The sequence below is a fragment of the Schistocerca americana genome, chromosome X, assembly GCF_021461395.2.
Source record: "Schistocerca americana isolate TAMUIC-IGC-003095 chromosome X, iqSchAmer2.1, whole genome shotgun sequence".
Taxonomy (NCBI): Eukaryota; Metazoa; Arthropoda; class Insecta; order Orthoptera; family Acrididae; genus Schistocerca; species Schistocerca americana.
The window spans coordinates 347,274,715-347,346,803 of NC_060130.1; the positions used below are offsets into that span (position 1 = coordinate 347,274,715).

At 42.2% G+C, this 72,089-nt stretch overlaps 1 non-coding gene across 1 annotated transcript; it reads left to right on the top strand.

The window, feature by feature from the left end:
* The first annotated feature begins 18,629 nt into the window (after window positions 1-18,629).
* Window positions 18,630-18,702, top strand: Trnaa-cgc. Its single transcript has one exon. It is a non-coding gene; the product is annotated as a tRNA-Ala (tRNA).
* Window positions 18,703-72,089: the final 53,387 nt, after the last annotated feature.

Genomic DNA, 72,089 nt, shown 5'->3' on the forward strand with positions numbered 1-72,089 from the left:
TTTTTTTTGTTATTTTCTAAGACATCTTAAATTTTGGCGTGTTGTTGCGTCGTATCATCAACAGTACTGGGAGTAGCACAACTGACCAATTATTCATTGAGATTATTAGTCAATTGGGACTGTATTTTCTTGATTGCAGTTAATCTCTTTTAATCCCAGGCTGCTTTGCAATTACTTTCAGAATTTCAAATAAATTCATTTAATTAGCATGGATCTGTAAGTTATGAGTTGTTCAATTTCTCATTACCAGCTAAAATGTGCTTTTATTGGACACGATAAATTTAAGCTAGGTGAGTAAACGCAATATTTCTTCAGTTTGGGGAAACCTAGTACTGTGGCAATACTGTTTCTGGTAGGCTGCTTGAATTTGCGCACTGAATGACCTGCTTGGCTAACTTCAACAATACATAATGTGGAAATGGCACAAGTAGAATCTTTTTCTTAACAACTGTTTCCCTTCACAGCCTCCCCTGAAACAGCCTTGCAAGCTTATCAGAATGTTTTTGACCACCATATATATAAATCTATTCCCACTTTCATTGGCTTTACCATCTAACAACAAAACTGTGAATATGCACGCTAAAAGGTGACATCACAGCAGGCATTAAACATTGTGTCACTGGTATGATTAACATGAATTTGTGAGGCCAGCTAGACATTGCTCTTATCGTCACATTTCCTAAATCAGTGCAGAAGTGCCTTAAAGCAACATCTGGGTAAATATTTTATAGTGTCATTGAAGGACACAGATCATTTGAAATAGTCTTGTGCAGTTACTCTTGGAAATACTTACTGATGTATAAAGTTTCTACAAATCATTCAGAACAATAGTTATTTAGCATCTGATGCAGGTTTTATTAAGTCAGCATTCCAATTTTGTTACTAAGATAATGTTACTAAAAGTGCTGACAGGAATTTATATGCCACTGAAGATAGAAACAAAAAAGTGGCCTCAGTTTTGTAGGTTCATTGGCTAAAATCTAGAACAGGAGCAGTGCTAGCCAGTACTCTTTACCTATATGCCACATAGGCTGGCAAACATAGTGAGGTGACTGACTGCCATAACTGAAACCATTCTCCAGATTCTTCACAGATTATTTGTGGTTCCATTGGTTCATGAAAGTTTGGTACAATTTCCAGTACCACAGAATCTGTAGATCCCCTACGTTGTCTTTGGAATGAAGGCTGTAGTGATGCTTTCATCAGACTGGGCACAGCCAATAAATCGGAAGTCATGAGAAAAAACTGCATCAATCACTAAAAAGTTTCAGTAGTGTGTTTGCCTGTATGTCAAGTGACATACTGCTATTGCAAATGATTTGACAAGTTTTGGGATTACGCCACGGTTTTCCTTAGCACATTGAGCAACGTATGATTATATTTGCAGCAGGATTTTACACAGTAACTGCTCTCTCATGGACATTTTGTTCTTGCAAGATGTCATAAGAAATTCTCTGCAAAACGCTCAACTTTCATCTCTTGCTCAGTTGTACACTCTTACGGGATTAATTAACCTTAAGAATCTTTCAGTAACACTATGTCATAATGTAGACAAGTTTTTGGGCTTCTTGTTGCATTAGCAATAGAAAATTGTATGTTGTGATTTTGCAAAAATGTTAGTGTAAAGTGCACAAGGTGGAAAAGAATGTCTCTATTTTAAAAGTTACTCAATTGCATGTAAATGTGAAGATTTGCAAGTGCCACAACTAATCAAGTCTGTGACATCACCCCTCTCAGATACAACAATGTCTTTTTATAATAGTAACATACACCCACAGTTCCAGCTAGGCAGTTCCACTGTGCATAGCAGAGACACCAATGCATACAAGAGTGAAACGCAAATAATAAGATGGTCAGTGGTAGGTCAACTGTGACTAGATTTTAGAAAAACCAGAAGACGGCGTTAAAGCTGACGTTTAAGACAATTGAATGAAGTGAGGTGAGGGTTTAACGTCCAGTTGACAGCGAGGTCATTAGAGATAGGGCACATGCCCTGATTAGTTCGAGGGTGGGGATATCAGCCATGCCCATCCGAGGAAACATCCTGGCATTTGTAAGGAGTGATTTACGCAAATTGCAGAAAATCTGATTCAAGATGCCCAGATGTCGATTTGAATCATCATCCGCCTTAGTGTGAATCCAGTGTGTTAACCACTGCGCCATCTCATTCGGTCTAAAACTGTTGAGTGGGGCTGACTGCCAATATTAAATGTTAAGAGCCTAACAGTTAGTTGTAAAACTCAAACTGTTGTGTGTTTTTTGAAGTGTTTACAAGTATCTTATCAAAACATCTAGCCTAATGGATGACTATTGAAAGTGTTTATTGTAATGTAAAGCAACAAGTAGTTCAGAATGGTAGACATATTACATATATTTAAGGGCCAAGTTATCAAAAGTTAAGTGGGAAAATGTTAGTGACTATGACAACATTGACAGTGCCTTTGATATGTTTATTGATCCTCTCACTAACTTACCTAATACCCACAGGCAACTGAAAGCGTCAAAACTGATTATACATTAAGCAAAGAGAATACATCACGCATCTTATCTGAAAATACTCAGATACACAATGACAAAAGCTGGTGATCCTGTAATGATGCAGAAATATCGAGCAAGAAAAAAATATACAGGGCAAAAATGCAGGTATCAAAGAGCAGAGCTAATGATATATCTACTGAAAAGTCGCACAACTAATGCAGAGCAGCCTGGAAGGTAGTAAGCTCCATAGCAGGGAAACACAGAACCACACAAGTAACTCCATTCTCACATGAGGTACAAAATAGCTTAATCAACTGTGCAAGTAATGGAAAATTTGCTACCTCAAGAACTTATGACAATAATTCTAAAGGTACTTCAGACAACATAGGGTTACCTGATTTGATACGCTCTAGTTTCATGAAATTACAAAAAAATCCAGACCTTTAGCTGCTTACAGACGTTAATAAATATCAATGACAACAGCTGAAAAAGTGTGCCCCGAATGGGACTCGAACCCAGGATCTCCTGCTTACATGGCTGATGCTGTATCTGTCTGAGTCACCGAGGACACAGAAGATAGTGCAACTGCAGGGGATGATCTCTGCCATGCTCCTCGTGAGACCCACATTCCCAACTTAATGTCCACACACCACATTTGCAGTGCCCCTGCCCACTATACTCAGGGCGACTAGTCAATCTACCGATTCTCGTAAGAGTTCAGGCGATGAGAGTGCATCCACACTGGAGAAGATCACTGGCCAGTAAGGCTTATCTATACGAAGATGGTATCTGTCATTTTAGTCATGTCCGAAAGAACAGATACCATCTTCATACACTAGTTACAGGTGGGCTCAGATTAATTGCCAGATTGTATACCACATTTTATACAGATTAGGGACTTGGAATTCGTCAGTGTAATAGCCCACATCCCTGATAAAGCCCCAGGAGCAGACCACATCCTAAACCAAATGCCCAATTAACTGTCTGTGGACTGTCTGCGCCGTGTCCTTACCATCTTTAACTGCATCTGGAGCCAGGGCGTGTTCCTGTGGCAATGGCGGGAAAGCATCTTTGTCCCAGTACTTAAACCGGGTAAGCAAACTCCAGAGATGGACAATTATCGCTTAATTAGGCTCTCCAATGATCTCTGAAAGTTGCTTCAATGCATGGTGAGCCAGTAGCTGTGTTGGCTCCTTGAGTCTCAAAGTGTTCAGGCTCTGTCCCAGAACGGTTTCCGTAAAGGCCGTTCCACTACCGATAATCTGATTTGCCTGGAGTCTGCCATTCGATCAGCTTTTGCCCGTCGTCAGCAACTCGTAGCAATCTTCTTTGACCTAAAAAAGCTTACGAAACCACATGGCGACACCACATCCACGCACAAATGGGGTCTCCATAAGTGCCTTAAAAGAACATCAGAGTAAATATTTTATAATGTTATTGAAGGACACTGATTATTTGTAATTGTGTTGTGCAGTCACTCTTGGAAATGCTTACTGATGTATAAAGTTTCTACAAATGATTCAGAACAATAGTTATGTAGCATCTGATACAGGTTTGATTAAGTCAGCATTCCAATATTGTTACTAAAATAATTTTACTAAAAGTGCAGACAGGAACGTACATGCCACTGAAGAGAGAAACAAAGAAGTGGCCTCAGTTTTGTAGGTTTATCGGCTAAAATCTAGAACAGGAGCAATTTCCATTGCCACAGCACAGATTCTCTAGATTCCCTTATATTGTCTTTGCAATGAAGGCCGCAGTGATGCTTTCATCAGAATGGGCAAAGCCAATAAATCGGGAGTCTTGAGAAAAAACTGCATCAGTTAGAAAAAAGTTTCAGTAGTGTGTTTGCCTGTATGCCAAGTGACACACTGCTATTGCAAATAATTTGACAACTTCTGGGATTATGCCACAGTTTTCGTTAGCACATTGAGCAACCTGTGGTTATATTTGCAACAGGATTTAACACAGTAGCAGCTCTCTCATGGACATTTTGTTCTTGCAAGATGTCGTAAGGAATGCTCTGCAAAAAGCTCAACTATCATCTCGTGCTCAGTTCTACACTCTTACAGGATTAATTAACCTTAAGAATCTTTCAGTAACACCATGTCATAATGTGACAAGTTTTTGGGCCTCTTTTTGCATTAGCAATAGAAAATTGTATGTTGAGATGTTGCCCAAATCATGGTTAGGGTAAAGCGCTCAATGTGGAAAAGAATGTCTTCATTTTGAAAATTACTCAATTGCATGTCAATGTGACGAATTGCAAGTGCCACAACTAATCATGCCTGTGACATCACCCCTCTCAAGTGCAACAATGTCTTTTTATAACAGTTAAATCCACCCACAGTTTTCAGCTAGGCAGTTCCAGAGTGTATAACGGAGAAACCAATGCACACATGAGTAAAACACAAATAGTAAGATGGTCAGTGGTAGGGTAACTGTGACTAGATTTTAGGAAAACCAGAAGACTGGGTTAAAGTTGACGTCTAAAGTTATTGAAAGAAGTGAGATGAGGGTTTAACGTCCAGTTGACAGTGAGGTCATTAGAGACAGGGCACACGCCTGACTAATTCAAGGAAGGGGATATCAGCCATGCTCTTTCAGAGGAAACATCCTGGCATTTGTCTGGAGCGATTTAAGGAAATTGCAGAAAATATGAATCAAGATGACCAGATGCCGATTTGAATCATCATCCCCCTTAGTGCGAGTCCAGTGTGTTAACCACTGCACCATCTCTTTCGGTCTAAAACTGTTGAGTGGGGCTGACTGCCAATACTAAATGTGAAGAGCCTAACAGTTAGTTGTAAAACTCAAACTGTTGTGTGTTTTTTGAAGTGTTTACAAGTATCTTATCAAAACGTCTAGCCTAATGGATGACTATTGAAAGTGTTTATTGTAATGTAAAACAACAAGTAGTTCAGAATGGTACACATAATACATACACTTAAGAGCCAAGTTATCAAAAGTTAAGTGGGAAAATGTTAGTGACTATGACAACATTGACAGTGCCTTTGATATGTTTATTGATCCTCTCACTAACTTACCTAATACCCACAGGCAACTGAAAGCGTCAAAACTGATTATACATTAAGCAAAGAGAATACACTACACACCTTGCCTGAAAATACTCAGATACACAATGACAAAAGCTGGTGATCCTGTAATGATGCAGAAATATAGAGCAATATAAAAATATACGGGACAAATACGCAAGTATCAAAGAGAAGAGCCAATGATATATCTACTGAAAAGTCTCACAACTAATACAGAGCAGCCTGGAAGGTAGTAAACTCCATAGCAGGGAGACACAGAACCACTCATGTGACTCCATTCTCACATGAGGTACAAAATAACTTTATCAACTATGCAAGTAATGGAAAATCTGCTATCTCAAGAACTTATGTCAATAATTCTAGAGGTACTTCAGACAACATAGGCTTACCTGATTTGAGATGCACTGGTTTCATGAAATTACAATGAAATCCAGAATTTTAGCTGCTTACAGACGTTAATAAATATCAATGACAACAGCTGAAAAAGTGTGCCCCGACCAGGACTGGAACCTAGGACATCCTGCATACATGGCTGATGCTGTATCCGTCTGAGCCACCGAGGACACAGAAGATAGTGCAACTGCAGGGACTGATCTCTGCCATGCTCCTCGTGAGACGCACATTCCCAACTTACTATCCACACACCTCATTTGTAGTGCCCCTACCCACTATGCTCATTACTCGCGGCTGTCAATCTACCGATTCCCGTAAGAGTTCAGGCAATGTGAGCGCATCCGCACTGGAGAAGATCGCCGGTCAGTAAGCCTTATTTATACAAAGATGGTATCTCTTCTTTTGGTCATGTCCGAAAGAACAGATACCATCTTAATACACTAGTTTCAGTTCGACTCAGATTAGTTGCCAGATTGTATACCACATTTTATCGACATTAGGGAATTCAAGTAATGAAAGTATCTATTGAAACTTCCTGCCGGACCGAGACTCGAACTCGGGACCTTTGCCTCTTGTGGGCAAGTGCTCTACCCTAGCACAACTCACGCCCCATCCTCTCAGCTTTTCTTCCTCCAGTAGCTCGTCTCCTACCTCATTCTGTAAAGTGTCTATTGCTTCTCAAATTACATGCTGAAACATATAATTGATATTATAGTGCCTTCTCTGACCTATCTTATAAACTGTGTGTTTCAAGCTGGAAAATTCCCTGATGTCTTGTGTATATGTCAGCATGTGGCTGAGGTGGAAGTGGGGTCTAAAAAAGAAAATTGGCAACTCCGGTCGGCAAACTGCCTCCCATTTATTGAGAAAACATTTACTGATGACCTAGCCGAGGTACATTATGTGAGTTTAGCGGCCCTAAGGCGCAAACGGATTGAGCCGGGGCTCGAAAAGTGCACGAGGGCTACTGGCCAATGTTTCTGATCTCGTCGGGGCCTGTCAGTAAAAGAGGGCGATCCACACGCCTCGTTCGCGCAGCTCGGTGCTGTGGGAGCTCACACGTGATCTCCTGGACCTTTCTGATTGGCTGCTGTAGGAAAACTGCCTAGGCAAGCGACGCTTACCTAAGCGTCACCCCGTCAGCAGAAAGGTTGTTTGTTCGTCGAGCACGTGAACAAGCCGTGGGATAGCGGCACATACTGGAAAAATCTGATGTGTCGCCAACCCAGGGCCCGTGCACGGCTTTGTGAAGATCCATTGCCGTCCATAGCTCACGCATTTAAAAAAAAAATTCCCTTTTCTATAATTGAAAATAAAGGACACCCGTACTCAATCTGTCGGCACCTGTATATCTCCTTCCCCTTCCGCGGGAGCGACTTTTCATGGTGAAAATTAGTTGTTGCTCGTTGATAAAAGAAAACAATTTGCTCCCTTGGTCGGGTGTGCTAATATTTGCAAAAATGGGGGTGGGGTGAATCTAAGTTTTACAAAAACATCTATGTATACTGGAGTGGTTTTACAACAACATAAAAAGAAAGTCCTTTTTTTTAAAAAAACGATATTATACAGGAAGATTGTTGATCAAAATCATAAAACATTTAGAGACATTGATCTCTTCACACGTAATTCAATACGATAATTTCCCATCATCATTACTGTATCAGAATGCAAATCTTAGCACAAAAAGTTAAAAGTATGTCAAAAGTTTCACAACATTGGAATGAAGTATTACAAATTCTGTTACTTATATATACTTGCAACGCTAAACTCGGTGTAGCAGAAGTGTAGATGCTGGCCGAACTGAATCAGCACTGATCTTTTGAAGGTTACAGGCGCCTCTAGAAATGTGTAATTGTTTGTGTTATTTGGCAAACGTTAAACTCGTTGTTACATAGTGGAATCAGTTTCAGAATATAAACTAAAATATGAAGGTAGTAATTGTAACAAATTAGTTAGTTCTATAAAATAAAAGTATTCAGTTGACAAACATAGTTAACATAAACAGAATATGAAGATAGTAAATAATTAGGTAAAGTATTGAAATTCTCAAACTGAGAGGTAGTTTCTATGGTCAATAGCTTCAAAATAATAATTAAAGACTTATTGAAACACTAACAACCTGAAAAATTGCTTCATATACCGATAATAGAAAGTCAAAACATGTTCATATGTGACATAAAAGGCATTTGCTTCTGTGTAGGGGCACTGATTGCAGTTGGTTAAACACAAAGTTCTAACTGTTGATGGTATATCTTTCACATATAATATAGACAATCATTGAAAAATAAACAGAGTGAGAATCCTTGGGTCAGAAGACCGCTGTGATGGGGTGGCCCATGTGCCACTGACGGAGAGCGAGGCAGCACAGGCAACGCCACCTGGTGGCGTTGACACAGGGCGCCGCGCAGCGTTGGATACACTGTCGTTCCCTCAGGTGGGGACGGCGGGAAGGAGGGACATGGTGGCAGCTGCTTATTGTGTAGGCAGGTACTGAAACACTCCCCCAGGGATTGTATCAGTAAAGTTTGCAGGGGTGGGCTTCAGTAGCAAATAAACTAAGGTTTCCTACATTCAGTGGTCATCTCTAGTATCTTTACCCAATAGTTTACATGATTAGATACATTGATACATGATAACAGTAATAGTAAATGAACATTAGACAATACAAACTTTATTTCAGTTAAAGAGTGTATTTCACAATGGTAGACCATGCCTGACATTACTCTTGTCGAAATTCACGCTTGGGCTGTGCCTCGGGGACAGTTGGTTGTGTTGACTTAATGTGTTTACAATATCCTTTCTTATACAGGCACCAGAGAACGGCTCCTGCGACAATCAGGGTTGGAACAGTCATGGCACTAGGCAGAGTAACCGTATACAATTGTTTCTGTGTCCGCCAGGTAGCTATGTGAGCAACAGCTCGATCCAGGGCGATTTGGCCCTTTTCGTGAGATAGTAATTCGTCAGTTGACTGAAGTAATCGAGCATCGGACTCGTTGGGTAGCCTGGGTACATTATTGGCTGATGGTAGTACCACTGGTACCTCAGGTAAATAAAGTAAAAGGGGTCTGAGGCTCAAATTTTTCACTTGTGTTAGGTGTGCTGACAGTTTGACAGTAGGTGTTATTAAATCACAGGTGGACATGTTGAACAGTAATCCACTGTTTTCTAGTGCGAAACAATACGTCCGAGACACGAAAACATGGTCATAGCATATTAAAGCAATTGTAGATGTCTGAGGTACAAAATATAATAAACTATCCCCTACTGGTTTAAACCAAGGCTCACGCAAGGTCGATAACATACGAGGACAGTGGGGGGGGGGGGGGAGGGGGGGGGTTTGTTTCCTCTAAAAACAAGGCCACTTCACAGTCCTTAGTGCCAGTATGAATGGATAAGTTTGAACACATAATTAGTGTGAAGGCACTGATGGAGGTCAGGCAGCTGCATGACAGAATGTCTTTGGCGATCTTTGTTAATAGCTAAGATACCATTAGTTTGCCAAGTCACTTGCTTTCGTAGGGCAACCCAAGTAACCGGAAAGGTGTGTAGTCCGCAGCATTCAAACTCACAGTTGGCGCATATGATAGGTAGAGAAATCTGGGCGCACAGTCCTTGAGAAGTTCGCACAAGATGTACTGTAGCTGCCGCATAATAAAGGGGTAGCGAAGATTCCCATACGGGGTAAGGCATTTGCATTGGTGATGCCAGATGAAACGAAACATTAGCCAGAGTTTGCAGGAACAGTTCTGCAGGCATTAAAGTAGGGCTAAGCTTATGCTGTAGTCCTAGCAGAGTAATAGTATGGAAGGTGTTAATATGTAACTGAATGGCATGGGTGTTGTATAGTAAGATCTGTAGCGCTCTCGTTATCTCCAAAGTGTAGGTCACATTAGTTATGGTATGATGTAAAAACTCAAGGTCCCGTTGCATAAGACTCCTAAATGTTTCGTACCGGTGTACAAGGTCAGTTGCCACGACACGAATTTGCCTAGTAGCAGCTAATAAACTGTCTTCAATATGGGTGAGGCGTAATTGCTGGCGGACCAGTACGTCCCGATTTTGGTTAGTAGTAAAAGTTACTTGGCGAAGGGTTTGGTCCCAGCGGTTAGCGTCAGCACGGTCGGGGGTACCAAAGATAGTTTTGAGTATCGCACCTCCGGCATTAAACAAGGCTCTCTTAACCCGAGTTAGGGGCACAGTGTCGAAGATGCTTCGTAGTTGTTCTTGAGTGTTCAGCAGTGCTTGTTTTAAATTCCACAGAGTGCGTAAGGTGGAAGTCTGCCCTGATTGTTCAAGTAAAGGTTCTCAGGCCAATAGGCGATTGATAAGTTGTTGTAAAGCTAGCTCTTCTTCCTTAATGGAGGTTAGTTGTATATCGGCACGTATTACCGCTTGATGGGGGGTAAATAGCAAGTTGTTCAGTCGTTCAAACATGATGCCTGACGATGACGGAAGATTACTAAAGGGTGGGAGACTGACAGCTCCTGTAAAAAGAATCAACAAAGCACAGCATCTCATGGTGTAATGTATCGTCGATATTCTCCTGGTAGTTAATCAACAACTCCAATAGATTATGAGTGACACCGCCGAAGTGGCCGATGAAACGACAGAGTGTAGTAGTGTCCCGCATTCAGAAGAGAGAGAAGGCGTGAGAATATCTCTATGCGACTGTATGTAGTAACGACGACAGAATGTATCACAGTAGTGCGTAATAGTGTTTGGTTAATATTTACCGTGCAACGGAGTCGGAGAGTAGTATGTTCCGATGAGGCGGATGCAACTTCACTGTTAATACTGAACTGGCCAGTAAGTGAGCGGTCACGGGTCTTTATACAATAGCAAGTAGCCAAAACAGGGTTGTCAGCATTGCTGACAAGTACCTATAGTCAGCGATCACGTGTAGAAGACTGACACGGCAATTTCACAATCTGACTGAGTGAATTAGTCAGCGGAATAAGCCCGCGGCTATGTAAGAAGTGTGACTGAAGGGGATCAGCAGCGCCTACGTGTTATTTGTGTGTGTTTTTGTTTTATATACACTCCTGGAAATGGAAAATAGAACACATTGACACCGGTGTGTCAGACCCACCATACTTGCTCCGGACACTGCGAGAGCGCTGTACAAGCAATGATCACACGCACGGCACAGCGGACACACCAGGAACCGCGGTGTTGGCCGTCGAATGGCGCTAGCTGCGCAGCATTTGTGCACCGCCGCCGTCGGTGTCAGCCAGTTTGCCGTGGAATACGGAGCTCCATCGCAGTCTTTAACACTGGTAGCATGCCGCGACAGCGTGGACGTGAACCGTATGTGCAGTTGACGGACTTTGAGCGAGGGCGTATAGTGGGCATGCGAGAGGCCGGGTAGACGTACCGCCGAATTGCTCAACACGTGGGGCGTGAGGTCTCCACAGTACATCGATGTTGTCGCCAGTGGTCGGCGGAAGGTGCACGTGCCCGTCGACCTGGGACCGGACCGCAGCGACGCACGGATGCACGCCAAGACCGTAGGATCCTACGCAGTGCCGTAGGGGACCGCACCGCCACTTCCCGGCAAATTAGGGACACTGTTGCTCCTGGGGTATCGGCGAGGACCATTCGCAACCGTCTCCATGAAGCTGGGCTACGGTCCCGCACACCGTTAGGCAGTCTTCCGCTCACGCCCCAACATCGTGCAGCCCGCCTCCAGTGGTGTCGCGACAGGCGTGAATGGAGGGACGAATGGAGACGTGTCGTCTTCAGCAATGAGAGTCGCTTCTGCCTTGGTGCCAATGATGGTCGTATGCGTGTTTGGCGCCGTGCAGGTGAGCGCCACAATCAGGACTGCATACGACCGAGGCACACAGGGCCAACACCCGGCATCATGGTGTGGGGAGCGATCTCCTACACTGGCCGTACACCACTGGTGATCGTCGAGGGGACACTGAATAGTGCACGGTACATCCAAACCGTCGTCGAACCCATCGTTCTACCATTCCTAGACCGGCAAGGGAACTTGCTGTTCCAACAGGACAATGCACGTCCGCATGTATCCCGTGCCACCCAACGTGCTCTAGAAGGTGTAAGTCAACTACCCTGGCCAGCAAGATCTCCGGATCTGTCCCCCATTGAGCATGTTTGGGACTGGATGAAGCGTCGTCTCACGCGGTCTGCACGTCCAGCACGAACGCTGGTCCAACTGAGGCGCCAGGTGGAAATGGCATGGCAAGCCGTTCCACAGGACTACATCCAGCATCTCTACGATCGTCTCCATGGGAGAATAGCAGCCTGCATTGCTGCGAAAGGTGGATATACACTGTACTAGTGCCGACATTGTGCATGCTCTGTTGCCTGTGTCCATGTGCCTGTGGTTCTGTCGGTGTGATCACGTGATGTATCTGACCCCAGGAATGTGTCAATAAAGTTTCCCCTTCCTGGGACAATGAATTCACGGTGTTCTTATTTCAATTTCCAGGAGTGTATATAGATATTTATGGATCTTCACCCAGAATATTGGTGCGATATCAATGAGAGCCAATCTGTTGAGGTAGAAGGTTTCTTAGCCGCTAGATGCTGATAAACGGTTGATGGAAGCACTTAACCATGTGATAAAGTACATGACTGCTTGTATCCTTTACAGAGAAGGTTACACACAGGTAGAGAATGGCGGTAGTTACATTTTGTAAGTGATAACAATTTTCAGAAAGTTCTGTAGGCCCTATATCTACGGAGTTTTTATTTCCGGGGTGACTAAATGGCTCTGAGCACTATGGGACTTAACATCTATGGTCATCAGTCCCCTAGAACTTAGAACTACTTAAACCTAACTAACCTAAGGACATCACACACACCCATGGCCGAGGCAGGATTCGAACCTGCGACCGTAGCAGTCGCGCGGCTCCGGACTGAGCGCCTAGAACCGCTAGACCACCGCTCCGGGGTGACTGTTCAGATCGTTGCAGCTACCCTAAACACATTGCGCACTACGTTGAAAAGCGTTTTCTGCGCGAACTGTAACAGGTTTTCCCTGTGAGAAGTATTTAAAGAATAATGCTCTCCAAATAAAGTGAGTAGATGCAAAAGCGATAACCAGACAGAGGGTTTAACCGCCAGAAATGCAAACAAAACAAGTGCAGTTGAACCCTTTTAATACATCTCCTGTAGTAGAGTTTATACTCTCCCTTTCAGGGTGGGGTGAGTATGACTGTATACGTATCATGTGGATGAGGTGTCTGAATGTGTAAGGAACGTTATGCGTGCGTTCATGAAGCGATAACATGTAGTTCCTACACTATGTCTGACAATATGTGGCTATTCTTCGCTATGGGTTGCCAAAGCGAGATGGGACTTCATCATCATATAAGCACCAGAGGTAATGAGAGGCAAAACCGATGATAGCGGCCGTGAAAGAGATTCTGGTGTACAAGGTTGCGATTGCCAGATGGACTGAGTAGTAACTAACTTGAAGAAGGACTTGCTACTGCTGTTATTCAGTGGTCGAGATTCGTGAATTAAGCAAAGCAGTGCATATTTACCAGGATAACAAAATGTTTCCTGGCATCAGGTAAAAGTAAGGCAGAGCATGGCAGAAAAGGATGAAATAGCAAGCATTTGCGGAGAGATGGTTACGTGAGAAGCATTGGCAACAACCAAGGACCATACTCGTTATGATATCAAGGCATTAAGCAATTAACAGCATGACTGAAGTGGTGACTACACCCCGATTGCTTCAGGCAAATTGGGAACAGCAGCTTAACAAGACAGATACTTCAGCTCTTTACTTCTATGAAAACTTGAGATTCGCAGACGTGACTGTTGGAGAAATGTGCCAACATCTAGCGTAATACTCGGGTTCTAAGAAGGCAGCGAAATAACGCAGTATGTAATGACTGTAGTACAAGAAAAGGCGGATCAACATTGTAATAATGTATAGAATTTTAAATCTCAGAGTGACTTACTGTCCATTCTGTGGATAAAGATTCTGAGAGGTGAAGCGTAGCTGAACAGTAAAGTTTACCGGTTACAATACGCACGCGCGTGGCTGCTAATAGGCAGCTCGTGCCCGTACGCACACGTGTGTTGCGTGCTGCACTGCTTCACAGTAGTACGCGCGGGGAATAAAACTTCCCTCTTACACGACCGAGTATTGGCGTACTTAGTTTAGCGAGTTACGCTAAGAGATAATTTATGTTGGCACTAAGAACTGTGTGGTGGCTCTTCCAAGTACGTATCGTATCGTTGCTACGACGCAAATTAAGCGTCGCACTTGTGTTTAGTGTCACGAAAAGTTACGAGCAGCAAGGAAAAGTGAAAATGCGAACACGATGATTGTATTTATGTACTTTAAGGGAGGGACATAGCTCTCCTTAAGAACAACCAAGTAATGCCCGTAGTTACGTCTTTAAAAATTTCCAACGCAGGTTTTCGCCTACTGTTGAAGGACACTGACTCTTCGCTTGGCTAGATAGCAGAGACACGATTCTCACTTCACGATAGATCGTCGGAGAATAGCTTAAACATGGACACTGCAACAAGGGAGGAGCGATACCTCGATGAGAAAAATGGCTGGAAAGACGGATAGGACCGGTATTGTTGGAGTAATTTACAGTACCACTGCATACCCATTAACAAAAGAAGAAAGACAGGATAGATCTGAGGGCTCGGCAGTAGATTAAGTAATAAAAGGGGAGGGCTTCAAAAATTAACTGCAATCACAGGCGACTGCAGGTATCCACCGATTCGGCAGCACGGATACCAGCATGTCGCGTGTTGTCAGTAGCGTGAAAAAACCGAGCCAACGAAATAGTTGTCCCTATTACTCGTTGGCCATTGTGAGTGCGAATCTGTCTCTCGCTGAACTAGCCAGTTGGGATTCAGGCCAACTCCGCAGGCGTTCCTTTACCCTTGGCCAATTACTGCGTAGCGCTTGAGCCCATTCCTGAGTAGTTCCCACAATTTACTGAGTCCAACCTATCAATCTGACACGCCAGTGACTGTGCCAGATAGTCTTCCATCGCTGCGGTGGCAGCGAGACATTCCCACAGACAAACAGGTGTATTAGTCTTTATCGCGGAGCCGCTCCTTGTTATGCAAGGTAGCAGGGTGCTATTTGATTCATAAAAGAAAGATAATAGTAAGTAACTATCTCATAACACAGTGAGGGGAGGAGGAGGGTTGAGAGATGGCCCCGTGTTCCCTGCGTATACAAACTGAAGGTATACAACATAAAATGACAAAAAAATGCACACATAGAACATAATAAACTGACATGAGGCATAATGCAATTAGCAGCACAATAAAATAATACAAAACAATAAAATGAAATACACAGCATAAATTAGCTTAGGACTTAGATCAGTGAGTAAGCATTGCAAAGCGACTGGAAGGCAGTATAGTCGTCTCAGGACTAATAGATGTGCAATCTGCTACGAGTTGGCATTAAGACATTTAACTCCGGACGAATTACGTCACTTGAAAGGAGACTGTCATGGCCCATGGCTATTAATACTAAGGGCATCCATTACTGGGTGTGTGAAAACATTACTTGTAATGCAAGGTGGTGTGATCGGTACAAAGTGCGTAAATGACGGTAATAGCAAATAGGAGCGAGTGGGACTGTGGTGATGTGGGTCAAATGTAATTCATTGAGGTGTTAAATTGTAATAAAAGCGTGGCAGTGAAATGATGAGATTCTCTCACTTGTTTTGTACCACCTATAACCCCTGCCACACTCTCTAATAAGTGGTTCTTTCTTTAAATCCAGTTACTCTGCTATGGTAAAGTATGCATACCCTATTGAGCTTGACTCTAAGTATAGACTTGCATGAGTAATTATGCAGACCAGCTGTCATTAACTCTGTCTCTATCTTGTCAGTAGGTGTGTGTCATGCCCTATCCTCTTTCTATCATGTATCTCCCTAATCCTGGAGACTTACCTGAGCACGTACTGTAGCACCACGGCGACATCTCGACGATCCATGACTTACCTGTGGCGTCTGCTCGGTGAGCCGCTGTTGCGATCAGTAAGACATAATTTTATGTGTGTCGTATGTAAACAGTGAATAATTCTCTGATTTAGCCTTCTATAATGATCACTTGTATGAAAGCTAATAGTGTTCCATTCTTCATTAGCTAATAAATATGATTATCAGCATTGTAGAAGACCGCAAATGTGTATATGTGAGACGTATTTACACTAGTAGTGCAGAACCCGTTTCATGTCGTATCACGGCAGTTGTGTATCCTGTAATTCTCATACGTTCTTATTGAACGCCCTAGGTTGCATTTAAGACAGCATAAGAGTGTGAATTAGTTACAAGGCTGTAGATAAGGTAGGAATAATTTCGTTTACTAGTGTGTTTTATGTAATTTGCGTTTGGGTAGGTACAAGATACTTCGTGTAGTAGTGTAATTCATCAACTAGGACGTGTGTGGTTTATTAGATGACGTAACAAATGACAAAATGTGGCGCAGTGATTCATTCGACGTAATTCATTCGACGTAGTGTATACTGGTGTGTGGGTGTGCGTGCGGCTGCGTATCTAACGGAATGCGCTGCTCTGGCGCCTCCAGCAAGGACGCTCCATCAGTCAGCCGTGCGCTTCTTCGTACGCTTAGTTATGTTTTGTTTTTGCCTGCGATGGCGTGGCCTGTTATTTGTCACTATGTGGGTGAATGACTTCAGTACACTAATGTTTGTCTATGCCAAACCAGTGAAGTTGCGATACTCAATACTTCAACTCTAACTACGATTATCGAGCGAGGTGGCGCAGTGGTTAGCACACTGGACTCGCATTCGGGAGGACGACGGTTCAATCCCGTCTCCGGCCATCCTGATTTAGGTTTTCCGTGATTTCCCTAAATCGTTTCAGGCGAATGCCGAGATGGTTCCTTTGAAAGGGCACGGCCGATTTCCTTCCCAATCCTTCCCTAACCCGAGCTTGCGCTCCGTCTCTAATGACCTCGTTGTCGACGGGACGTTAAACACTAACCACCACCATCTAACTACGATTCTGATTCTATTCTTCTTAAAGTAGTGCTCTCTATCGGACGATTCCGAGCCCAGCTCCCTTCCGTACATAGCCAGGTTGGATACAGAAATGCACATCGTAGTGGCCGGCTACACTAAGCTATGTATATCCGCCAATTCCTGAATGTGTATGGCGAAGGAGTACGCCCGAAGACGCCCAAGAGCGGCACTACTTCCTTTAACTTGCAACCGCGAATACCAATAGTCTCTTTAACGGTGGAGCACAAAAACTTTTGATCCCTGTTTTCCAAAATAGCGGAAAAATATTATTGGGCGCTATACGAACTGAGATACAATACATTAGAAATGATTGTGTCCTCTACCAATTACGTAGTAGTGCCAGTATCTTTCTATGTGAACTTTGACTAAATAAGTTACTTTTTTATCGCATAGTATTGAAGAATTTACATGGAATATTCACTCGGTTTGTAACCTGGGAAAAGTTTTCACTAGCTTCTGCTAGGCAATCAATAAAAGTTCCTCTTAAAAGATAGTAATCTGTGTTGTGTACGTCGGCAGACATTATGAAAAAGTGTACTTTATTTGAGCATTAGGCAAAATGATTTGTGGTTAATAGCTATTGCAGCGATATTCAAAAGGGAAGTTACCAGTACTGTCGTATGGAGGATGAATGGCATAAATACTACAAGTGTAGTTCCCATAACCAGGTACCATAACACAGATCACTCCTCTTCACAGAACACTTACCGTTCAACGTTCTTTGTCATACTCTCCAGCATTTCAGTGTAGGCATATGACGCGCTAAAACTTCGGTGCAGCTACCAGCTCTCTTTCATTACAGTGGCACTAGTAAGTGTATTTTGTTACTAATAGTCATACGTACTTTGCATAGGTGTAGATGGACAGTGCTACGTGTGAAAAGAAATATCATTAATATTGCTGTGTCCTTCCAGGCTGAATGTTAGGTTTGTATGTTCTGTGTAATTATTTCTTTCGATGATAAATGATTCCAAAACCTCACTATACTCGTCCTGTTACCTTATTGCTACATAGATTAAACGCTGGGGTAATCTCCATAGTTCCAGAATGGATCTGCACTCTCACGGTGGGAAACAGAGAGAGAGATGTGGTGTGATATTTACAACGAGGCAGATGAAGCTAGTATGACAGTGACCCAGCGATTACAAGCATTGGGTCTGATATCCTCCAGTGTGATACACAGGAACTGCAAAAAATGTGGGCAGTTGTAATCATTCCGCTATCTTAAGCTCTGGAGAATTTAATTACATGGAAAATACAAGCAGTGGCTATAACTGATCTAATATCCCAGGATTGAGTTTTAAACTCGTGTTAGTGTAGGTTCATGATAGTCTCGTATTATTTGACAATTACTTTTTCGATTCAGGAAGTGGTTAGGAGCCCTTGTGACAACTTATCGCACTATTTGAGCAGATATCTCCTCATCGAATATAATTATACTGCCGTTCCAACCCATACTTCCAGCACTTTGCTTGCTCGCTACTTACTCTACATTTTGCACTTACATATTAGTAAGCTACACTTAAGGCTGCAGCAGCGCATGTAACTGAACAAGTACTACATGAAACTTCAAATGAATATGATGTAACAGCTACGCTTGATACACTACAAAACAAGATACGAACTTAGTCTCTTGACCTCAATGCATAAGGATGCTTGTTTCTTAAGGAATATCTAGGTCTGGCAGACCGAGCGGGGTGGCGCAGTGGTTAGCGCACTGGACTCGCATTCGGGAGGACGACGGTTTAATCCCGTCTCCAGCCAACCTGATTTAGGTTTTCCGTGATTTCCCTAAATCGTTTCAGGCAAATGCCGGGATGGTTCCTTTGAAAGGGCACGGCCGATTTCCTTCCCCATCCTTCCCTAACCCGAGCTTGCGCTCCGTCTCTAATGACCTCGTTGTCGACGGGACGTTAAAACAACACTAACCTAACCTAGGTCTGGCAGGTAAAGGTTTTACCTTCTTTTTCTTTACTTTAGTCACTGTAGGTCCTGGCATAGTTGATACACTACTAGGCGATGGATCAGGCAAAACTGTCAGAATGGAAGGTGCTTTTCCATAAAAGGGTTTCAGACGATCAAAATGTACTATCACTAATCTATCTGGCAACTGGATTTCAGCATTTACTGGAGAGGTTAACCGAATGATAGGGTACGGTCCCTCATATTGAGGTGCAAACTTCTTTGTTCTGCCTCGTCTTACTGTTGGGTTATGCAACAAGATTAAATCTCCAGGCTTGTAAAGGGGGATTACTGCATTCTTATTACTCCGCTGTAATTGTTTTTGGGTGGCTTTGGAATTATTGGTTTGAACTTGTTTCCAAATTGACTTGAAACGGCGAGCTAACCTCTTGACTTCAGTTATGTCCACACCTGGCAGCAATTTGTCCAATTCAAAAGGAGAGTTCATAGGTTTGCCAAAAACTATCTCATAAGGACTATAGCCTGTTGACTCATGGATACGGCTATTATAGGCTGAAGCGACTATATTGATATAACGGTCCCAATCTGAATGCGTTCTGTTTACATAGTAACATAACATTTTCTTAATTGTCCTGTGGACACGTTCCAGGCGGCCATTTGCCTTTGGATGAAAGGGGGTGGTTCTCCACTTTTTGATTCCTAGAAGCTTGCACACTTGAACGAATAAAGCCGACATAAAGTTCGTCCCTTGGTCTGTTAGAACAGCGTCAGGGCTGCCGAAAGGCAAAATTAAGTGATTGACAAATTCTCTAGCAACTGTCTCTGCTGTCATATCAGCGAGAGGTACCATAACAAGGTATCGAGAAAAGTGGTCCATAATGGACAGGATATATTTATTGTTTTGATTGCTTTGTGGAAAAGGACCGACGAGATCGAGAGCAATATTCTGAAATGTTCTCGTCGCCTCTGGAAGGCTTTGTAAAGGTATTTTGGTCCTAGGAAGGGGTGCTCTTTGAGCGCAAGGTAAACAATTTTGAATATACTTTTGAACATCTTTCTTTCTGTTTTTCCACCAATACCGTGCAGCTATCCTTGCATTTGTTGCTCTTCGCCCATTATGGCATGCTTGCAAACTATCATGGCAGTCAGGGAGTCAGCATTAGAATGCAGTCTACCAGGTTTATGCTTAACCTCGCAGTCATCGGGAAGTTTTAAAGCCCATCTAGTTAAACGACTGCTAGAGTCTTTCAGATTCAACATCCAAGTTAATGCCGCGTGATCTGTTATTACGGTGAACTTTCTGCCATACAAATAACATTTAAAATAGTTTACCCCGAACATAAGTGCAAGCAATTCCTTTTCAGTAGTACTATAATTTATTTCGGCCTGATTCATCTGGCGGGAGGCATACCCAACAGGTCTTTCCTCTCCGTTATATTCTTGGCTAAGGACTGCACCCAGAGCAAAATCTGAGGCATCGGTTGCAAGAATAAAAGGTTTTTCAAAATCTGGATAGACTAACAGAGGTGAGATTGTTAGAACTTCTTTAATCTTCTTTACAGCTACTTCACGTTCTTCTGACCACTGGAAAACTGCACCTTTTTTCAACAACTTGGTTAATGGCTTAGCTATGGTGGCGTAATCTTTCACAAACCGACGATAGTAATTATATAGGCCAAGCAGTGACTGTAACTCTTTTACATTGGTTGGGGTGGGAAAATCTCTCACAGCCTCAGTCAACCGAGGATCTGGTTTGACACCTTCAGCACTAATGACATGTCCCAAGTACTGGACTTGTGACTGTGCAAAGGAACGTTTTTCTATCTTCAGACTTAAATTGGCACTCTGCAAACGTGACAAAACACACCTCAACCTTTCTGCATGTTCTTCAATAGTTCTAGAAAATACAATAATATCGTCTAAATAAACTAAACATGTGGTGGGCTTTAAACCACGTAACAACAAATCAGCAAATCTTTGAAAGGTTGCAGGAGCATTCCTGAGACCAAATGGCATGCGTAAAAACTCATACAAACCCGAAGGCACAATAAAGGCGGTTTTAGATCTGTCCTTGGGAGCTATAGGAATCTGATGATACCCTGATCGCATATCTAAAGTGGTGAAATACTTGCAGTTTCCTAATTGATCTAGGGTTTCGGCAATTCGAGGCAAAGGATAAGTATCAGGTGTTGTTACTTTATTCACCGCTCTCATATCAACACAGAGTCTATAACTCTTCTCGCCATTGATTGATTTCTTACGAACCAGAACGATTGGGGACGACCAGGGGTTGGCAGAGGGTTGAATAATCCCTGCTGCTAGCTACTGTTGAACTGTGTCTTCCACTATTGGTTGTAAATGATAAGGGATCCTATATGCCTTTTGAAATATAGGTCTAGCATCCCCGGTGGGAATCTCGTGCTGTATGAGGTCAGTAGCAGGCAAATATTGCCTTTCCTCAAACAACCACGCAAATTCTTCCAATACGGGCCATATTAGCCTCTGCTCTGCTTTGCTCAAATGCTCTAACTTTTCATTAAATTGCTTTTGCTAAGAGGGTTATCAGGGTATGCACACTTTTAATAGGGAACTACTTCCTATTTTGACTCTTGCCTTCATTTATCACTGAAAAATCATCTCCTATTTCCTGACTACTTGCTAAAACTGTTCCACGTGGAATCTCTATCTTTCTCAAACCAAAATTATCGACACATACAGGTACACAAAACTTCTTCCCTTTTCTCTCTACAGCACATAAACCTCTCTTCACATGAACTTGTAACCTGTCCAACACATCGTTTTGACGGAGCGGATCCATAAAAACGATTGAACTTGTAGGCAATGGAGCTTTGATATCAATCCATAGAACCTTGCCTGTCCCACTCAATGGTAACTGGGCGTATCGATTTAATGGTTCTGTCGGATCCTGTGAGAGCGGCCGTCTCTCACAGTTTCCTTGCGCGCTTTCGGTCCGAACGCCGCCGAAAAAGTGAGTTTCCTCACCAAATCGGACGGTGTGCGTCCTATAATCGATTACCCCTTAGTACTCACTGAGGAAATCATTGCCTAGAATGATATCAAAGTCCCTCCTACGTTTCTATACAACCTCCATATTAAAACCATATGATTTTTTACTTAACTGAAAACTAACGAAAGATGACCCGGCAGGAATGATCAGTCCCTCACCCAATCCAGCAATGTGATAGCGGGGCGGTTTCAACCTCCGCTTATCGTGATAGGGGACAAACAGCACGCTAATTTGTGCTCCCGTATCTACTAACACTCTAATTGTTCTACCCCTGAGTTTACCCTCTAGCAAAACATTTGCCATCTCATCTTTCTGCTGTTTTTTATACACCGGTGTCATTATTTTTATCGGGGGCGAGGGTTGGTGGTTGAGCCTGCCCCCCGACAATTTCCCTGTTGGTAACTACCCCACTGCCTGTTTGTCTGTGGAACATTTTGCTGCCTTTGTCTGGTTACATTGTTATGGGGGCATGTGGCATTAGTATGCCAGATCTTGTGGCATCTGCCACAACACGGAGCGCGGCAGTATGATTAAACTTCCCGCAGCACTGACATTTTACATCATTAAGAAACACGCGCCACGACTCGTTACTTCGCGATGGGTTAGTAACAAATCTCCCTGCTTCCTCACGTAGCAGTGCAATTCGCACAGCTTCGTGCAATGCAGTAGGGGAAGCCATTTTCACTTCTGTCCCGGTTTGCGGGTTAATCCCTCGAATGAACACATCCATAGCCCTTGCTTCTGCTTCCTCTATTAAAACTTCATTACGGGCCTGCCAGTTGCTAAGCACATAAGTGCGACACGATACCGTGCGGATTCGATTAGCAAATACTTCTAAATCTTCATTGGTTTTCTGTCGTAAGGTAGACAGCAAATCCCGAAAATAACTGACACCTCTCTTATCGGAATAGCGCTCTGCTAACCCTTTAGCCAAGGCTTCAAAAGTGATAGCATCTCGCAGAGCGTCGACTGACTCAACATATGTTCGAGCGTCTCCTGCTAGTTTCAGTTTCAGCACACTCAAAAGGAAACTACCAGGCCACCCACAAGTCCTGCCTACATCTTTGACACACTGCAAAAATGTCGTTACATTTTCGTTAGTTTACCCGCGAAAGTCTGGATGAAATTTACGGCAGGGAAACTGCCAACAAGAGTAGACATAGGCGGAGCTGTGCTAACTGCAGAGGCGCGACTAGCGCTTGCAGCTGCTTGTTCAATTGTAACTTTTTTGTTGCCTTCCGCCGCAAGCGTATTGCACTGCTCTTGCAATTCCATCTTTTGCACAGTTAACTGTCTTATCTGTTCTTCTAACATAGTGACAGGATCTGCGCCAGAAATTTCAGCAGCAGCTCCTGCTTGCTTATTTGAACGGATGGATGTCAGGCATGTTTACAAAATGACTTCACAAACAACTCAAGGAATTGCTACAAAAATAGCGAGGCCAGGCTACTGCAATTGCTCGCGACTAACACTACTTCATTATGCTGGAGGCGGCGACGTTGGCGGCGGTGGCGAAGGCGGTGTAGGCAGACGAAGCGGCAGCCGGGCGTTGACTGCAGGCTGCGCAGCGACGCTACAGCGGCGGTGAGAAGTGCTGCCCCGGCAGCATCTGATACAGTGGCATCCGGCTGACTGCGGCTCAGCTGGCGACGTGATAGTCAACGCGCGGCGATGTCGCTGTATTGCGTGCGTTAATGCTGAAATAAAACGGGCCACCAGGGCCGACGCGACGGCAACAGGAACAGCTGCTTTTAATAATGCAGTGTCGTATCGGCACTTCCAGCACCGAAAGAAGCTAATTTACTGCATGGCCCCCAGGTCAAAGAAAATGTCCCGGCATCTAGCCGTAATTTCAATACTTGTTAGACAGCATGGTGGGTCAGATCCCACTTCACTGACACCAGTTGTACATGTCAGGATGTGGCTGAGGTGGAAGTGGGGTCTAAAAAAGAACAAGTTCAATTTTTCAACTCCGGTCGGCAAACTGCCTCCCATTAATTGAAAAAAAAAAAAAAAATTACTGATGACCTAGCCGGGGTACATTAATGTGAGTTTAGCAGCCCTAAGGCACAAATAGAGTGAGCCGGGGCTCGAAAAGTGCACGGCGGCAACCGGCCAATGCGTCTGATCTCGTCGGGGACCTGTCAGTAAAAGAGAGTGATCCACACGCCTCGTCCGCGCAGCTCGGCGCGGTGGACGCTCACACGTGATCTCCTGGACCTTTCTGATTGGCTGCTGTAGGAGCTCTGCCTAGGCAAGCGACGCTTCCCTAAGCGTCACCCCGTCAGCAGAAAGGTTGTTTGTTCGTCGAGGACGTGAACAACCCATGGGATAGCGTCACATACTGGAAAAATCCGATGTGTCGCCAACCCAGGGCCCGTACACGGCTTTGAGCAGATCCATTGGCATCCATAGCTCACGCATTTAGGAAAAAAATTCCCTTTTCTTTTATTGAAAATAAAGGACTCCCGTACTCAATCTGTCAGCACCTGTGCACATGAATCCACAGTTGGCCCAATTTATAAGAAGGTAGATAAAAGCAATCCTGGCAGTTGTGGATAAATATCCACCATTCCCATAACATCTAAGATCAAAGAACACTGCATGAAAGAGAAACTTTGGAGCTACTCTGAGAACAATAAAGTAATATTTTCATCACTATATGGCCTTGAGCATAGACCTGTGTAGTGTATTTGACACTTTATCACATATCTTAATATCTAAATTTGGACAGTACTGTATCAAGGACAATGAACATTAATCAAATCTAATTTATTAGACATGAAACAAGTTATCACAATAAATACTTATACTTCAAATGCCATACTTGTTTTTACAGTATTTCCACAAAATTCTGTCCCAGGCACATGTCTTTTCCTAATATACAGGAACGATGTACCAAGCTCTTTGCCCCACAGGTCTGTAATGTATGCAGATGATATCCTCATCCTAATGGCCAATCCCAATATAGATGAACTAAAAAGGGAAACAATGACAATGTTTGATGTCTGGGCAGTGGCTATGCAAAAGTAAACTAATATTAAATAAAACCAAAACTGAAACTATATACTTCTTCCTGTGCAAACTAAGTAAAAGATAAATGGGTGTGATCTAGAAGACTATTGGGAATTTGTCCAGACCCACAACTGTCAGTAAGGAACAGCTTCAGACTTCATACTGCACTTTCTTCCACTCTCAGTTAAGTTATGGATATATCCTATGGGGCAACTCTTCTGGTGTGAAAATGTTTTTGGCAAAAAAAGTCATTAAAATCACAGGCATTGTAAAAGAAAGTCTCATACTGGCCATGTTTCAAATCACTAAAAGTACTATCAGTGCCTTGTATCTATAGTAAAATCTAACTCCACACAATGAAAAATCATCCAGAGACTAACTTTCAGAAACATTACTAAATTGCCCTCAATGAAAACTACCTGGAGCAGACACTAAGGAACCCCACTTGTGATGGAAATATATTGAATCTGGTGGCAACAAATAGACCTGACTTCTTACAGGCCTCTGTAACGACGAATACCAGCGTTGGGCTGGTGCTTTTGTGCAGCATGATCAGCCCCAGCTGAACAGCTCTAACAGGAGGGTAAATATGGAGTTGGATCAGTTGCGTAGGGCGGCCACTCTGTCAGACATTGGATTGGTTCCTGTCAAGGCTATTGATAGGGAGAATTTCACAAGGCATGGCCTACATCTCAATACGAAAAGGAAGGGTAAACTGGCAATGTTGTTAGTGAAATCCATAAGGGGGGACACTAGTATTCATGGATGTACCTCTTTTTTAGACTAATGTCAGTTTACAATGAAAAGTTCAGGTAGGCAGGTGCTAAAGAGGTCCAAAACTCACCAGATTCTCACAACAGTAAAGTAAATAATAAAGTCACCATTGTTGTTGTTGTTGTTGTGGTCTTCAGTCCTGAGGCTGGTTTGATGCAGCTCTCCATGTTACTCTATGTTGTGCAAGCTTCTACATCTCCCAGCTACTGCAGCAATCTGAAGTGTGGCAGAGAAGGGGGAAGGATAGCAGTGTACAAGTGAGGTGGAGAGAACAGCACTTTCTGGTGAGGGAGGTATGCAGATACTAGATTGCAGCCTGGCGCAGTGTCAGGAGGTGGGGTGTGGGGGAAAAGCTGGAAGCAGGAAAGGGGAGAGGACAGCTTTGTATTGTGTCATTTCATAAATGTATGTCTAAAGATTGTGGAACACAATGTATGTCGGCCTGTCATAAGTAAAATAACTGTGTATACAAAACAATGTATTAATCTGAACTGAAAATGTTCATGTTGTTGTTTTTGTTGTTGTTGTTGTTGTTGTGGTCTTCAGTCCTGGGACTGGTTTGATGCAGCTCTCCATGCTACTCTATCCTGTGCAAGCTGCTTCATCTCCCAGTACTTACTGCAACTTACATCCTTCTGAATCTGCTTAGTGTATTCATCTCTTGGTCTCCCTCTACGATTTTTACCCTCCACGCTGCCCCCCAGTACCAAATTGGTGATCCTATGATGCCTCAGAACATGTCCTACCAATAGATCCCATCTTCTAGTCAAGGTGTGCCACAAACTCCTCTTGTCCCCAATTCTATTCAATACCTCCTCATTAGTTATGTGATCTAGCCACCTAATCTTCAGCATTCTTCTGAAGCACCACATTTCGAAATCTTCTGTTCTCTTCTTGTCCAAACTATTTATCATCCATGTTTCACTTCCATACATGTCTACACTCCATACAAGTACTTTCAGAAACGACTTCCTGACACTTGGATCAATACTCGATGTTAACAAATCTCTCTTTTTCAGAAACGCTTTCCTTGCCATTGCCAGTCTACATTTTATATCCTCTCTACTTCGACCATCATCAGTTATTTTGCTCCCCAAATAGCAAAACTCCTTTACTATTTTAAGTGTCTCATTTCCTAATCTAATTTCCTCAGCATCACCCGAGTTAACTCGACTACATTCCATTATCCTCGGTTTGCTATTGTTGATGTTCATCTTATACCCTCCTTTCAAGACACTGTCCATTCCGTTCAGCTGCTCTTCCAGGTCCTTTGCTGTCTCTGACAGAATTAGGATGTCGTCGGCGAACCTCAAAGTTTTTATTTCTTCTCCATGGATTTTAATACCCACTCCGAACTTTTCTTTTGTTTCCTTTACTGCTTGCTCGATATAAAGATTGAATAGCATCGGGAAGAGGCTACAACCCTGTCTCACTCCCTTCCAAACCACTGCTTCCCTTTCATGTCCCTTGACTCTTATAATTGCCATCTGGTTTCTGTACAAATTGTAAATAGCCTTTCGCTCCCTGTATTACCCCTGCCACCTTCAGAATTTGAAAGAGAGTATTCCAGTCAACATTGTCACAAGCTTTCTCTAGGTCTACAAATGCTAGAAACGTAGGTTTGCCTTTCCTTAATCTTTCTTCTAAGATATGTCGTAGGGTCAGTATTGCCTCACGTGTTCCAACATTTCTACGGAATCCAAAATGATCTACTCCGAGGGCGGCTTCTATCAGTTTTTCCATTCGTCTGTAAAGAATTCGCGTTAGTATTTTGGAGCTGTGACTTATTATACTGATAGTTCGGTAATTTTCACATCTGTCAACACCTGCTTTCTTTGGGATTGGAATTACTATATTCTTCTTGAAGTCGGAGGGAATTTTGCCGGTTTCATACATCGTGCTCACCAGATGGTAGAGTTTTGTTAAGCCTGGCTCTCCCAAGGCTGTCAGTAGTTCTAATGGAATGTTGTCTACTTCCGGGGCCTTGTTTCGACTTAGGTCTTTCAGTGCTCTGTCAAACTCTTCACGCAGTATCATATCTCCCATTTCATCTTCATCTACCTCCTCTTCCATTTCCATAATATTGTCCTCAAGAACATCACCCCTGTATAGACTCTGTATATACTCCTTCCACCTTTCTGCTTTCCCTTCTTTGCTTAGAACTGGGTTTCCATCTGAGCTCTTGATATACATGAAAGTGGTTCTCTTTTCTCCAGAGGTCTCTTTAATTTTCCTGTAGGCAGTATCTATCTTACTCCTAGTGAGATAAGCCTCTACACCCTTACATTTGTCCTCTAGCCATCCCTGCTTAGCCATTTTGCACTTCCTGTCGATCTCATTTTTGAGACATTTGTATTCCTTTTTGCCTGCTTCATTTACTGCATTTTTATATTTTCTCCTTTCACCAGTTAAATTCAATATTTCTTCTGTTACCCAAGGATTTCTACTAGCTCTTGTCTTTTTACCTACTTGATCCTCTGCTGCCTTCACTACTTCATCTCTCAGAGCTATCCATTCTTCTTCTACTGTATTTCTTTCCTCCATTCCTGTCAATTGTTCCCTTATGCTCTCCCTGAAACTCTGTACAGCCTCTGGTTTTTTCAGTTTATCCAGGTCCCATCTCCTTAAATTCCCACATTTTTGCAATTTCTTCAGTTGTAATCTACAGTTCATAACCAATAGATTGTGGTCATAAACATATTTTGTAACCACAAAAGGGAACTGTATCTAACAACAAGAAAGAGTAATGACCCAGAAACAGCCAAATATTATAAAAACTACTGTGCTACATTAAGAAAAGTTATTAAAAAGTCCAGAAGCATGTGCATCATGTCTGAGATTAATACCTCTGATAACAAAATCAAAACAATTTTGTATATTATTACAAGGGAGACAGGGCAACCAAGAGTACAGGTTGATGGCATTACCATCAAAGCGAATGGAAACTTGACAAACAACAAGCCAGAAGTCGAAAACATTTTGAATAATCATATTTTAAATGTTGTAGAGAAAATAGGATCTAAATGTTCATTAGAAGAAGCAAGGCAGTTAATGGTAGAGGCTTTACCCACGCAATTTGATACAATTGAAATTCCACCCACCTCTCCTTCTGAAATTAGGAAGATAATAAACTCTCTCAAGAATAAAAGCTCACATGGAATTGATAGCATTTGCAGCAGGATAATAAAAGCTTGTTCCCAAGAGATAAGTGAGATTCTTAGCCACATATGTAATAGCTCCCTGAAGCAGGGTATTTTCCCAGATAGTCTGAAGTATGTCACCATTGTCAAACCACTGCATAAAAAAGGGGTATGTCTGATGTCGACAACTACCACCCAATCTCTCTTCTGACTGCCTTATCCAAAATTATTGAAAAAGTAATGTATTGTACAGTAGCTTCACATCTTTGTAAAGATAAAGTTTTAACAGAATGTCAGTTTGGTTTCCAGAAAGGTTTTTCAACGGCAAATGCTATATATACTTTCAATAATGAAATATTAAATGCTTTGAGTAAGTGGAAGTCACCTGTTGGGATTTTTTGTGACCTCTCAAAGGCTTTTGTTTGTGTAAATCATGGAATACTTCTAGATAAGCTCCAGTACTGTGGTATAAATGGGACAGTGCTCAAATGATTTAAATCATACCTAACTGGAAGAGTGCAGAAAGATGAAATAAGTAATTCACATAATATGCAAAAAACTGGTGATTTCTCAAACTGGGGAACAATCAAGAATGGGGTGCTGCAATGTTTGGTCTTGGGTCATCTGCTGTTCTTAATATATATTAATGACTTGCCATTCTATGTTCACGGAGATGCAAAGCTGGTACTATTTGCCGATGATACAAGTATAGCTATCACACCCAACAGACAAGAATTAACTGATGAAACTGTAAACAATGTTTTTCAGAAAATCATGAAGTGGTTCTCTGCAAATGGGCTCTCATTAAATTTTGACAAAACACAGTATATACAGTTCCACACAGTAAATGGAATGACACCATTAATAAATATAGACTTCAATCAGAAATCGGTAGCTAAGGAAGAATATTCAAAATTTCTGGGTGTATGCATTGATGAGTGGTCGAACTGGAGAAGAACATCTGCTGAAGATCTGCTGAAACATCTGAGTTCAGCTATTTATGCTATTAGGTTCATTGCAAATTTTGGTGATATACATCTCAGTAAATTAGCTTACCATGCCTATTTTCGTTCTATGCTTTCGTATGGCATCATATTCTGGGGTAACTCGTGATTAAGTAAAAGAGTGTTCATTGCATAAAAACGTGTAATCAGCATAATTGCTGGAGATCATCCAAGATCTTCCTGCAGACACTTATTTAAAGAGCTAGGGATGTTCACCGTAGCTTCACTTATGAAATTTGTTATTAACAGTCGAAACGAATTCAAAAGTAATAGCAGTTTACATAGCTACAACACTAGGAGAAAGGATGACCTTCACTAATCAAGGTTAATTCTAACTTTGGCTCAGAAGGGTGTAAATTATGATGCCACAAAAGTCTTTGATCACTTACCTAATGACATCAAAAGCCTGACAGATAGCCATATAGCATTTAAAAGGAAATTAAAAGAATTTCTGAATGGCAACTCCTTCTACTCATTAGATGAATTTTTGGGTATAGTAAGTGGGCAATTTCCCCACCTCCCACCCAAAAAAATATTAAGTGTCATGTAATATTTTGTGTAATGTAATATCTTGGATAGACACCTTTTATTAACCTGACATGTTCCACATCATTAGGAAGTGTCGTATTCATGATCTATGAAACAAGTACTAAACTAATCTCTAATCCAGGATGTGTACACTGAAACTGTTCTAGTGACCATGCTGTGGTTGTGACAACAATGATTACCAAAGTACAAAGGGAAACTAAACCATGCAGAAAGATATACATGTTCAGTAAAGAAGATAAAAACATCAATAATTTCATATCTCCGTGAGGAACTTGAAACTCTCAGCTTATGGCAGGAGCTTCTAGAGGAACTGTGGCTCAAGTTTCAAAGAACACTTGACCATGCTCTTGACAGATATGTACCCAATGGAATGGTTCATAATGGAAGGGACCTCCATGGTATACATTATCTGTAGGGAAACAGCAATTATTGCATAACAGGTGTGAAACAAAGGGAAGGGCTACTGATAGGGAGACGATGAATGAAACATGAAATGTGTGTTGCTTAAATGACTACCATAGTGGAATATTAACAATTAATATTTCACAAAACCAAATAAATTCTAGTTGTGTGAAAAGGCTGTTAGTGGTACCAAAGTTAGTGTCCATTCCCTAGCAAATGAGACAATAACTGAAATTGAAGGTATCAAAGTAAAAGCTCGCATGCTTAACTCAATTTGTAAATGTTCCTTTACAAACAAAAATCCAGAGGAGTCAACTCAGGTTACCTTGTACCACTGAAAAGATGAATGAAATAAGTATTGGTGTCAGTTGTGTTGAGAAACAGCTGAAATTGTTAAAATGGGTCATATCTCCACGGCATGATGGAATCCCTGTTAGATTCTATACTGAATTTGCAGCTGAGTTAGCCCCTCTTCTCACTACAATCTATCATAGATCCCTCAAAATAATAACCGTGCCCAGTTCTTGGAAAGATCGTAGGTCACACCCATCTACAAGAAGGGTACTAGAAGTGATCCACAAAACGACTGTCCAATATCCTTGACATCAATTTGTTGTACAACATTAGAATATATTATGAGCTGAAACACAATGAGAGCTCTTGGACAGAATGATATCCCCAGTGCCAGGCAGCATGGATTTCAAAAACATCGATCATATGAAACCCAGCACACACTTTTCTCACCCATACCATAAAGGGACTAACAGGGGATACTTTAAATGATGACTCTAGGAATATACTACAACCCCCCAATGTATAACTGACATAGGGGTCATGAGCATAGGATTAGAACAATTACTGCACACACAGAGGCATTCAAACAATCATTCTTCCCACACTCCATACGTGAATGCAATGGAAAGAAACGATGGGATGTGCCCTCCGCTGTGTACTTCACAGTGGTTTAAAGAGTTCAGATGTTGATGTAGTTCTGTTCACAATTATGGAACAAAGGACAGAAATAATGTAGATTTAAAATGTAGCAATATAATAGAGTAGTGTGTCCTGGAATAGTTTAAAAGATACAGAATGAGTCAAAAAACACTTTACAGCTTTGGAACGGTGTAGAAATTTATTGATATAGCTTACAGAATTGGTAGATGGGTCACTTTGTAGCAGAAGTACAGGATATGGGGCAGCAAAAATCCACATGCAACCTTGGAACATATTCATGGCAGCCCCTAGGTTGATGTGTTTTGTGCTCTTAGCAAATTGAAAGCCTTTCTTATTCATGGAGAAAACTGTCATTGGTATTGTGTTTCTGGATTTGCTTTAAAACTTTTTAATTCCACAAATCGATGATGATGACCAAGCTGGGATGGTTTACTATACACAAGATGATGCACCATCTCATTTCCTCATGGAAGTTTGAGGTTTCCTCGATAACTGCTTCCCAGATTGGTGAGTTGGCTGTGAAAGGCTAATTGCATGGCCACCTCACTCCCCAAACTTGACACCATAGGATTTCTTTCTCTGTGATTTCATTAACGATGGTGTGTATGTTTGTCCCATACCAAGCAATTTAGCTGACATGAAAAAGTGAATCTCTGCTGCTGCTGCACAAATTATGCCCAATTTTCTGCAATAAGTGTGGGAAGAAATTGCTTTTCTGTGGGGTGTTTGGTGCTTTGTGGGGCGGCGGGTGGATTAATAGAATAAATGTTTTGTATTTATGCTGTTTGCCGTTCTCAACACTGGCTCTCTAACTACAATATTGGCAACCAGACAGTGACTAACAAAGCGTGAAGCCTGTAATTAGGATTCCTAGTGCCCACTTCATCTGAGAAATACATTTATAGCTACAGCTTATAGCTCTGAGGAATTATTGGATTGTCTGGGATTCATAATCAGAAACCATTCTCTCTAAAATGTTCACTATATTCTGAAAGTCACAGACAAAAAAGAATCCACGCAGTCCAACTACCAGAGCAGTTCAAAGTCTAATGCGCTGATGCCACTATAACTGTTCAAATTAAATGTTTAAGTGAATGCTCGCCATAATTTGATGATAATGTTCATTAAACGCCACACTAAGTAATGGTAGAACGTCTGTCCTGCGGCGGCACGTGAAAATACGACATACGCAAACTGAAGAGAGATCCCAGAATTAACATTTTACTCGAAAACGATTTCATGGTTACGCGTATCCCGAGTAACTTATTACGGCATCCGAGGCTGTTTATATCAACGATACCGACGCGATGCGACGCGACTCCCGACAAAGGTGGTGCGCTAATCAGCGTCTGGAGAGAACAGGGGCTTTCTTCTTCTCGCTCAGCGTTCTTACATATAAAGCCGCGGTGCGGATGGCTAAGGGAACGCCTGATCAAATCTCCTCTCCCGACTAGCCGCTGGGCTAGTAATGCACCACTTTAAGTTATATAATAAATCATTGCTTCCTTTGCTGATGGCCGATGAAGCTTTCAATTTAATTGTGCGATCAGCACACAAGTAAGTAATCACAATAAAAGTCTGACGTGGCCAAGTCAAATATTTTGGGCGAGAGAATTAATTTAATTACACTACACGCAGTAGACGAGCTCTGAACTTGCTCTTTGGAGATAGGGTATAGCTATAGTTTTAGTTATTCTGTTGAAACTTCTCACATTTTTATGATTATAGCGGATATCCCTTCTACTTAAATTTAAACATCCTAGCTTTATTTATTCGCCTGCTTAATCTATCTTGCTTCCTTAATTTATAAGACAAAAACCAGAAAATCATGAATTTCAACTAACACTATTTCTACTTAATTATTACGCAAAAGGAATCTAAATATAAATTTTTAAGTCTCTATCTCTTTTCTGTTGCATCAATGCTTTTTACAGAAAAACGCAAATTTCGAAAATGGTTAAAGTTATTGCACTGATATTCAACTCATATTGATTTAGTATTACTCCTGACATGCTAGAAATGTTTCAGGTCATTTACTTGATTTTTAAAGTATTGCGCAACATTTATAACGTCAGAGCTAGTTACAGCGGACTGGCTGGCACACAATGGAAAGGATGATGTGAATTTTATAAGGCGTGAGTAGGCTGCTTCGCTACAGCGTCACAAATGATAGTCACATTGAACCGAAATGAGACTTGACACTTGAGGTTGAGGTTGTTTGCTACAAAATGACACATCTAACAATTCTGTAAATTACATCAATTAATTTCTATATTATTTCATACTTGTAAAACCCTTTCTGCCTCATCCTGTACTGGCATAAATCTGTGTAATAAACTACCCCTAGCAATGAGATACCTACCATGCAGTTCATTTTAGAGCAATCTGCAGAACTTCTTAATCAACAACTCTGCTTAAGAGGCCGAAGAATTTTGCAATAGTGTGGTATACTGACCCTAACATGTAATTTTAGTATAAAATCTCATTATTGTATACATTCATACATGAATTTACCAAACCTCTTATCATGTAAATGACCAATTGTCACTGAATAAATATGTGAAGTAATTCAACGTATTGGAGGTGTATATCTTCACCTGAAGTTCACACAAAAGGGGAAAACAGCTTCTGCTGTTCAGCACATAGTGTATTGTGAGTGTTTGCCAGTGTGCTACATTTCACATTTTGTGATGATGGCCTGCAGTCAATCAAAATAAAATAAAATCTTGTATGTAACAGTCACCTAAAGTTCTCCGTTGAAGATTGTGTACAAACATGAAAACACTTATTGGTTTGTACTGCTGCAGTGCCATCTGGTGAGCTTACCGTGTAGTGTTGTGTTTACTTGACATTGTAGTCTGACTTCAGCTGTGTTATGAATATGAGTCCCCCTCATGATCCATGGACCTTGCCGTTGGTGGGGAGGCTTGCGTGCCTCAGCGATACAGATAGCCATACCGTAGGTGCAACCACAATGGAGGGGAATCTGTTGAGAGGACAGACACCCGTGTGGTTCCTGAAGAGGGGCAGCAGCCTTTTCAGTAGTTGCAGGGGCAACAGTCTGGATGATTCACTGATCTGGCCTTGTAACATTAACCAAAACAGCCTTGCTGTACTGGTACTGCGAACGGCTGAAAGCAAGGCGGAAACTACAGCCGTAAGTTTTCCCGAAGGCATGAAGCTTTACTGAATGGTTAAATGATGATGGGATCCTCTTGGGTAAAATATTCTGGAGGTAAAATAGTCCCCCATTCGGAGCTCTCGGCGGGGACTACTCAAGAGGACGTCGTTATCAGGAGAAAGAAAACTGTCGTTCTACGGATGGGAGCATGGAATGTCAGATCCCTTAATCGGGCAGGTAAGTTAGAAAATTTAAAAAGGGAAATGGATGGGTTAAGGTTAGATATAGTGGGATTTAGTGAAGTCCGGTGGCAGGAGGAACAAGACTTCTGGTCAGGAGAATATAGGGTTATAAATACAAAATCAAATAGGGGTAATGCAGGAGTAGGTTTAATAATGAATAAAAAATAGGAGTGCGGGTCATCTATTACAAACAGCATAGCGAACGCATTATTGTGGCCAAGATAGACATGAAGCCCACGCCTACTACAGTAGTACAAGTTTTTATGCCAACTAGCTCTGCAGATGATGAAGAAATTGATGAAATGTATGATGAGATAAAAGAAATTATTCAGGTAGTGCAGGGAGACGAAAATTTAATAGTCATGGGTGACTGGAATTCGGGAGTGGGAAAAGGGAGAGAAGGAAACATAGTAGGGGAATATGGATTGGGGGTAAGAAGTGAAAGAGGAAGCCGTCTGGTAGAATTTTGCACAGAGCATAACTTCATCATAGCTAACACTTGGTTCAAGAATCATAAAAGAAGGTTGTATACATGGAAGTATCCTGGACATACTAGAAGGTATCAGATAGATTATATAAAGGTAAGACAGAGATTCAGGAACCAGGTTTTAAATTGGACGACATTTCCAGGGGCAGATGTGGACTCTGACCACAATCTATTGGTTACGAACTGTAGATTACAACTGAAGAAACTGCAAAAATGTGGGAATTTAAGGAGATGGGACCTGGATAAACTGAAAGAACCAGAGGCTGTACGGAGTTTCAGGGAGAGCATAAGGGAACAATTGACAGGAATGGAGGAAAGAAATACAGTAGAAGAAGAATGGATAGCTCTGAGAGATGAAGTAGTGAAGGCAGCAGAGGATCAAGTAGGTAAACAGACAAGGGCTAGTAGAAATCCTTGGGTAACAGAAGAAATATTGAATTTAACTGGTGAAAGGAGAAAATATAAAAATGCAGTAAATGAAGCAGGCAAAAAGGAATACAAATGTCTCAAAAATGAGATCGACAGGAAGTGCAAAATGGCTAAGCAGGGATGGCTAGAGGACAAATGTAAGGGTGTAGAGGCTTATCTCACTAGGAGTAAGATAGATACTGCCTACAGGAAAATTAAAGAGACCTCTGGAGAAAAGAGAACCACTTTCATGTATATCAAGAGCTCAGATGGAAACCCAGTTCTAAGCAAAGAAGGGAAAGCAGAAAGGTGGAAGGAGTATATACAGGGTCTATACAGGGGTGATGTTCTTGAGGACAATATTATGGAAATGGAAGAGGAGGTAGATGAAGATGAAATGGGAGATATGATACTGCGTGAAGAGTTTGACAGAGCACTGAAAGACCTAAGTCGAAACAAGGCCCCGGGAGTAGACAACATTCCATTAGAACTACTGACAGCCTTGGGAGAGCCAGGCTTAACAAAACTCTACCATCTGGTGAGCAAGATGTATGAGACCGGCAAAATTCCCTCCGACTTCAAGAAGAATATAGTAATTCCAATCCCAAAGAAAGCAGGTGTTGACAGATGTGAAAATTACCGAACTATCAGTATAATAAGTCACAGCTCCAAAATACTAACGCGAATTCTTTACAGACGAATGGAAAAACTGATAGAAGCCGCCCTCGGAGTAGATCATTTTGGATTCCGTAGAAATGTTGGAACACGTGAGGCAATACTGACCCTACGACATATCTTAGAAGAAAGATTGAGGAAAGGCAAACCTACGTTTCTAGCATTTGTAGACCTAGAGAAAGCTTGTGACAATGTTGACTGGAATACTCTCTTTCAAATTCAGAAGGTGGCAGGGGTAATACAGGGAGCAAAAGGCTATTTACAATTTGTACAGAAACCAGATGGCAATTATAAGAGTCGAGGGACATGAAAGCGAAGCAGTGGTTTGGAAGGGAGTGAGACAGGGTTGTAGCCTCTTCCCGATGCTATTCAATCTGTATATTGAGCAAGCAGTAAAGGAAACAAAAGAAAAGTTCGGAGTAGGTATTAAAATCCATGGAGAAGAAATAAAAACTTTGAGGTTCGCCGATGACATGGTAATTCTGTCAGAGACAGCAAAGGACCTGGAAGAGCAGCTGAACGGAATGGACAGTGTCTTGAAAGCAGGGTATAAGATGAACAACAACAATAGCAAACCGAGGATAATGGAATGTAGTCGAGTTAAATCGGGTGATGCTGAGGAAATTAGATTAGGAAATGAGACACTTAAAATAGTAAAGGAGTTTTGCTATTTGGGGAGCAAAATAACTGATGATGGTCGAAGTAGAGAGGATATAAAATGTAGACTGGCAATGGCAAGGAAAGCGTTTCTGAAAAAGAGAAATTTGTTAACATCAAGTATTGATTTAAGTGTCAGGAAGTCGTTTCTGAAAGTAGTTGTATGGAGTGTAGACATGTATGGAAGTGAAACATGGCTGATAAATAGTTTGGACAAGAAGAGAACAGAAGATTTCGAAATGTGGTGCTTCAGAAGAATGCTGAAGATTAGGTGGCTAGATCACATAACTAATGAGGAGGTATTGAATAGAATTGGGGACAAGAGGAGTTTGTGGTACACCTTGACTAGAAGATGGGATCTATTGGTAGGACATGTTCTGAGGCATCATAGGATCACCAATTTGGTACTGGGGGGCAGCGTGGAGGATAAAAATCGTAGAGGGAGACCAAGAGATGAATACACTAAGCAGATTCAGTAAGTACTGGTAGATGAAGCAGCTTTCACAGGACAGAGTAGCATGGAGAGCTGCATCAAACCAGTCTCAGGACTGAAGACCACAACAACAACAACAACAAAAACAACAACATGAACATGAACATTTTCAGTCGGCAGATTAATACATTGTTTTGTATACACAGTTATTTCACTTATGACAGGCTGACATACATTGTGTTCCACAATCTTTAGACATACGTTTATGAAATGACACAATACAAAGCTGTCCTCTCCCCTTTCCTGCTTCCAGCTTTTCCCCCATACCCCACCTCCCGACACTGCCACACTTCAGATTGCTATTAACGTAAACAGTAGGTCTGGGCATGTTTCATTGTAAGTACTTCTAATTCTTTAATCTTAATGTGCTGTACATTTTGATGCAGAATTCTGAGCTTAAATTCTTTTTCCTTAATAATATAGGTGTGAGAATAAAAAAACAGCAATAACTGTAGGCAGTGGTTCAAAGCATGATTCAATTTAAAATGCTACATACTTAATGTCATTGAAATTATTGACAATACAGTAACTTGTCATGAAGCATGGGCTTCCATGAGTATAAGAGCAGCAAAGTAGTGCCCAACAAATACTGAAAATGTGTATAATTTATAGGCATACTATTAAATAGTACCAGAAAATAACTGTCAGCTGTATTGCCATCATGTCATATTTCATACCAAGATAACCTGATTAAGGAAAAGCTTGCTTAAATACTACTGCACAGTTGTAACACAACAAAAGACCTTGTATTGAGAAATTAGTGTCCTTTATATGTGATGTACTTCAAAGTTACAAAAGAATCAGAAACTTTCCCTATAATTTATTTGAAATCATGGAAATTGTCTAATTTAACTTTCACAAAAAATAAACAAAATTTAATTTTTAAGGTTTACAAACTATCCCTGACAACTTAAAAATGGATAAACGAAGTTCACAGCATTTTGTTTCTCCATATGTAAAAAAAAAGTTTGTCATTTTAATGACCTTTACGCAGTAAATAAATCAGGCCAGAGAAAATTAAATTAACTTTTCTTTATTTGTATTTCAACTTTACTCAATACTATCTTAATGTCAAAATACACTGCTGCAAAAAATGCAACACCCTCAATGACTGTGTTTCAGTGGCACCAGGATTTAATATGTGCATATTAAGGGATTTTTGTGTTAGCAATTCATATGGCACTCAGGAGACCCATCTGTATACCCTCTACTTTGACTCTGCAGGCAGTAACTGTGTTGACCTTAGAGGTGAGCAGCATTTTCAACATTCATTCTAGGATACAAACATGGCCTACCCAGAAGTACATACTGCTGCTTGAAGAGCTTCAGCCATTTAAAATGGGTCACATGTTGCACTTGTTTGGTCATGAGGGATTTCTGGGAAATGTCTGCTTGCAGCAGGAGTAAGAACATTTGTGTATCTGGCTAGGCTATCACTGATACCGTGGCACTGCCAATCATGGCTTGTCATGAAAGAGTTAATTGAAGATTGGATCTTTGTTCTTTTCAGTGATGAGAGTAGGTACTGTGAGTGATGAACACACCCACTCTGACACACTCTTTTTACCAGGTTCTAGCTAAAAATGTTTGAGTAACATAATCATAGATTATAAGTCTTTAGGTATGTGAAATACTTGGAGTGTGTACTTACCTCTTGTTGGTTTTGATGAGTTTTCTCCAGCAATTCAGTGTTAATTGGGTTGCATAATACTAAATGCTTCACTGCAGAAATCCCAGGAGTAAATGTGAAAAGCTGGTGATATTTAATAACTTCATGATAAATAACCTACATCCCTCTGAACTCTACCACTGTTATTTCTACGTAGCAAAAAAATAAATTTCTCAACACCTTCAATACTGTAACTATGCAAATTGGTCCCAATCACCTTACTATATTTTGAGACCTTAACACTGATGCAAAGTCCAACAACATAACTAATACGAAACTTATAGATGTATTAGGTTCGTACAAACTTAGAAATATAGTTAACATGGATCCAAAACTGCTCAAGACACTGTTAAGTATAGTAACATAGACCTTCATTACTCAAACCACCTTGCACAATAGATAGAATATAGAAAAAAACAGCTACTAAAATAAAACCAAAAACTTTTGAAAAGAAACGAGTTATGAGCAATAGTAACATCAACTCTCAGAAAATTAAACTAGCTGAGGAGAAGTGGGATAGAATCAGCAATGTGGAATGATCAGATGACAAATGGGATGGGATGTACAGCATCCTATTGAGACACTTTGATTACTTTTCTCCCATTAAAGAAATGCAGACAGGGCCAATACACAGTCAAAGTGCAAGAAATGACGAACTGAGAGTTACAGGCCAGTTTTGTTAAACTCAGGCAAAATATTCATGACCTAGGTGTCCTGTAAAAATCAACAAGGCTGAACCTTTTCAAACAAAAACATAAACCTTTAAAGGAGAACTTTCAAACCTTAGAAAGTAAGCCTACAGTAATGAAATCCCACAATCTACAAATGTAAGCGAGGCCTCTTGGAAACTCATCAATAAGTATCAACAAACCTCCACAACTATGGATGGCAAATCTTTATCCATTATACAGGATGGTTATAACTGCTTACCTTCTTATAAAAGAACCAAAAGCATTATGTAACTCTTTTAATAAACATTTCATATCAGCAACAGGAAATCCAACACACACTATAGAATTGTACCAAGATATACCGAAACACACTCAAGCAGTGAGTTTTGAATTTGATGAGGTTAAAGAAAATGATATAAGGAGGATAAAAAAGAACAAATACTCAGCTGGATGGGATGGTGTGTCGAGTGTAGTAGATAAAAAATGCATAAAAGAAATAGTTAACCCACTAACGTACCTCATAAACTGTAGTATTAGAGAAAGCACTTATCCTATTAATATAAAAATAAGCAGTGTAAATAAATAAACTTACCCAATTTCTGGTATTTATTACTGTAGCTTAGTCAGAAGTAACAACTAGACGATCTTGCAGGTACCTTATATTTCACTGTAGTTGACATAATCATCTTCAGATATTCAGCAATTGTTTAGATAGCTAAGATAATTCTCATTTATTGTTCTGTCTCATATACGAACAGCTGAGATGAACAACAAATGAGAATTATCTTTATTATGTTATATCTGATTATCTGCTGTGGTATCTCTGGATTGGTGAACTGTGTCCCTGCAAACAAGTGATAGGATTTGGCCTGTGAGAGCAACAACTAGTACTTGTCTGGACCTAATGTTAGCATTTTCAATGACTCAACTGGCAAAAGATATGAGAAGTATATTGTTAATACAATATGTGATGATCAAAAGTATCTGGACACCTGACTGAAAATGACTTCTACATTTGTGGCACCCTCCGTCAGTAATGCTGTAATTCAATAGGTGTTGGCCCACCCTTAGTCATGATGACACCTTTCACTCTCGCAAGCATACGTTCAACGAGGTGCTGGAAGGTTTCTAGGGGAATGGCAGCTCATTCTTCACGGAGGGCTGCAATACGGAGAGGTATCGATGTTGGTCGGTGAGGCCTGGCACGAAACGGCGTTCCAAATATTTCATAGGTGCTCTATAGGATTCAAGTCAGGACTCTGTGCAGGCCAGTCCACTAACTGTTACTGTCATGTAACACACACTGCCATAGGCTGTGCGTTATGAACAGGTTCTCGAAGGTGTTGAATAAAATAATCGCAATCCCTGAATTGCTCTTCAACAGTGGGAAGCAAGAAGGTGCTTAATCCATCAATGTAGGTCTGTCCTGTGATAATTCCACGCAAAACAACAAGGGGTGCAAGCCCCATCCATGAAAAAAACGACCACACCATAGCACCACCGCCACCAAATTTTACTGTTGGCACTACACACGCTGGCAGATGGCGTTCACCGGGCATTTACAATACCCACACCCTGCCATCGGACTGCCACGTTGTGTACCGTGATTCATCACTCCATACAACGTTTTTCCACTGCTCAATCGTCCAACGTTTACGCTCCTTACACCAAGTGAGGTGTCGTTTGGCATTTACCGGTGTGATGTGTGGCTTATGAGCATCTGCTCGACCATGAGATCCAAGTTTTCTAACGTCCCACGTAACTGTCAAAATACTTGCAGTGGATCATGATGCAGTTTGAAATTCGTGTGTGACGGTCTGGATAGACGTCTGCCTATTACACGTTATGACCCTCTTCAACTGTAGGCAGTCTCAGTCAGTCAACAGATGAGATTGGTCAGTACGCTTTTGTGCTGTAAGTGTCCCTTCACGTTTCCATTTCACTATCACATCGGAAACAGTGGACCTAGGAATGTTTAGGAGTGTGGAAATCTCGCATGCAGATGTAGCACACAAATAACACCCAATCATCTGACCACGTTCGAAGGTTGTGAGTTCTGCAGGGCGCGCCATTCTGCTTTATCACGTTGTCTAATGTCTACTGAGGTGGCGGATATGGAGTAGCTGACAGTAGGTGGCAGCACAATGCACCTAATATGAAAAACGTTTTTTTTGGGGGGGGGGGGGGGGCGATAATTTTAGTCACAAATGTATCTGCAACTACTTTTCCACAGTTTTTACATAATATAAGAAAGTTAGGCTTGTAGACAGAGATAATTTCGTCTCAACAAAATAGTAAGTAGTATACTTTACATTTATGTTACCTTTGGCTTTAATATTGTATTAATGGAACAAGTGTGAAAACACTAATGGTGCGAAATTGAGAATAATAGTAAAAATTGCTTCAGAGAAATCGTGTTTAGGAGACAGATGTAACTGCTGTGTTATATTCACCGGCATTTGAAACATGTTTTCAGTCACTTGACATAGCGATCATTCAAAATACCAGTGACAACAGAACTGGACAAGTTACCACAGAGTCTTCACAATGTCTTCACCAACAGAAAGTTTAGTTTCTGTGCTTGTGAATGAAGTGAAGTGAGAGATTGTTGCCTATATACTACAAATAAATGGCATGTACACATGGCAAAACGCAGTTCAAAATGAGAATCCTTTCCGATGTGCAAAATAAAAATAAAAAAAGTTTTGACTGGTAGCATTTATTTATAAATAGAGACCTGATTATATGCATTATAAAAACTTATGCATTAAAATGCTTAAAATGTATGAAAAGTGTAGAAAATATGCAAGATCAAATAATAAAAAAACATGGGAGTTATTGCGTGTATAATATCTCTAAGTCGAACCTGTACATATAAGTTACCGGTACTTGGAGGAGCGGCGGCCACGCGAAAGGTAGGTATGTTTAGAACGTTGATAACATTTTCTGAATTCTTTCTGGTTCTTCTTTTAAAGCACAAGCAATTACATTTGCAGTGTAACGGCCACAAGTGTCTGTAGTTTTGTCAGCTGAAATCCAGATAACGCTGTCCTTGAGCTCATTGCGTATTTCTTGCAGAACATTTATGTCAATAGTCAGTATATAATTTTTGCATAATGTTGATTCATCAGGTATATTTTTAATTAAGAAATATTTGTGCAGTAAGTCTTCGAGGATAGGGTTTGTAAGTTTGTGAAGAAGTATATTGCTTGCAAAGAATGCTTCACATAGATCCACGTTAAACTGACTTTTGTGGTTACCTTTGGACAAATGCCTGCTACTGCAACTTGCTGTTGTCAAAAGTTGTTGTCGTGGTCCTTTCTTCTTCATTCCTGCGATTTGAAGACTTCTCTTGACATGCTAGCTCTATTTGAAAGTTTTTTTTTCACAAAACGTTTTCCTCGCAAACTAGAAAATGCAAAACAGTTCCGTCATGTGTAAATGTTCCAGGATGGTCAGCTATCCACGAAACGTCGTTTCTGTTTTCGGGCGGCATGGCGTACAACATGTTACACACTACACGTCGTAAAAACGTTCGACTGTGTACAAGTAAATAGAAAGCTAAACGGAAACAAGGGACGTGGGACTAAAAGCTTGCGTAGTTTAATATTTGCCGACGCGTACGGTACGACAATGGAGGGGATTAACCGGATGCACGGGCGCAGGAACATAGACTGTCTGCCTGTTGCTCTTCTGTAATGATTTCGCTAGGCAGTGGCCTCTCAGTTAGCGATTGCACGCAGTTCTAGGTCGCGGTCAATCTGTGAGACATCAAAACCAGATCGAGCTATAGACCTCCCGTTTAAATTTTTAAAATACTGTAAACATACAACGAAAATATGCATCGTCACTAGTTTTTTGTTAAAATCTTCAATAATCGGTGAAAAGGAGCCAAATATTTAAATGCATATGCAACATGCAAATGCATATAATTGCAGTCTCTAAATTATAACCAAACGGAAGAAATAAAATGAGCAGAACATACAGTGAGCACATATAAGTATAATAATGTAGATGAAAATGGATGAAAGGTAGATGGAGAGAAACAGTTCATCATATTCCAGCCTTCCTTAGATTCAGTATTGTGGGACAGACCACTTATGCGTGGCCTCATCCTCTGAAAAAATTGACATGTCCATCCTCACTGTCCAACCTTGCCTATAAGGAGAGGTTCCCACCAGTGGGACAGACTTTTTGAAACAATCTATGCAGTGATGGAGGTAAAGGTCCAAGCAAATGACACCCTGCAACCATTCACCCTGGTGGACCCCCATATGCGAGTAATGGACGAAATAAGGATTCAGGATTTCGCGTCATGATCTATACGTTTAAAAATAAAAGCACTTCACATAGTGGTTGCATAGTGTTATAGCGAAGGTGTCGACCTCACGTGCATTGTGTTGTTGGTTCGAATCTCAGCAGATGTACTTAATTTTTTTCTATTTTAAACCTTCATCGAAATGACTTTGTTCATTATTTTTATTCATTTAATTGGTATAAATATAATTTTTTTATTCATTGGTCAAATTATTTTAATCAACGTTTTAATTTCATTTGCTCTCCTCTTTTCTTCCTTTCGTTTTTTGCACTTGGAATCTTCGTGCATGTGAATCTAGTTAATTTTATGTATACATCATTATGTTTAAACATTTGAAGATGCTGATCTGTGGGTTAAAAACAGAAAGCAAATGATGAAATAATTTGTAAACGTAGGCTTCCCCGGCCATTGTCACAGTCAATAAAATTCTTCTGAGTTTGAGGCCGCATTGTTATCTGTAAATTTAGCAATACACCCTGAGGAAGGCGCCTTGCAACAGTCGCCGAAACGTCGGAATTTTACAAATGACAATGGGGCCTCAAACCCAGAAGAATTTTATTGACGATGAAATAATCTATTTATATGACTGTGCAATGGATTCAAGAATGTATATTTCGTTAAAAGATTTACATCTATTTGGATGGCTATCGTCATAGAAACATTCAAAATATATATTCTTATTGCGCTATTTACAAATTAACATAGATGATGATTTAAACGAAAGCAGGGATTATAAGTAAAACGAAATTCAGGCAAAATGAGAAACAGAAATGATGAATGCAATAACACTGATGAAAAGTCAGATGACAAAATGAAAGTAATTAAATCGAAATTAATACATACCAATAATCAAAATCACATGAACCATGATTCCAAATGAAAAAGGCGGATAGGTAGAAATATGAGTGCAATTGATGAACTTTATACGATGACAAATATGACTGGCAAATGAATAAAAAATACATTTAAACCAATTAATTGAATAAAAATAATTATCAAACTCATTTCGATAGAGATCTAATAATAAATAAGTGTATATCACGAGATTTCAACTGCATGGGATGTCAGTACCTTCGCCATTTCGCCATGTAACTGGACTGTAGGTCGTTATCAGTTTTAAATCTATACACCAATATGCGAAATATTTACTTTCAAACCAGTGCACACCAGGATGAAAGAGAGTACGTTTACCTGCATCCCTTACGGATAGTTTTGAAGAGTCGATTCTCCACTTTCTGTGACATAATGTTAAATTCAGTGTTGCAGGACAGACCACGTATCTGCGGTCACGTCCTCCAAAAATTGATGTCTCTAATCTGAGCCTTATCCTACTAGCTTACAACTTCTTTTTTTCTTTACTGTGATTTTTATCACTTTACACAAGGCGGGCTGTCAGCAGCTGAGTACGCTGCTCTTCAGCCTTGAGGATTACAATAAGTAATACATAGAGGGGGCACAGAGAATACAATCAAAACGGCGGGCAAAACAATGTAGACACTAAAAAACAAAAACAAAAAAAAACATCGAGCCGTTCACGCTGGACGAGAAAACATCACTGACACTAGTTGACACGGCGCACAAATCACGGATGATGGCGACGGTACACGTGAACAGTGGCGGCGTGACGATGAACAAACACTAAACACAAACGAAGGCACGCACACGAGACACTGATGGCGATGACCTCCGGCGCGCAAATGTTCACTGTGCGTGTGCGAGTCCGGGGACCTGCCAAGAGAGGAGGAGGAGGAAGGGGAGTGGGAGAGCGAGAGGGGAGAGCAGAGATGCCACGGGCAGGGAAGATAGGGGGTGGGAGGAAGGGGGAGGGGAAGCCCGGGGGAAGAGTGGTGGAGGGAGGGTGCGGGGGAAAAGGAAAGAGAAGGGAAGGGAAGAGAAGGGAGGGAGGGTGCCTAAAGCAAAGGACACCGGAAGTGGGGGGTGGGGCAGGGTCAAAGTTGATAGGAGGGGTAGATGGAGGGGAGGAGGACATTATCAGGGAGGGGGAGCTGGTGGAAGCCACCTTGGGAGAGGGTAAGGAGGGTTGAGAGATGGAGACCGGGTGGGACGTGGGAATACAGGCGCAGCAGTGGGCGGGGGTGGGAGAGGATCGGGGAGACTAGCGGGTGAGGAGGATCGAGCTTATGGGAGGTGTACAGGATCTGTATCCTTTCAAGGAAAAGGAGGAGGTGGGGGAAGGGGATGAGATCGTACAGGATCTGTGTGGGGGAGGGGAGATGGATGCGATAGGCGAGGCGGAGAGCATGGCGTTCAAGGATTTGGAGGGATTTATAAAAGGTAGGGGGGCGGAGATCCAAGCCGGATGGGCATAACAAAGGATAGGGCGGATGAGGCATCTATAGGTGTGGAGGATGGTCAAGGGGTCCAGACCCCACATTCGGCCGGAGAGGAGCTTGAGGAGACTGAGTCGGGAGCGGGCCTTTGGCTTGGATTGTCCAGAGGTGGGGAGTCCAGGAGAGGCAACGGCCGAGGGTGACGCCAAGGTGCTTAAGGGTGGGAGTGAGGGCGTTAGGACGGCCATAGATGGTGAGATAGAAATCAAGGAGGCGGAAGGAAGGGGTGGTTTTGCCTACAATGATCGCCTGGGTTTTGGAGGGATTGACCTTGAGCAACCACTGGTTACACCAAGCGGTGAACCGGTCAAGATGGGATTGGAGAAGGTGTTGGGAGCGCTGCAGGGTGTGGGCAAGGGCAAGGAAGGCGGTGTAATTGGCAAACTGGAGAAGGTGGACGGGGGGGTGACGGCGGCGACATGTCCGCCGTGTTCAAAAGGTACAGAAGGGGGCACACCGGCGGAGGGGAAAAAGGTGTAGGAATCTGTGTTATGGATGCTAACATAGGAAGGACGGCGGGAGAGAAAGGAGCCGATCAGACGGACATAGTTAATGGGAAGGGCGAAGGTCTGGAGCTTGAAGAGGAGACTGGAATGCCATACGCGCTCATAAGCACGTTCGAGGTCCAGGGAGAGGAAGATTGTGGAGTGACGGGAATTAAGCTGTTCGGATAGCTTATAACAAATTTGTTGGCCAAAAATATTATATGTTACTACAAATGTTGTTGGGTGCGTATTAAGCAGGTCACAAGCAGTTAAGTTCCACAGGAGCTTATAGCTATTTTGTTAGCAAAACTGGAAAGGTCATAGCTGTAGACGTTTGTTACTGTCATTTATTCCTTCCAAAACTTCTATTTGCTATATGAAATCAACTCGTTATGAGCACTGCCTCAGACGGCACGCGATAGTTGTTTAGCGTCGTCGGTAGATGGCACCTCGCACGTTACCTCTTAGCGAGACAGGAGTGCGTCCCACATGTAAACTGAATGTGCGGGAAATACAACTGCGCTATGGGTAGGGATGGGCTAAACTGTGACTTTTCAGTATCAGTGATTTCTGTGAATGCTTCTTTCGGTAACTGCAATTCTTAGACGCAGTTTACAATTACAGTTCACGCACTCTACGAATTCTATTTTCGCGATTTATAACGGTAGATGTGCCAGTCGCAAATAAGAACTAAGGAGCAGTTCATCTCCGGCGGTAATCTGGAAGGATACCGCCCTTCGATTGCCCTTTCGGTTCTAATTGAAGTGTTAGGTATATTGCAGGTGCCAGTCACCCTGCAGCGGCGAGCCAGCAGCCAGCAGTGGTCCCAACCAGCAGCCAGCATCGGTTCCAGCCAGCGTCCAGCAGCAGTCCCAGCCAGCGTCCAGCAGCGGTCCCAGCCAGCGTCCAGCAGCCAGCAGCGTCCAGCAGCCAGCAGCATCCAGCAGCAGCAGCGTCCCCACCGGCCGGCCAGCCAGGTCGCCTCCCCCGCCAGCAGCAGCAGAGTGGGGCTTCGGCCCCAGTCTCCTTCGTAGTTTCTCTGTCCCCTTTACTGTGTGTTTCTTGTCGCCTTAACCATCCCTCGTTTGCTTCTTTGTCCTGTCCTGTGCTTTTCCCCTTCTCGTAATGTCGACCCCCACCACCGCCACTACTGCCACCACCACTGCATCATATAGACATCCCCGTCTACCGCCGCCACCACTATCACGTGGTGTGCCACATCACTCCCCCCTCAGTCCATCCCCCCCACTCCTCACTCTCCCATCTCCCTCACTATTTGCCTCCCCATCCCCGGCTCCTCCCTCCCGCGCCTCCTCTGATCCCTTCCCACCACTCCCTCCCACTGCGGCCCCCGCTAGGGTGGTCACCCAGAGGGCTACGGCCCACACTCAACTCTCCCCTTCGCCTTCATCGTCATCGACTTCACCGTCGCCTTCGCCATCGCCCTCACCATCTATGGCGCCGACTTCAGCACAGGGACCTGCCACTCCCCGTCACATTCCAGTCACTCCCATCCCCCACACCTCCTCCACCGACGTCAAGCGCCCCAGTGGCACCCCTGCCTCCTCTACTCCCAAAAAGGCTCCGCCTCGTCCCCCTTCCCCAGCCCATGATGCCATGGATGTCTCCCCCCCCCTGTCCCTGCCCCCTCCTCCTCCTCCACCACCCCGTCCTCCTACCGCTACCTCCTCTCCCGTCCTGATCCCTCCCTTCTTGAGGCCCGGAAGCTCACCCTGTTTTTTCGCCAGAATTTTCCTGGTGCCCCCATCTCCCTCCTCACTCCTCGCCATGATTCAGTGCTCATCTCCTCCCCCAGCCCTACCCTCCACACAGATCTCCTTTCCCGCATCCCTGTCACCTGCTTTGGCCCTACTGCCTCCCTCACCCCTGCTCCTTCCCCACCTCCCACCCGCCAACCCCAACCTCTGAGTCACCCGCCGACCCTCACCGCCATGATCACTCGGCTTAGTCCGACGATCACGGAGGAGGAGGTGTTGGCGGAGCTTCAGGCACATCCCCATCTGGAGGTGCGTGCCGTTCGCCGTATCCACAACTCTGCCGGCCCCACCTGCCTTATGCAGGTCTTTTCCAAGCACGCCCCCTCCATAGACCGTCTCCTGAAGGAGTGTGCCCTCCTCTTTAACCAACATTATAAAGTTGACCCCTCCTGTTCCCTCCTCAATCCCTCCGCTGCCAGAGGTGCTTGCGGTAAAATGCTCACACGAGATCCAAGTGCCGAGAGGCCCCCACCTGCCCGCACTGTAGACAAGCCCACTTCTTACAGCAGTGCCCCAATCTCCAGTCCCCCCCTCCTGCAATACCTGTAAGCTCCCTCATCCTACTTACTCCCAGAAATGTAAGGCCCAACACCCTCCTACCACTCCTGAACTCACCGTTCCTGTCCGCCCTCTGGACGCCCCCACCCCTCCCGGCAATTCCCTTCGCCCACCACCTACCGCTGAGGACATCATCACATTCCTCACCATTGTCCTTCAGAATGTTCATCCTTTTCAGTGCCCCCACACCCTCCAACAGATCTCCCTCACTGCCCATTCCGTTTTCCACCAAAAAATGTACGCCACCTACTCCAACAACCAGGCCCATTTCACCTTCTCCCGTCTTGACACCCTCGTCCAAATCCCTGTCATGGCACGACAGCACCGTATCCTTTTCAACAACATCCACTCCATTCCCGCCAACAAGAACCTCTTCCTGCACACCCTTGCCACCCACCGCGTAGATGCCTTCCTCCTCAATGAAACCTTCCTCCAACCCCACCACACCATCCACACTTCGCCCTACCTCCTTCACCACTCCGATAATGCCCTCCCGATTGCGCCTGGCGGAGTTGCCATTGGTCACCACCGCCAGATCCCCGTTCGGCTCCAACCTCTCCTTGCCGACCCCACCGAACACCTGATCCTTAGTCTCTTCTTCCCCAGCCTTACCGTTACCTACGCCACCATCTATGTACACCCTAACGCCCCTATTCCCTTCGACTTCTTCTCCCACATTGACCGTACCTTCTCCTCCTACGTGATTGCCGCCAACCTCAACATCCATAGTCGTTCCGCCGCCCAGTTATGGCGGTGGCATTGGTTCCTCTCCTCCCTTCAAGGCGACCTCATCCCCATCCCGCAGCACACCCGTCCCGAATCCAACTCCACTCCCGATGTTATACTCTCCTCCCCCAACCTCCTTGGCCGCATAACGGTGGATGTCCTGGAGCCTATTGGTAGCGACCATCTCCCTGTCCTCCTCACCGTTTCAGATGGTCGTCTCCCCCACCCCAACCCTCGTAATGACCCTCCCCCTAAGTACGTCCATGACTATCCCCATGCCAACTGGAATCCCTACTGAGATACCCTCTCCACCCAGGTCGATAGCCACCCCTTCACCTACCACCACCCTGACGCTGTAACCCATGCCGCCTCCTTTCTCCAGCAGACCTTGTCTGAGGCCATGGAGGCCCACGTCCCTACTGTCGCCATCTACCCGCACCATCCTACCTTACCTCCACAGGCCGTCCTCCTCCTTCGTGAATCCCGCCATCTCTACCATGCCTTCCTCCACACGCGTGACGCGGACACACTACGATGCCACCGGCAACTCCAGTGACACATTCGTAATTTGCTTGCGGCTAAGAAACGCCGGTTCTGGCGACAGACATGCACCCATTTAAATGCTACCTTACTTATCAACTTGTCCACGTTCTGGTCAGCCTTCCATCGCCTTACCGGAACTAAACCCTCCCCCTACGATCCTCCTGTCCATGATGATCACCCCTTCCCTGACACCCTTCGTAAGGCCAATCACTTTGCCTCCTACCTCTCCGATGTGTTTTCCATCCCAAGTTGATCCCCAGTTTGATTACTCCCTTTTCCCGGATGTCCGCGATCGAACTGACACCTCTGTCCCTCCCCTCGCCCCTGGTTTGCAGTACTTGGACAACATTGCACACACGGAACTCAATGCCCCTATCACTACACAGGATCTCATTGCTACACTCCGCACCAAACGTAACACCGCTCCTGGTCACGATCGTGTCACCTACCGTCACCTTCGTTAAGCTCCTGTCTCTTTCCTCTCCACTCTGGCCAGGCTCTACAATGTAGTCCTGTCCACCGGTTACTACCCCGACCTGTGGAAAACCTCCCGTATTCTGATGTTCCTTAAACCTGGTAAACCGCCGTCCGCCGTCTCCTCCTACCGTCCCATCAGCCTTACCTCGGTCTTCAGCAAGGTCCTGGAATCTATCCTCACCCGACGCATCCACCAGCATCTCCGCCAGCACTGCCTCCTTCCCGTTACCCAGTGTGGCTTTCGTCCATCCTTCTCTTCCGACGACATTCTCCTTCACCTCACTCATCTCCTTTCCAAACAGCTTAATTCCCGTCCCTCCACAATCTTCATATCCCTGGACCTCAAACATGCTTATGACCATATATGGCATTCCGGTCTCCTCTTCAAGCTCAAAACCTTTGCCCTTCCCATTAAGTACGTCCGTCTGATCGGTTCCTTTCTCTCCCATTGTCCTTCCTACGTCACCATCCATGCTGCTTGGTGCAAGCAGTGGTTGCTCAAGGTGAATCCCTCCAAAACCCAGGCGATCATTGTAGGCAAAACCACCCCTTCCTTCCGCCTCCTTGATTTCTATCTCACCACCTATGGCCGTTCTATCACCCTCACTCCCACCCTTAAGTACCTTGGCGTTACCCTCGACCGTCGCCTCTCCTCGACTCCCCATCTCTGGACAATAAAGCCAAGGCACGCTCCCGACTCCATCTCCTCAAGCTCCTTTCCAGCCGTACGTGGAGTCTGGACCCCTCCACCATCCTCCACACCTATAAATCCCTCATCCGCCCTATCCTTTGTTACGCCCATCCAGCCTGGATCTCCGCCCCCCTACCTTTTATAAATCCCTCCAAATCCTTGAACGCCATGCTCTCCACCTCGCCTATCGCATCCGTCTCCCCTCCCCCACGCGGATCCTGTACGATCTCATCCCCTTCCCCCACCTCCTCCTTTTCCATGAAAGGATACAGATCCAGTACACCTCCCGCAAACTCGATCCGCCTCACCAGCTTGTCTCACCCATCCTCTCCCACCCCCGCCCGCTGCCGCGCCTCTATCCCCACGTCCCACCTGGTCTCCATCTCTCCACCCTCCTTACCCTCTCCCAAGGTGGCTTCCGCCAGCTCCTCCTCCCTGATGATGTCCTCCTCCCCTCCATCTACCCCTCCTATCAACTTTGATCCTCCCCCTCACTTCCTGTGTCATTTCCTATAGGCACCCTCCCTCCCTTCTCTTTCCTTTTCCCCATCCCCCTTCCTCCGCCCCTCTTCCCTCAGGCTTCTCCTCCCCGTTCCTCCCTCCCCCTATCTCCCCACCCCATGGCATCTCTGCTCTCCCCTCTCCCTCTCCCCTTCCTCCTCCTCCTCTCTTGGCAGGTCCTCGGACTCGTACACGCTCAGTGAACATTCGCGCGCCGGAGATCATCGCCATCAGTGTCTCGTGTGTGTGCCTTCGTTTGTGTTTAGTGTTCTGTCGCCGTCACGCCACCACTGTTCACATGTGCCGTCACTGTCATCCATGTTATGTGCGCCATGTCAACTAATGTTAGTGATATTTCTCGTCCAGCGTGAGTGGCTGCATGTTTTTTGTTTTTTTGTGTCTACATTTTTATGCCCGCCATTTTGATTGCCTTCTCTGTGCCACCTATATGTAATACTTATTGTAAAACTGAAGGCTGAAGAGCGGCGTACTATGCTGCTGACAGCCCGCCTTTGTATAAGGTAATCAAAGTTCATACATGCTCGAAATGGTAGAAGTTAGGATCCCATTTGGAAAATTTGCCTGGACAAGGAGTGGTGATAAAACTGGAGTTTGCCTTGGCAGGTAAGGAAACGTATTTACAGGTTTTGTGAAGAGTGTACATGACAGGATTTGAGCTGCATGAGAGTTCAGTACCTTCGCCATTACGCTATGTAACCAGACTGTTGTAAGTCATTATGGTAGGAGCAGTTAATGCATCCCAACAACAGTGCATAAAATGATAGTTTTGGTGATCCAGATGTTAAACTGGATGGGGGCACAATGTTGCAAGGGCAGATTGCCATATGTCAACCCAGCTTAGATCACAAAGTCCCTTACAGATAAGTCTGTCACCTCACAGATAAGTCTTTCAGCTCAGCCAGTATTCCATGGCATTGTGGTGGGCACTATCACAGTGTAGCCATATTTTACAGATTAAAAGAAAGGCTAGAACAGTGTTTGTAAGAACCAGTAGTTAACTGCTTCTTACTTTCATGTAGTTTATTTCACTAGATACAGTGTTTGGCTTGTAAAGCTTTCCCCCTTTTGTGAATTAGTATGATATTGACAGCGCATTCCACCCCTACCCCCCCCCCCCCCCCCCGCCCCACCACCACCACCTTCCCCCCCCCCAATTCTTGATTCCGGAGTAGCTGTTAGGTTAAGGAATCAAACTTGTGTTCCCATTATGGTGTAAAGTCTTTGCACAATTATGAGATGCAATTACGTTGATTTTAGTTGATAATTAAATGTAGTTTCTTCAGAAAAGCAATTTTAAATATTGTTGTCGACTATTACTTTATCATAATTGATATTTATATTTTTAGAGTTGCAAGCAGAACTCTGGACATTTCAAAAGAAAGGACATGTGTCTTCTGATTGCCATTGATGGCAATGCATTGCAAAGTGCTCCCATGGTGGCCTCTGGGTTGGTATGCAGTTGTCATGTTAGGGCTTTCCATTCACTGGCACAGTTGACAATTGCAGGATGGTTGTTAGTGCATGTATATGTGCTGCAGTATGTTTCCTCAACACATCCACCCGGGCTAGATGGGAATTAAGTTGGAAATGGGCAGGCCAGACCATTCGCCAAATATCAACTTGTTCCGAGATCCCTTGCACATGTGCTGTTTGATGCATTGTCATCCAGAAAAATGAAGTCAGGGCCGAATGCATTTCTGAAAAGACAAACATCTTGAAGGAGTAGAGTGTCACAATGATGTTGAACCTTATGGCTCTCCATACCATAGCAACTAGACCACTGAAATGATCATGTTCGACAATGTTCCTGGGTGCATTACGTGTGGACTCATGGTAGCAGCACTTAATGCACCCCTACGACACTGCCTAACATGATTGTTTTGGTGGTCTAGTTTTTGTGCTGGAGGGAGGCACAATGTTGCAGGGGCATACTGCCTTCAGATCTTTCAACACGGTACGCTCACCATTCAACATCATTCTGACACTGTACTCCTTCCAAATGCTCGGTTTCTCACAAGCACATTTGACCATGACTTCATTTTTATGGGTGACCATACGTGACCACATTGAACAATGGAGATGGAGCTCTTGGAACAGGAGGAATTGAGCAAATAGAGTGGCGTGCCCTTTGCCCCGTCTTTAATCTGATCAAGCATGTTGGGAGGGACGCATTACAAATGGTTCAAATGGCTCTAAGCACTATGGGACTTAAAATCTGAGGTCATCAGTCCCCTAGACCTAGAACTACTTAAACCTAACTAACCTAAGGACATCACACACATCCATGCCCAAGGCAGGATTCGAACCTGCGATCGTAGCAGCAGCGCGTTTCCGGACTGAAGCACCTAGAACCGCTCGGCGATAGCGCCGGCGGACGCATTGCAGTATCATCTCATGCACCAATGACCATCCAGCTGTTGTCAACTGCACTAGTGGATTAATGGGACATCCTATCACAAGAACTCCCTACCAGGCTCGTGACTAATGTTGGAGCACATTGCAGAGCATGCATTACCATCCTTGGTGATCACACACCCTATTAAGAACTGTGTCCTGTCTTTTGTATTGTCCCGGGGACCATAATAAATGATGGCGACTTCAGGGTAATTATTATCTTCGAATGAAAGAATCATTTATGTTTATGTCATATTGTATTTCTTTCAGTTACCTTCGGTACTGTAGTCAAGTAGTAATTTCTATATATAGTTTCATTGAGCTACCTTCCTTGGCATTGACTCATAAAGCGAAAGTTATTTTTTTAAAGTTTTTTTTATTTTTAGGTTCTCGTCATTACAGAGGCTTATCTCCAACATAACAATTTACTTGGAAATTACTATACAAAGAATAAACGTTATTAAACTATATTTTCAAAATATTCCTCCAGTTGTTTCCATTTTGTGCATCCTCTTGCTCTACGCCCATTCTCGTCATTGTGTGCTGCACATTTTGGAGCCAGGTGGTCACAGGCCGTCCTCTTCTTCTTCTCCCCTCCGGTTCCCACTCCAGTATCAGTTCTGGTATTCTGGCTTCCTCCATTGGTCGTACATGCCCGTACCACTGCAATTTCTTCCTATCCATTACGTGATATATTATTTCTTTTATTTCCATTCTCCTCATTATTTCGGTGTTCCTTATTTTCTCTTTCCTGGAGATTCTTGTCGATCTTCTCCAGAAGTCCATATCTAGATCTTGTAATTCTTCAACGTGCTTCAGGTTAATTGTTCAGGTCTCCATTCCATACAGAACCAGACTCTCTAATATGGATTTGTATATTAATTTTTTAGATCTGCTCATTACATTCCTTCTCCCTAAGACTGAGTTAAGCATCCCAATGACCTTCCGTCCGCTACTAATTCTTTTATTGATTTCTGACTCTGATTTTCCCTCGATTCCTAAAATGGATCCCAAATAACTGAAAGTGTTCATCTTTTTGATTTTCTTTCCTTCAATGTATAGCTCATCTGAACCATTAGTCAAGTATTCTGTTTTTTGGTGATTAATTTTCAAACCCTTTTTTTCTTTATATTTTTCAAGCTAGTGTAGTATGAATGTACGGGTCTGTGAACGCTTTTGGGGCCCTTTTGTTGTTTACTGTGGAGTGAAACTAATAAGTGTTGTACAATCCGTTGCATGTACAACATTATCGCCATAACGAGATCCTGAAGAGAGTGGAGAGCCATGTTCCTATTGCCATCCTCATGCTGTCAACAACTTGTTGCTCTTACTGACCTGCTGCAATTGGCAACCTACTGTATTCGTCAACCTGAAGATGTCCTCAAGAGATTGTAATAAATTATAAATCAGGTGCAAGAGACATTACCAGCTGTCATCCCGTTGTCGGTTTTTTTAAAGGCGACATTTTCCCAATAACCTGTGGGCGAAGCCATGTAAAGGTTTGTCCCTTTCACTTTAACAGAAGCCAACTCGGAAGAAATTCCTGACATTCTCCCAGAAAAACAGCTTCTATCAAAATGTGAATTAATCCAAAGTGTGCAGTACACATACTAAATATTGTATAACCCAATGCTGAGATTCTGTTTGATAACACATTTACCAAGTCACTGTAGTACGAACACTTGAGTTAATTAAAACTATAAAATATCAATGTGTCTTTTTAAAAAAAAGATAGTTGGAGATTATTTTGTGTTGGATTTACTCCTTGCATCAAACAGCAGGTGATTAGACTTATTAGAAAGATCATTAATGCTCAAACTATCATATTTTATGTTTTAATAATGCAAATGGTAAAAGCAAGGTAGTGTCTCATGTAGTATTAAAGTAATTCTCGCATTTATGAAAAATTCAAATGAAAAAAATGTTGATACTTTTGGACAGAGTCTATGATTCATCAGTCTTCTTGTTAATATTATGGATTGTAATGTGATTGTTATATGTAGACTTATTGGTGCAATAAAATGATGAGTCTTGTAAGGAGTATGAAAATAAATTTCTGTTGTTTGATAAACAAGCATTCAAGCTGTTGGTCAACTGTTCTGTTTGTACTAAATAAAGATGCACCTCTCTACTGCGTTCAAATACAGAGGAATAATCACCCTATAGGTAAAAATCAAAGATGGTGCCTGATAATGGTTTATTTGAATGTAGTAGTAAACATGGGGAATCATGTTCCACTGAAGAGGTGTAGCCAACGAAAACATTTTACAACGAAGAATCGTCAATATTTAATAGTGAATGGTGCTCATTGGTCATCATATGCCTTCAGTATATTGAAATATAAACCTAACAATGCCATCAGGTCCTAATAAGGCATTGGTGATGCCCTATGCAGAAGTAAAACTGTGAGTACCGGGCGTGAGTCGTGCTTCGGTAGCTCGGATGGTAGAGCACTTGCCCGCGAAAGGCAAAGGTCCCGAGTTCGAGTCTCGGTCGGGCATATAGTTTTAATCTGCCAGGAAGTTTCAATTAATTGGTAACTACTGCGAAGGTTGTGCATGTGACAGGAACACACAGATGCATAGAAGTTCTATACAAGAAGAAGACCATAGCTCCTCATACATGTAGTATGTACAGAGCAGTGTGTAGAACTGAACACATTCAATGAGTTTACAAGGAGAATTTAGAAAGTAGTGTGAGTAAAAAATGTGACTGGCAAATTATGGTGCATAACATGAAATAGGTAAGTCTGATGAACATTAGCATCACCAACAAATATAGCTGATAGCCGACTGGCATTGTGCTTTGGAAAAGAAAATTGACAAAATGAACTTGAGAAAAATATGAAAGTTCAGAAGATGCAGGAACATATGGGGTTCAAAACTACGTGAGTGATCTGATGATAATAAAACAAGACACGAAATCCTTATAGAGGGCACTACCAATTTTTCAGTATTGCCATTATCAGATCTGTATGAAAGAAGAACAAATTTGAGAAGTAAATGGTAAAATACGTAATCTTAGATAGAAAATGACTTACCAGTAATAAAGAGAGATTAAAAATCGGTACAACATAGCTTGCCAATGAGTACCAGTACACAAGTAAGTGCCAACTGAATATCATGACTTACCAGTAATAAAGAGAAATTAAAAATCGGTACAACATAGCTTGCCAATGAGTACAAGTACACAAGTAATAGCCAACTGAATATCATATCAAGTAATTGCTGTAACAACTGGCCTCCAGATGGCGCTAGTAAAGTAACTCTTAAATAATTGAGCTCTTCCTCCAAGTGCTGTGACTCATAAATATTTTTAGTCTCCTCCACAAATGTGTTAATGATCGAATTTTTTGTTTGGGGTGGTAAATAGAATTTTTATTAAGTTATCAACTGTCTGAGTTAGTTTTCTTTAGAGTTTGTGCTCTCAATTCCCATCAGTTTCTAATTACCCTGTAAGGTGCCCCAGCTCTTTCATACGTAGGTGCTTACCAAAAACCAATATTGGCGTTACAGTTAGATTAGATGTTAAAGGTTCTTTTTCATAAATGAAATGTTGTAATATCTGTGCTTAACTATGGATATATGATTTTAGAATTTCGTCTGTTACATGTAATTTGAGTAGAAAGTAAAATTTTATGCTTGCTCGTGAACATTATGAGAAAAGGTAAATCGTTTTGTAATATGAAATTTCTCAGATTATGCGTTCTTTAACATTCAGTGATGCTTCCATGTTTTGGTAAGTCTGAAGGTTAATTATGAATTGTGGTTTGTAACAGACTAGACTAACATTCGTTGTGCATTAAACTACTTCGCTATTGATACTTTTTGTTATGTAGTTTCAGTCATGACAGAAATTTTGGTTTGTCATCAAACGTCGCTAATTGGAAGATGTTAATTAGTCTGTAATGTTAATAAGCACATGCTAGCATCCCAGATAGCATAGAGAAAGTTATTATTCTGATTACGACTGTTGATTTTTAATTTACAGCAAAAAAAAGTCAAATGCACGTATTGACACCAATTAAGAAAAGTATTGTTGCTTGGCCACAGATCTAATTATAAAATGAAAGGATCAGTATCATAGACGCGGTGTTACAAGCTGTATATACAAAAATAAAATTTGTCTTCTTTTTCATTTTCCATTGTAAACTTTATATTAAAATTAATACGCGAGTGTCATTCAAATAAACCTGAACTTTGTTCATCTGACACATATAGTAACATGAACAGCTTGGTGCACTACAGAACTGCTTACAAGAGAAAGGAGGGGGGGGGGGGGCGATAGCCATGCATATGACTTGACACTCGCCATGAGTGATCAGAAGGTCCCCAACAAAGGTGTGAAATCAAGTGACATTTTGGAGGGACTCTAAGCATAGTTCATGAACACAAGAAAGCTGTTACCAAAATTTTATCACAAGTGGTGATACGTTTTGGAAGTTCCCATACCATTTTATTGGATACATTTGAATACAGAAAAATATTGGCAAGGTGGGTTTCACGGCTTCCCACTGAGGCACAAAAGGCTGTACGGAAAAATATTTGCCAATGACTTCTGAATCACTATGAAGAAGAAGAAAGAGAAACTGTTCTGGGCCATATCATGACCTGCAATGATATATGGGTCACTGCTATACCTCAGATAGCAAGAGGATGAGTATGGAGTGGAAAAAAGTGGAGGAATGCATTGAAAGTATCGACTTTCTGCTAGGCTAGTTTTGATAGTTTTGTTTTGGGACTCAAAAGGTGTATATATGTTTGATTACCTGCATGGTCGAAGGACAATGAGTGTGGACTAATACTGCAAGCTGCTGGTTGATAATGAGGCTGCCTACGGCAACAAATGATGCCAGTAGCCAATTCTCAATGTCCTCCTCCTGCATGACAACACGTGGCGTGTACAGCAGCTCTAACTCATGATAAACTCACAAAGCTACATAGGAAACTCTTGAACACTCCCTTACACCGTAGAATTGTCACCATTTTAGTACCACATATTTAGTTCATTGAGAAACGAATTATATTGGGAACACTGGGAAATGTCACTGGGGTTGAACAGTGTGTGCTCAGGTGGATACAGGGGTATCCACTTTTTTCGTTCCATGAAAGTATCATGAAAAGCATTGTCACGAAATTCTGATTTAAATTTTATATGGCGCTTGTGATATTTTAGTTTAATCATGATCTGATCATCATTGTGTTAGGATGGACAGAAGAGTCACAGAAATTCGAAAACAACTTTAACAGAAAGGGAAGAAGACTGAAATTAAAGACGCTCCTGGCCTTAATGCTAAATAAACCAAACTGTGACAACTCTTCTGCAGTACAGCCAACATAACATGCAGGCATGACTCCACAATCTTAGTCAGCAGTTGGATGATGTCACAACTCAACGATTGTTTCATATAGGTGCCAGGTATTTTAAAACCTGGAGTCACTCGGGATTTTGCGCTGGGCAAAGGATTCATAATAAATGCAAGCTAGGTCAGGGGCCAGTGCTATAGAGAACTCTTTGTAAAACCTAATTAGGCTTCCATCTGGACTTTGTGGTTTATTTGCTTTCAAATCTTTCAGTTGTTTCTCTAGGCCAGGGATGGTTATTACTATACCGTCCGTAAGTTAGTCTGTCCGATTGTCAAATGACGGTATGTTTCACGATTCTCCTGTGTGGACGGTTTCTTGAATGTGAAATTTAAAACTTCGGCTTTCGTTCTGCTATCTTCAACTGCCACATCACACTGGTGAACTAGGGACTGAATGAGAGACTTAGACTAACTTAGCGATTATTTTACATAGGACCGAATGCCACAGTAACTTTACGTTCAAGCAGCATAACATTTCCGACCGTTGTTTACAGATGTATTGCGTCCAAAAAAATGATATCTCCACAGTCGCTCCAGCTGGATGTCGTTTCTCACTGACCAACAGCAAACCCCACCTCCAATACATCGTCATCATCTATTTGTCGAGGAGTAAAGGTTGTAATTACAATTGAAAGAGCTCTCGCTTCTTTTATTCCTCGAAACCACTTCGTATATTTGATACTTGTAAATCCAGCCAATACAGTGGCGTCATACCTGTATATATATACGGACAGCCAAGTTGCGAGTTTCTGTTAGTGCATTTGAGCCTGATGCTACGTTTACACCCAGATCATACAATGTTCTCGACTAAGACATCATTGTGAGTGCAAAATACATGAGTACGTCGATTCGGGGTTAATTTTCATGGGCCAAGCAATCAAGTAGAGAAACGTTTGCACACCATAATGTTATACGAAAACCGTTCTGTATCGAGTCTAAGCACATTTTAAGTTCTTCTCACTACCTGTTTAACACTTTGGAGGAGGAACATCCCACGACGGATCTGTTTCAGCCGGCGAAATGAATTTGTTACGAAAAACAAGAACCTGTTGGAGCATCATAGAAAGATTTTGGTGACTCAGTGATTCATATTAAACATGTGTCTGTTTGGATCCTACAATATACGAGTGGAAGCTGAATTTTCAAAAGGAATATTACATTACGTAAAAAACCTCCTTTAGGCTTGTATGTAAAACATGCTTTGAGGACTACGCATTCACCAAGAAAGAGAATGGTTTACAACATTTTTAAGTGGGCGAAACAAAGAAATGTGCGTAGTGTGCTCTGGGATGTTTACATAAAACTGTTTACGAGTAGTTACAACTTGAACGATCTTGATTAATACATGTTACCCACACAACTTAAACCATTACTGTGTGGCGTATCGTGCAGATTCAATTTGCTATATGACATGTTTAAGAGGTAACCACTCATTTTGAAGTAGGAGCCCTACTTCAACCACTATGACTCTAATGCCCGCCGGCCGTTGTGGCCGAGCGGTTCTAGGCGCTTCAGTCCGGAACTGTGCAGCTGTTCCGGTCCCAGGTTCGAATCCTGCCTCTGGCATGGATGTATGTGATGTCGTTAGGTTTAAGTAGTTCTAAGTCTGGGGAACTGATGACCTCAGATGTTAGGTCCCATAGTGCTTAGAGTCATTTGAACCATTTTTTCGAATGCCCAATGGGAGACTGATGGACCACAATCAGTTAAGATGCATTGTGATGAATGTACGGCTGAAATGATCAATATTGAATGGTAATGTCTGTTCCGTAGTCACAACAGCCAAGTAAGCTGCCATTACTTTTTTATTAACCTATTGCTTTACTTCATGGCTTCTATGATGATGAACGTAGACAGTTCATATTTAAAAGTATTGCATTCACAGAAGATATGTGTGATAGTAGAGACATTTTCAGCAACCATTGCATCACCGAGGTCTTTCAAGGATGTGTAGTGTGCTAAAATACGAAGGACGGCAAAGTGGTTAATACATTTTTTCCATGGAATTCACTGGGGTGATCCTGACGTACCCTATAAAGATTTGGTGATGTGGCTTCGATTATTCGACCATCTTCTCCGTCAAGACGAAGGAGGAGATCGCACGGATGTTTCGAATCTTCAAGTATGCTGCTATTCAAGACTTGGCTTTCTACGGCTGCCTGCTCTCCACCGACTCAAAAAGATGTGTCAAAGTAGTGTTGCTCCATCTGCTTATGAAAATTACAGCAAGCTGAAAGAGAGAGAGAGAGAGAGAGAGAGATCTGTGTGCGTATAAGAAACCCCTTCCCCAGAAAATTTCTCTCCTTCATACCTGCTCTTTGTTACGACAGATGACGTGTCCCTATTCTCCTTTGTACTAACACTGCAGTATACAAGAGGTGCCTATTTGCTTCCACCACCCTGAGTTAAATGTATAAGGTCTAATTAATGTTCACCAACCTGCGGTCCTTTATAACTGTTGTCCCCTGCGCAGGAAACAACTCGTAGGTTGTGAATCCGTTATCTTGAGAAACTGATATTGTATTAATAATCAAATTTTGAAATAGTTTCTTTATAAGGGATGCCACTCGCTTTTTATTAGCAGAATACGAGACTTTATGAATCACAAATAATTTGCACTCTTCACACGTTCATAAAAAAATAAACGAAACAGTGAACTGCGTATTTGCTTAATAACTATTAAGTACGTGTCCAAATAACAATAGACTGCTAATTAAGTTCTTAAGCAATATCGAAAAAGTCAGACAACATATCTGTCTTCCAACACTGACGAACCAGCTCTGATCTTTCAACCGAACTACTTCGCCCGCCATTCAAGTTAAGCGCGATCCGAATATCTCCGAAGTGCTTCGTCTTCCTTTCCGTTTAGCAGCTGTTTACTATTCTGCTAGTAATGGAATGAATGCCTGCTACTAAGAGATGCTTTAACAAGAAATGCAAGTAAATACACAGTTCAGTTCTTCTAATATTAATAACAGAAGATTATCATTTTGGCGCAGAACCTCCTAACGCAGCAGCCAATCGTGGAGAAGAATCCCAGTGTAGGCGATTTTTCTCACAATACCCGCACCGAACAAACCATCTGTCATCGGTACCTCACACTACATTACGTCATTTTGCCACTGCTGCTTTCTCAGCTGCTCTAAGAAGAGCTTTTTGTAGCCGAATATGATATCCGTAAAGCCAAGAAATATTGCACATCGTCCTCCTCCCGAGATTTCCAAAAGTTGGAAAGTTCTCGCAGACAACAATCAATTTGGGAAATAAGCAAATTTTTTCACAAAATTACCATTCCACTATAATTATGATTCATTATTGTTTTTCAAAACTTTGAATCTGTTTTATATTTTTCATTCTCAAATTATAAATTAATTTATACAATCATAGACTTAATTACTTAGTGATACTCCCTAAGACGGCAGTGATATTTATGTCAATAGATCACTCTCGAAAATACATAACTGGGGACCAGTGTGCAGTGATTAGCCCCATGATGTCAGACAGACGTATGAAATCCGCATGAAAATGACAAAGTCTGTTTAGTCATGGATGAGCCCTCAACCCAACACCAGCTGTTAAATCACGGAACCTAATCAAGTATAGAAGCAACAAACCGAAAAACACTTGATTTTCTTCGTAGTTAGCGTGTGCTGCTTGATAATCTCACCATAGCTTATGAGTCAGAGTGTCTGGTCCTGAGTCTCCCGCCAGCAGCTATTCACTCACCAGTGCAGGAATTGATATACTCAAAAGCACGAGAGATGGCTATCGACTCCGCTGCAAAACATTACAGTGATTTGGTAGGGAGCGCAGTTCAATATCTGCAGTGTGAGAATAAGCAAAGCCTAAATGACCAGTAACCATCGAGCCAACAGTATAGACTACTTCTGAACTCTGGGATGCGCCAAGGACGGACAAAAATTTGTGGCGGAGGGCCTCAAGATGAACCAAGTCTTTTGGACCTTGTAATAGGTAAAGACGAGGCTGTTGCTGAAGGATGCACCATGCAGAGGAGAGGTGGTAGACGAAACAACTTGCGTTCGGAAAGGAGGGACCAGGCGTGGATTACAATTGTAATCGCCGGCCGCTGTAGCCGAACCGTTCTAGGCGCTTCAGTCCGGGACCACGCTGCTGCTACAGTCGAAGGTTCGAATCCTGCCTCGGGTATGGATACGTGTGATGTACTTAGTTTAGTTGGGTTTAAGTAGTTCTAAGTCTATGGGAGTGATGACCTCAGATGTTAAGTCACATAGTGCTTAGAGCATCAAAGATCAGTCCTAAAAAGTGATAAGAGGATAAGTGTCCACCACAATGAGTAGTTGGTCATCAAGGTAAAGTTCAGATTGTGGGTGAATGGTATGGCGTTGACATAAGCACATGACACGAGTGTTGGCAGCCGAAAACTGAAAGCCGTGGGTGAGGGCCCATGCCTGTGCCTTTCGTATGACGCCTTGGATCTAAACTTCGGCGACGCCATACTAGAAGAGCAATAGTAGAGGCAAAAGTGATCAGCATACAAGGAGAGTGATACTGAGGACTCCACAACTGCTGCTAGACCCTTCGTGGCTGCTAGAAAGAGTGACACTCAGTACAGAGCCCTGCATGATACGAGTCTCTTGGATATGGGGAGAACTATTGGAGACACTAACTTGAACCCGGAAAATACGAGGAGACAAGAATTTCTGGATAAAAATCGGGAGCGGACTCTGGAGACCCCTTTTGTGCGTGGATGTAGTGTCGCCATGTGGTGTTGTAAGGTTTTTTTAGGTCAAAGAAGACGGCTACAAGTTGCTGACGACGGGCAAAAGCTGATCGTATGGCAGACTCCAGGTAAATCAGATTATCAGTAGTGGAACGGCCTTGACGAAAACCATTCTGGGACAGAGCATGAACACTTTGAGACTCAGGGAGCCAACACAGCTACTGGCTCACCATGCATTCAAGCAACTTCCAGAGAACATTGGTGAGCCTAATTAAGCGATAACTGTCCATCTCTGGAGTTTGCTTACCCGGTTTCAGTACTGGGACAATGATGCTTTCCCGCCATTGCCACTGGAACAGGCCCTTGCTCCAGATGCAGTTAAAGATGGAAAGGATACGGCGCAGACAGTCCACAGACAGTTAATTGGGCATTTGGTTTAGGATGTGATCTGCTCCTGGGGCTTTATCAGGGCTGTGGGCTAGGACACTGATGAATTCCCACTCTCTAATCTGGATAAAATGTGGTATACAATCTGACAACTAATCTGAGCCCACCTGAAACTAGTGTATGAAGATGGTATCTGTTCTTTCGGACATGACCCAAAGAACACATACCACCTTTGTATAGATAAGACTTACCACCCAATGATCTTCTCCAGTGCGGATGCACTCACATCGCCCAAACTCTTACAGGAATCTGTAGATTGACTGCCGTGGGTATTGAGTATAGTGGGCAGTGGCACTACAAATGTGGTGTGTGGACAGTAAGTTGGGAATGTGGGTCTCACGAGGAGTGTGGCAGAGGTAAGTCCCTGCAGTTACACTATCTTCTGTTTCCCCGGCGGCTCAGATGGATACAGTGTCAGCCAATTAAGTAGGAGATCCTGGGTTCGAGTCCCAGTCGGGGCACACATTTTCAGCTGTTGTCACTGATATTTATTAACGTCTCTAAGCAGCTAAAGGTCTGGATTTCATTATAATTTCATGAAACTAGTGTGTCGCAAATCAGGTAAGCCTATGTTGTCTGAAGTACCTTTAGAATTATTGTCATATGTTCTTGAGGTAGCAGATTTTCCATTACTTGCATAGTTGATTAAGTTATTTTGTACCTCAGGTGAGAATGGAGTTACTTGTGTGGTTCTGTGTTTCCCTGCTATGGAGTTTACTACCTTCCAGTCTGCTCTGCATTAGTTGTGAGACTTTTCAGTAGATATGTGATTGGCTCTCCTCTTTGATACTTGCATTTTGTCCTGTATATTTTTTATTGCTCTATATTTCTGTATCATTACAGAATCACCAGCTTTTGTCATTGTGTATCTGAGTATTTTCAGATAGGGTGTGTAGTGTATTCTCTTTGCTTAATGTATAATCAGTTTTGACAGTTTCAGTTGCTTGTGGGTATTAGGTAAGTTAGTGAGAGGATCAATAAACATATCAAAGGCACTGTCAATGTTGTTGTGGTGTCACCGCCAGACACCACACTTGCTAGGTGGTAGCCTTTAAATCGGCCGTGGTCCGTTAGTATACGTCGGACCCGCGTGTCGCCACTGTCAGTGATTGCAGACCGAGCGCCGCCACACGGCAGGTCTAGAGAGACTTACTAGCACTCGTCCCAGTTGTACAGCCGACTTTGCTAGCGATGGTTCACTGACAAATACGCTCTCATTTGCCGAGACGATAGTTAGCATAGCCTTCAGCTACGTCATTTTCTACGACCTAGCAAGGCGCCATTATCAATAGATATTTAACTTATGATGCCTGTACCAACAGACCGATGTTCTCCAATTATGGATTAAAGTTAAGTATTCTACCAGTTACCTCCTGTTTTGCTAATCTTATTTCTCTGACCTGTTCCAGACCTCACGCCAGCTTGCGTGAGCTTAAACGCGTGCCTTTCGGCTGCCGGTCATAGTGGATTGGCTGTCTGGCCAGTCCACTACAGTTGTCATAGTCACTAAACTTTTCCCTATTAACTTTTGATAAATTGGCCCTTAAATGTATGTAATATGGGTACCATTCTCAACTACTTGTTGTTTTACATTACAATAAACACTTTCAATACTCATCCATTAGGCTAGATGTTTTGATAAGATACTGTCTTGTTGGACGTTCATTAATAAAATGTGAACTTACAGCTTGTAAACACTTCAAAAAACACACAACAGTTTGAGTTTTACAGCTAATGTCTAGATTAATGTGTCCAATAAACACAAGCTCGAAGTTGTCGCTTGTCATCTCTAGGTACTTAGTGAGAATCTCATCATGTTAAGTAAATATGGTAATGCCAGACTCTGGGTAACATTAGACACACAAGTATTAGCTTAATAAAGTTTCAATTTCAAAAGCTTCCTCTTGAGAACACATTTCAACATTTAGTGTGTCACAGCTAATATTCAGCAATTCACTTTCCAAAACAGCAACTCTTCCATGGCTAAATTTAGTTCTGCAGAAAGTACTTGCTAGCATGTATTCTTCAGAAATGTAAAAGCCAGATTAAGCTTGTGTGAGCCAGCGGTAATTGATAGGGAAGATATGGCAGGGGTTTGTATTTAAGATGTCTATTTCATTCAATTTGTTATTAATTGACTGCACACTACCAACAAGGAAGGTTTATAACTGTTAGGCTCTTCACATTTAGTAATGGCAGTCAGCTCCCACTCAACAGTTTTAGACCGAATGAGATGGCTCAGTGGTTAACACACTGGACTCACACTAAGGAGGATGATGATTCAGATCAACATCTGGGCATCTTGAATAAGAAAGGGCATGGCTGATATCGCCATCCTTGAATTAGTCAGGGCCTGTGCCCTATCTCTAATGACCTCACTGTCAACTGGACATTAAACCCTCATCTCACTTCATTCAATAGCTTTAGACGTCAGCTTTCCCCAGTCTTCTGGTTTTCCTAAAATCTGGTCACAGTTGGCCTACCACTGACCATCTTATTTGCGTTTCACTTTTGTGTGCATTGCTATACACATTGGAAGTGCCTAGCTGGAAGTGTGGGTGTATGTAACTGTTATAAAAAGACACTGTTGTACCTGAGAGGGGAGATGTCACAGACACAATTGTGTCACTTGCAAATGTTCACATTGACATGCAATTGAGTAATATTCAAAATACAGACGTTCTTTTCCACCTTGTGCACTTTACCCTAACTGTGATTTGTGCAACATCTCAAAATACAATTTTCTATTCCTAATGCAACAAGAAGCCCAAAAACTTGTCACATTATGACTTAGTGTTACTGAAAGATTCTTAAGGTTAATTAATCCCGTAAGAGTGTAGAACAGAGCAAGAGATGACAGCTGAGTGTTTTGAAGAGCATTTCTTATGACATCTTGCAAGAACAGAATGGGATGTGTCAACAGCTGATTGTAAGTGTCCATGAGAGAGCAGCTACTGTGTAAAATCCATCTGCAAGTATAACGACATGTTGCTCAATGTGCTAAGGAAAACTGTGGCATAATCCCAAAAGTTGTCAAATTATTCGCAATAGCAGTATGACACTTGACATATAGGCAAACACACTACTGAAACTTTTTAGTGACTGATGCAGTTTTTTCTCATGACTTCCAATTGGTTGCTGTGCCCAGTCTGATGAAAGCATCACTACAGTCTTCATTCCAAAGACAATGTAGGGCAAACTACAGATGCTGTGGTACTGGAAATTGTACCAACTCTTCATGAACCAATGGAATCACAAATAATCTGTGAAGAATCTGGAGAATGATTTCAGTTATGGCACTCAGTCACCTCACAATGTTTGCCAGCCTATGTGGCATATAGGAAAAGAGTACTGGCTAGCACTGCTCCTGTCCTAGATTTTAGCCAATGAACCTACAAAACTGAGGCCACTTTTTGTTTCTCTCTTCAGTGGCATATAAATTCCTGTTAGCACTTTTAGTAACATTATTTTAGTCACAATATTGGAATGCTGACTTAATCAAACCTGTATCACATGCTAAATAACTATTGTTCTGAATGATTTGTAGAAACTTCATACATCAGTAAGCATTTCCAAGAGTGACTGCACAAGACAATTTCAAATGATCTGTGTCCTTCAGCGACATAAAATATTTACTCAGATGTTGCTTTAAGGCACTTCTGCACTGATTCAGTAAATGTTGCTGTTCATCCCTTTGGCTGTGAACTCTTCAGCATGATAATAAAGTGATTTACATTTATCACATCCTGAATATTGGGAAAAAAGAGACATGTAACCCTGAAGACATATTGGTAAGCTTTCATGATTCTGAGAGGTTTCTACTTTATTTGCGTGTCTAAGGTTGTTCTGTAAATGTGTAACACTCTTGTTCATCAGGAATATAAAGACCTCAATGTCAGGTCACAGAAGTTGATAGACAACATAGTAGTACAGTATATACAAAAACACTACAGTGTGATAAACTGAACAATATCAAGTTACAATGAGTTAGTTTTTATGGAAACAACTGTGTTACTGTAGCTGTTATTTACTACAAACAGCATAAATATTCTATTACTGGTTCTGCACTGTTTCAAGGTATATATATAAATGGATGCTTTGTGGCTGCAGCCTTTCAATTTGAAGCCACCTTGGTACTTTGTGTATCAGTTCTGCTTATTATTTTAAATGTAACTATGTCAGTGCATGAGAAACATTGTAATCGAAGAGTTCATCCACATGTTGAGTATGCTCTCCTTCAGCATGAAAATACCTGAACATACAAGAACTACAATGTCTGCAACACTGTGATGATTAGCATTCATTATCATCGATCATCCTTCACATATAGCCAAACTGGCCCAATATGATTTTCATCTCTTACCAAAATTTAAAGAACATCTTCGTCAGCTTCATTTTGAAAGTGATGAAGCAGTGCAAGCAGAAGCAAGACTGTGGCTCCATCAACAAAAGTCAAACATTCTGCAGTGCTGGTATCAACAAAGTGGTCACTCATTTGGAGAAACGTGTGACTATGTGAGATGTGACTATGTTGAGATATAAATATGTACACATGATAAACAAAGATGGAGAATGTTAATGATGTTTTTTATTTTTATTTTAAAAGGTTTAACAGTTTTCACATGAAAATTTCAGAGGCATTACTGTATAGCATGGCCTCAAATATTTCAATGATCACGTAAACTCCATTCCCATTATTACGAATTAGCTTTTTTATTTATCACTTCTCCTAAATATTTTTTTAATATTAGTTTCAAAGAATTCTTAAATTCAATAGAAATCATTGTGTTGAAGCCATTTTTCTAGGACACTCTGATATTTATTTGATAACATTGACAAGCAGAATGTGGAAATATGTCCTAAAATGATATGCTTAGATAATTTTACTTGCAGTTATTATAGACCAGGGAGAATGTCAGTGCATGCAAATCCAGACAGCAGCTGTTTCTACTACTGTATTCATGCCCATCACATCTCGTGTTTAATATTTACATATTTTCTCGAAGCATGCATTTAACAATATAGTTGCAAAGTAGAAAAACTAGGTGATGTTATTACATTAAGAGATCTGAGTGGTTTCTAAAGGGCTCCATGGTTGCTAATTCTAATGTGCAATTGATATCTTTCCACCATCTAAAAATACACTTAGCGCCTGAGTAATTTTCCCCTACAGTGTTGCCTACTGCAAATAAGAGTGAAAGGAAGAGCTTTAATAACAGTTTCCTCACAGTTTCATGATTTATATAATAAAAGAGAGCATAGGAAAGTTTGCTGCACAGATTGTGTGTGTGTGTGTGTGTGTGTGTGTATGTGTGTGTGTGTGTGTTTTGCAAGAGCGGTTTTTTTGACCAGTAATCAATCCCATTAATTTCAATGTTTCATTTTCATTTTTAGTTTACTTTATTTTAACAATGATTTCTTCTGTTATGCATGGTGGTTAAAACACACTTTGTAGGCCTGAAATCAATGTCTAGTGTCTTGCATTTTTTATATTATTTTCTAGGATATCTTAAATTTTGTCCTGTTGTTGCGTCATATCATCAGCAATACTGGGAGTAGCACAACTGACCAATTATTCATTGAGATTATTAGTCAACTGGGACTGTATTATCTTGACTGCAGTTAATCTCTTTTAATCCCAGGCTGCTTGGCAATTACTTTCAGAATTTAAAATAAATTCATTTAATTTGCAATTTTCAGTTGTAGACCTGTATAGTGTCCTAATTTATACAGAGTGTCAGAAACAGTCTGAAAAGCTTGTAAGAGTTTTGCGAGGTGGTTGTACTGAGAAATAATAGTTAGAAAAAAAAATATGTTGCTCCACTTCTAAGTAATGTAGCATTGAAGTTAGCCAATCAGGTCACCACACACAGACAAATTGGAGCATTTGCACATATTAAAATGTGGTGAAGTGCAGACATCCATGGATCTGTAAGTTATCACTTGTTCAAATTCTCATTACCAGCTAAAATGTGCCTTTATTGGACACAATAAATTTAAGCTAGGTGAGTAAAAGCAATATTTCTTCAGTTTGGGGAAACCAAGTATATAAATCTTTTCCCACTTTCTTTGGCTTTGCCATCTAACAACCAAACTGTGACAATGCACACTAAAAGGTGACATCACAGCAGCCATTAAACATTGTCACTGGTATGATTAACATGAATTTGTGAGAGTCAGCCAGACATTTCTCTTATCGTATATGTTTACTATCAGTAGGAAAATAGAGGAACATTCATCAGTTGTGTTATCAGTATGCAGTATACAAGATCAATACATAACTTGTAACTGATTTCTTTTATTTTTTATGTCAGTTGTAGGAAGAATTCTGTGTGTGTCATCTTTCTTAGGAGTTGTAAATTGAGTTTCCCATTTCAAGCCATAAAATTACATTCTCTGATACCCCTAAAGTTTCTCAAGACAGTTTCTGTTCTGTATGCATCAGGGCATGCATGTGGCCTAATAGACTTTTCATTGATTTACCAGTCTGCTTCCATAGCTGAGTTGTCAGCATGTATGATGGAGATACTGTGGATTCTGGTTTGATTTCTGATATTACTAAGAACTTTTCCTTGGTGGGAG